The sequence below is a fragment of the Choristoneura fumiferana genome, chromosome 23 (genome assembly GCF_025370935.1).
Source record: "Choristoneura fumiferana chromosome 23, NRCan_CFum_1, whole genome shotgun sequence".
In the NCBI taxonomy this organism is placed as follows: domain Eukaryota; kingdom Metazoa; phylum Arthropoda; class Insecta; order Lepidoptera; family Tortricidae; genus Choristoneura; species Choristoneura fumiferana.
In genome coordinates, this window is record NC_133494.1 from 9,783,329 (window position 1) to 9,855,417 (window position 72,089).

General features: G+C 37.3%; 1 protein-coding gene across 1 annotated transcript; it reads left to right on the forward strand.

Moving 5' to 3' along the window:
- Nucleotides 1-3,606: 3,606 nt before the first annotated feature.
- On the forward strand, nucleotides 3,607-36,337 carry LOC141440865 (monocarboxylate transporter 4-like). Its single transcript, XM_074105443.1, has 11 exons — nucleotides 3,607-3,694; nucleotides 7,305-7,471; nucleotides 9,925-10,084; nucleotides 18,075-18,193; nucleotides 21,139-21,306; nucleotides 21,965-22,124; nucleotides 23,888-24,029; nucleotides 24,112-24,246; nucleotides 26,347-26,521; nucleotides 32,575-32,727; nucleotides 34,923-36,337. Exons 2-11 carry the CDS (start codon nucleotides 7,351-7,353, stop codon nucleotides 35,450-35,452), a joined length of 1,863 nt encoding a protein of 620 aa, XP_073961544.1. The 5' UTR covers nucleotides 3,607-3,694; nucleotides 7,305-7,350; the 3' UTR covers nucleotides 35,453-36,337.
- The last annotated feature ends 35,752 nt before the right edge of the window (nucleotides 36,338-72,089 follow it).

Below are 72,089 nucleotides of genomic sequence, written 5' to 3' on the forward strand. Positions count from 1 at the left end.
TGTTTCTATGGATTATAAGGTTTTTTTTTATAAAATGGGGCAAACGAGCATGCGGAATGTATTAGGTATTGCATTATTTGATAGAGACGCTAGTATCAAGTTTACTCTACACTCAAACAGTGTAGCCTTAGTAAGTAATAGGATCCCGTCCTTTATTGGCGGAACCCCAAAAAGTGTTGATGAAAAGCTAAATTCAATTATGTCGGGTTTTCAATTGTGATTTTAATAGTTATCCTTGGTTAATGAAGCATTTTTAATGCTTTTAATAATTTTATAACGTCAGAAATGCCTTATTTTAAAGAAGTAAATTGCTCACGGATGGCATTCATTGATCATGCAAAGCATGTCGACACTTTCTCAACGTACTTCAATTCCAATATACATAATAACAGTAACTTAACACTAACAACGCAGAATCATCAAAACTATTAATTGAATACACACTTGCACCAACTTCCAGCAAAGTCCGGAGAAAGTGCGAAATGAATTAATTTAACATCACCACCTCAACAGGCGTCCGCCATTGTGTGACTAACAACCGCGGCGTTGGAGCTCCAACTTGCAACCGCGTCATTGTTTGCGATTGTTAGTTTAATAACTTGTCTCATTCTCTCTAATCTTGTAAATAATAACGCGAAACAGTGAATAACTCAGGGGCGTCTCTCTTTGTGCTGATATGTTGTTTCAGTAAATAAGACATTAATCAAGAGGGAAGCAAACCTTGAATTTTTTTAAGGAAAATGTGTTTTTTAAAGTAAATTTGTGTTTGTCGTGAACCTACCTACCCTCGTTTAGCACAGCTCTAGTGGAAACAGCGTAGCAGAGCGAGGATAGGTACCTAAATTAAGTGTTTCTTTTGGTTCATGGCAAACCTTTGACAAACAAATTCCTCGCAACGCAACCTCGCACATCTCTGGTGGAAATGCAGCCTTAAGGTCATCAAACGTTAATTACAAAAAGAATCAACGGAACCCAATTCAAATGAATGAATTTGCATTCATCACGTCAGGAGTATCATTTTATTAATAAAATAAGTAATGTAACATTTTTGATGAAGTGCATCTTAGAGTCAACTATAGTTAATGAACGAGATCATTTATTCGCTCCAAGACTCTGTAACCGGTGTGTTTGGCACGCTATTGCGCTAAGTATTGCTATTATTATTAAACTCTTCAGTCCAGTCAGTGCCTTGATAAATTACCCTATTTATAACACAGGATGCGACAATTTGGGCTACTAAAACAGACATTGAAGTGCCCACTGATTTACATGTACAGGGGCTGGCGCTTGAATAATTGGCGGTCATTTTGAAACTACGGAAACGGTCCCGTCCACTAATATCGTTACAATTAGTATTTCGCACTCGTAATTAGTTTATTTTCATGAATAATGTAAATAATAGTTTAGTTTAACTGTGCGCAATACTCTGTATATGAATATACTTATTAAGTTAATAAATTTTAAACAATTGTAATTAAAATTTAACAACTCTACACAATAATAGAGTTCATCACATAAACGACTCCCAATTAATTGTATCGTTTCAGTAATTAAGTTTGAATGCCGTTTGATGATGCTAATATCAGTTGTAATTAACATTACTCTCTCACTGAATATGACTCTAATATAAAACATTCCATACGAGTCTAGCCGTCATGTTGAGTTCCCAGCGGAGCTATCAGCACTTCCTTTGTCTCGTACGTCGCGATCTACGTGCTCCCGTAAACATACGTTACGTTATCCTTATTAAATCTCGCGCGCACTCTACGTGTCGCATAAATTATGATGAACAGATAAATTCACTTTATACCAATCTAATGCAATCCAATGGCGGAAATGCTTTTCATTCTGAAGCTGCTCCTTCGCTACGTGGCCCCGTAACTAGGTTTTAGTGCTGTGGGGTGCGCCTTCAGAAATAAATTAAAAACTTTATTATATTTGAAACCTTTAACGTATTTTATCTTTTTACATTCAAAGTTCGAAATTTGTATTAAAGTTTTGCTCTACATTTTTTTTCTTTCTTATTTAAGAGTTACACTCTTGTCGGTGTAGCCGATGAATGGCTCTCCACCTCCTCCTTTACCTCCTTATACGACATGACGGCTACCTTCTCTTTTATTTGCTTTGTATAATCAATTCTCGGTCTCCCTCTTTTTCGCTTCCCTTCCACTTTTCCTTCTAAGATGACATTTATGAACTCATCATGCCGTATAAGATGACCAATCATTTTCCCTCTCAGATTCTCTATTGTTTCTATTAATGTTCTCTTCTCTTCCACTCTTTCCAAAACCTCTTCATTGGGGACTTTTTCTGTCCAACTAATTTTCTCCGTTCTTCGCCAGCACCACATTTCAAATGCTGCCAAACTTCGCTTATCCTTTTGTGTCATGGTCTAGGTCTCACACCCATATAAGGGCTATACTCCAGATAAATGTTTTGATGATATTTTTTCTTAGTGCTCCTAGAAATATTTGATGTGAGTAGGTGTTTTTTTGTGTTAAATGCCTGTTTTGCCATACCTATTCTTGCCCTTATATCTACAATTTTATGGAGTAAAAATATTTTTGGTTGGTATATATTAATGCATTAATGTAAGGAACACACTTGTAATGTAAAGCAAAAGAAAGCTCGAAAAAAAAATCAATTGAATCGAAGATAGCACATGTTTGGTGAATACGAATTTTGGCCTAATAGAGTCTAGTGACATAACACCGCGAACATTTCCGGCCCACTAACCCCCCGCGATCACTCTCAATTCGCGCCGACACATCACATTGAATGCAAATTATACTAACGGAGGGAGGGACTCAGCTGGAACACGTACAGAGAACGGCACTATGAACACAGAATTTCAATATTAATCACAATATATGCGCGACATGATAAACCTGCTGCATTGTGGCTGCGACTCCGTGCCACTGTACCGCAAAAGCTTTGTTTTCGTGACTTATTATATTGTTCATTTAAATTGGACTGCGGTTTGACTGGATAAAGTGATTTGAAATTGCAGTGATTATACACTAACCAACGTTGAATTTAACACGATAATTGTCAGAGCTACAATCACAGCAATGTGTGTGTAGGTAGTTTGATTAATAGTGTTAAAAAAATTGTATTAAATTCGTTTTGATCTGCTAGCTCACTAGCTGTGTACTGAATCAAATGTTATCTAATCGATGCGATATAATAAGAAGCTTATTATTTTATTAAGGGATTTATTGAATTCACTAACTGTTAACTTCAATTATGTCATGTGTCTAAAAGAGAAATCGTATAAAATACGTTCTTTTCAGGTACACACCACGACCCCCGCAGAATGACATGCTTGCCGTTGTCGAGTGTAACGTGAAGTGCAGTGCAGAAAAAGTAATAAAAGATGCGAGACGTGACTTTTGCTCTGATAAAATTGAACTCAAAGTGATGTGAAAAACGCAATGAAATTCGTGTCAGACCGGTGTTACAAAGTGTTATGAATAAAAACTCAAAAATGTGGATAAAATCGTTTTAAAAATGCGAAAACAGAAGTAACTTGGATGTTTTAGAAAAGTCTCTATAGAATGCGGTTTTGAGTGCGTAGTGGTTGATAGAAGATGTGGCGGCGGAGCGTGTGACAACGCGCGCCCAGCGAGCGTCGAATGCGGCGGGGCAGTGTCTACAGCGTCAGCGAGGGAGTGGAGCGGTGTGCCTGTGCCAGGTATGTTGTCACATTTAAGTTAACTTATAAAAAAACACAGGGAAGCTTAAAGTTCCATCTTACAGACTGGCTAAAACCAAAAAGTCTTTTCTGGGAAATTGCATACGTTTTTATAATAAAATTCCAAAAAATATTATAAATGAAACGGATACAAAATTCAGATCTATTGTCAAGAAGACATTAATATCAAAGGCGTATTATAAAGTTAATGATTATATCATGGACAGGGATATTTGGAAATAATTCCGATCCGCATTAGCGATCCCTTCAAATAGCGAACCTACTGTGTTAAAAATAAAGTTGTGTTAAATACTTGTGATGTATACATATCATTTAATAATATTGTAAATCTGTTTTAAAAAAATATATATACCTCGTTGAGTTTCTTGCCGGATTCTTCTCAGCAGAGGTTTTTCCGAACCGGTGGTAGTTTTTTTTTTGACATTCATAAGTGCTTGTTATAGCCTAAATTGAATAAAGATATTTTGACTTTGACTTTGAAAGCTGCGTATCGACTTCGCGCGGCTACCGCGTGAACATTGTTCAACAGCGATGCGAGATGCCGGGCGCGGCGTCTCGGTTTCCATTATATGAGCGAGCCAATGTTTGAAGGTTTGCCGCGCGAAGACCATACGCAGCGTAATACGTGTGCCTCCTCAACACATAAAGACACTTGCGGCAGCTACTGGCCGCCACTAATTGCAGGAGACATTATTAAAGCTAATTAATTGCTATTGACGCATGCGCGTTGGAACGCTACAGCTCAAACCAAAACTGCGTGAGTGATAAGACTCACCTTAGACCCCGTTCCCATTTTGTCAGAGCCGTTTCGTGTCAAATATCGCTCATTTGTACACAAAATGGAGTAGGGTAAATTTCAATAGCCTCATATAAAATATTTAGCCACTAGATTACCCGTCATTTTGTCAAGCCTGACCTGACACCGGAGAAGTGGTAATGAGCAGTAGCGTAGCATTGTAACATCTCGATTCCTACAGTTACCTATTTTTTTTTATGACGTCAGTGGCGACAAGTATGACATAGCTTATGTTGTACCATCTGCAAATAAGTGGTCTATCAATTTTTAAACAAGTTCCTATCAAATGAATATGTCGCTAAAGTTGAACTTTCAAGTTGACAGACACGTCTATTGGCATTATTGTTTTATGACATGCAAACCATTATCAACTTTATCGATAATCATGCATTTCTCACTCTGTGGGTTACCTATCGAAAATGTTCACTCCATGCCACTGGTAATGAGGTAAAAGCCAATAGCAGTCCAATGTCGAGCAGCTCTATAAATGCTACTCAACAATAGCATAGTGCAAAAACGTCATTAGACACGAGTGAGAACGAGTAACTTATATGAGGCTGCAGTATATTTTTATTAGCAGTGTTTTTGCTCTACGCCCGGATTTTTGTATATTTTCACGTATTTTAAATATTTTCATATTCTACGAAACAACACTAACCACATTTTATTTAAATTGCAAACCTTTCAAAGAATGACAGTATCTAAATATAGTTTGTTTACTATAGGTTAGGTTTTATGGAATTAGGTATGTGCAAAATGTATTGTGGAAATAATTACACATACAGCAAAAATACTAATATGAAATAAAACAGCTTGTTTTCCGCACAGCGATCTAATAATATAATATCAATGAGAGTCGTAGCGGTAAATTTCTTAAGACAAAGCGCCTACAATAAGTAATAATACGCTCCGTGCCCCCCGTTCTGGGTAATTGGACGCCCTCCACACGTCGCCATGATTTTCCTCTGCCACAAAGGACGGCATGTTGAAACAGTCGCCGTCACTGATATAACCTTATCTCTAGTTTTCTTTGCTCTTTTAGCTTTGTCGGAAATACCTCTAAGAATTTGTAACTATTTTACGCTGTTAGTTCAAATCTGCGAATACATATATGGTATAGGATTAGGGTTATACTTAAATGTTAGAATGGTTCTTCCATTCGTAGAGTTCATTGGTGCTGCTAAAGAGATAAATAAATAAATATCATGAGACACTTAACACAAATTGACTTAGTCCCAAACTTAGCAAAGCTTGTACTATATGGATACTAGGCGACTGATAAACATACTTATATAGATAAATACACACTTAATACATATTAAACATCCAAGACCCGAGAACAAACACTCATTTATACATACAAATATTTGCCCTGGCCGGGAATCGGGACCTCAAGCTTCGTAGTCAGGTCCTCTAACCACTTGGCCATCCGGTCGTGAACACACTTAGTGAACAAACTAAATAATAATGAGTAATAGTGAAACAAACTCACAGAAAAGCAGCCAGTATTATTGTTATCCAAATAAATGCAACCTTGCTAAGATATTTATTTTATCTGGCATGCTGCATTTTGAACTTTAAGACTGAGCCCAGCAAAAGAGAGAATCAAAAAAACGCATCCCTCTCTCGATTCTGAACAAACAACTAGCAGGATTTCAATTATTTAAATAACATCTTATGACACCTTTTGATTTATGTGGATGTGTTACAGGGCCAGACTGCATGAAAAGACATATGTGTCGCACAGACTTAACTATCTTACATGAGTGATCGCGGAGTAGCAAGGTAAAGGGTTGTAGCTTGTCTATGTATTGGAGAATATTTAACGGATTATTAGATAGGTAGCACTTATCTGCTTAACTAGTGATCATAATTGGAAAACTTCATTTAAATTTTAGTGATCATTAGTAGCATTTAATATTTAAACACTGTTAATAAGCCTATGAATAAATTACAAGTTTAACCGGAACAACTCTCTAATTTCCTGAATAAAATTATGACATGATTACAGAACAAGAGAGCAATACTTGTAGGTAGAGGCATAACAGTAAACGTTTATTAATTTCTCATGACGCCTGGCATCCAAGTTGATTGGTTCGTATGGTGCATCACGTTGCACTAACATCCCTATTCATTCGTGACAAGGTTTAAATTAAACTAGATTGACGTCATTGTGGATTAGGGTACGCGATATTGAATTATATGGTCCATCAGGCTAGTTATCGTGATTAGCGCATCGGTCCTCGCAATTGCTAATTTATCGGCTACTTTTAGCAGGCTTTCAATAGAGAAAAACTTTCTTGTCACATTTAGTCAGCTTAGGGCGGTTTCAGTTTAGCGTTTTTCTGCGCGTATACAGACGTTTTGAGCAAACGCGCTAGAGCTAGAATAAACCGTACGCACGTGAACGCGCTTATTTTTGCGTGTTCAACGCTCAAAGAAAACTAAACCGCACACACAAATCCCAAAACGAACTTATAGGTAGGCGCTAATAAAACGTTAGTTTTTAACTGCCCTTAAGATAGACCAATTTATAAGTATGAAAATTAAAGTAGGAGAACGCGATAAGTGAAATATTTTATTTTGCTAAGTATTCAGAAACTTTAAGAATTCATAATTCTAATTTTAAGGAACCGATGTCTTCGTCAATCAATTTGCGTTATAAAGACATACGTTATGAAGCATTATACTTATTTGTTAGTAAATATTTTCGTATTACCAATGAAACTCTATGGCCCCTATTTTCTTTTGGGTAGTATATAACCGACTCTATGACAGATGTGTTGTGAACAGGTAGCGAGTGCGCGGGCGCGGGTGCGGGTGCAGCCATGGCCGGCTGATGGAGGCGGGCTGGTGGTCGCCGTCGCCGTCGGCGTCGCCGCCGCCGCCGCCCCGCGCCCCGCCGCCGCGCTGCCGGTGCCGTCATCTCTCCAACAGCTACAACTGCCTGCCGCATTATGGTATTCGAACGCCATTCCTAAGTTAGATAAAAATTTATTTCAAGATTGGTTAAGAAGTATTACCTAGTACCTATAGAACTTTATTACTATATAATACTCCCAAAAGTACCGATAAGGTATTTCAGTCAATATTTCTTGAAGACTTGATAATCTATGCAGATTGTTAGTTTGCCATTCTAAATAAAGCGGAGGCCCCCTATTTTCTTTTGGGTAGTATATAACCGACTCTATGACAGATGTGTTGTGAACAGGTAGCGAGTGCGCGGGCGCGGGTGCGGGTGCAGCCATGGCCGGCTGATGGAGGCGGCTGGTGGTCGCCGTCGCCGTCGGCGTCGCCGCCGCCGCCGCCCCGCGCCCCGCCGCCGCGCTGCCGGTGCCGTCATCTCTCCAACAGCTACAACTGCCTGCCGCATTATGGTATTCTACTTAAGACATTACTTACAGATAATATCGTGCTGACATTTCACTCTTCTAAGTTGTTACACTTGACTTGACGACCAGATAGTAGAATGATTAGAGGGCCTGACAACAAAGCATGAGGGCCCGGATGGAATTCCCGATTTGTTCTCGGGTCTTGGGTGTTTAATATCTAGGAACTTAAGTATGTTTATCCGTATCCTAGGTCGATTGACTCTACATATAGAAGTCAGCGTCTTCTATCTGTGTACGGTTGCTATAAGTTGTTAATCATGACGATTGATTGGACTTGACTGCAATAAATATTTCCTAAACATTTTCTACACTTTAATACTAGTTCAAATATTTTGTGCACCTATACTTACAGCTCCAATGTTTATGACGAAGACAGATAATATAAACTGATATTTTTTACCCCTAACTCTAATATTGTAGTGCTTCAGTGTCAGAGTGAACTTGTCAAACTACGACACTTTAGGTGCACACGCGGGAGAGCTGCTCGGTTTAAGTACACTTTGGCGGGATAGAGTTTCCCAGAACGTTTTAACGTAACCATATAGTATGAAGGGGTATATAAATAACCAATAGGACCACATCACATTACATCTTTCAGTTGTAAATTATGTTATGGTTCACAACGCATGCAATGAGGGTTTTCACAGAGGCGAAATATCGCTAGATGGCGTTAGTGTCGTGAGGTCCGTTTGACGTTTACTTGCGATTGGCTCATTTAGTTATTTACCGGTTAAATTTTAACCAATCATCATTGGTTTGCTCATGATTGGTTAAGATGGCGTCATCTAGAGATATTTCGCCTCTGTGAAAACCCTCATTGCTCTCATACGCTATTGTTAGACTCAAGATATTTTAATCCTGTTGGTAATCTCAGTTGAGATGTATTACAAAATGCACAGAATAAGAAAGAGGATATTTCACTATATTTTATTTATTAGGCAACTGTTGACCAACTATACAGTCTCTCTGCCATATGCGAAGGCTATAGGTTTCTCAGAAATTTGTGCTAAGGGTATGATGTATGATATCCACTTATTAAGATCGTTTATTGCGCAAACAAGTTACTCATCGATTACCTACTTCTCTAGTCGAAAAGACGAAAAGCAACAGTGAAAAGTTGAAGTTGATATTGAGTAGACCGTCCTCGGAGTACCCTCATTCTTGCACATCGACTGCGTGTATTGTCACTTCAGTATTCCCTAGCCTGCCCGTGATCATAACGCTAGTAGGTGCATCGATAAATTGGACTCATTTACAATAATTATGGTCTACATTACATAGCAATGTCAAATGTGGCTATTTGACCATGAATCTAACGTTTCAAAGTTACCTCGATGTTTCGTCTACCCGTGGCCTCAATCGCTGTGTTGAAACTTCGAGTTAATCGCGAGTAAGTTCCGAGTGTGATATTAGTAATGACGTTCGATCATTGAAAACTGTTAGTATAACTTCCGCCCTGTATTTGGGCATATTCACTTTAATTACCCTTTTTTTCAGAATGGACGCTGTTTTGCAATACTGAGTCAACCCACTGTCATTTTGCAATACAATGTCAACTGTTAAAATTATTTTCTAAGGGTTGACATTGTGTTGCAGAATTAATCAGGGTTAACACACTATTGCATAACTGCGTCAATTAGATAATTTTGGGTTCTTCTTACTCAGAATCACGAGCATTACGTATACTTAGATTTTGTAGAACAAAAAAATGTTTATCCATAAAATTTTTACCCATATTATAATCTGTATAAAAGAAGTCACAAAACTGTCAAAAAAATGAAGGATAGGTACTTTTTTTCTTAGTCCAAATCAAGTGTACCAATGATTCTGACTAAAAAAAAACCAAAGTTACTGAGGACCTACTCCAAAATTCGAAAAACGAAGTTCGTATCGTACCATCCCTCTCACTCTCGTATTAAATAGTATAAGTGTCAGAGGGACCGAACGACACGAACTTCGATTTTCGAATTTCGTAGTAGCCCCGCTGAATTCTGAAAAAATACGTGTATTCTATCGACCAGATGGGTGGGCGACAGGCGCGGAGGGCGAGGAAGAGTCGACGGTGGGCGCGCTGCGCGAGCGCGAGCTGCGTTCCCTGCACCGCACCGTGCCCGCGCTGCGCCGGCGGGAACTCGACACGCGCGCCATCAAACACCACTTCTACCCCGAGGGGGGATGGGGGTAACTACTTAAATTATTATTTTCACTACTCATGCTCATAAAATGTTACTTTAATCTCTGCATATCGGGACTAAAGCTCCTTATTAATCTCTAGGGATTAAAGTTTTTTTTAAAATTTACTCTAGAAACCCCTAAACAGCCAATCACGGCGTTTTTTTATAGAGGATTATCGCCATTTTCATTCATTGTCATGTCAGTTCTTAATCACGAAAAACTTTTTCACAAAAAAACTTTATCACGAATAGACTTTATCACGAAAAGATCATATCACGAAAACTTTATCACGAAAACTTAATCAAGAATAGACTATATCACGAATAGACTTTATCACGAACAATCTTTATCACGAAAAATCTTAAAATCACGAAAACTTTATCAAGAATATGTCATTACTTTTTGGATTCAAGATGACGGGACATTTCAAGGCCGGGAATCGACATGGATGTCGTTTTCGGCTAATTTGGCAGCGTTAAATGCGAATTTGATATTATTTTTTGGATCCAAGATGGTGGATGACATTTCAAGGCCAGGAATCGACATGGATGTTGTTTCCGACTTATTTGGCAGCGTTAAATGTGAATCTGACATTATTTTTTGGATACAAGATGACGGATGACATATCGAGGCACGAAATGTCATAGGTGTCGTTTTTGACTTTGTTTTTGACTAATTTAGCAGCGTTCAGAGTAAATTCAACATTATTTTTAGTTCCAAGATGGCGGATGACATTTCAAGGCCGGTAATCGTCATGGATGTCGTTTTGGACTAATTTGGTAGCGCTAAATGCGAATCTGTCATTATTTTTTGGATCCAAGATGGCAGATGACATTTCGAGGCAGGAAAACGTCATGGGTGTCGTTTTCGACTAATTTGGCAGCGCTAAATGCGAATCTGTCATTATTTTTTGGATCCAAGATGGCGGATGACATTTCGTGGCAGAAAAACGATATGGGTATCGTTTTTGACTAATTAAGCAGCGTTCAGCGTAAATCTAAGATTATTTTTTGTTCCAAGATGGCGGATGACATTTCAAGGCCGGATATCGTCATGGATGTCGTTTTCCACCAATTTGGCAGCGCTTTCGCATTTATAATATATCCCTAAGTAGGGATGGTATTTACGTATAGCCTTGTTTATAGTAATTTATTACGGCAAGGCACTTACCAAAAAGAAACGAAAAAGATATTCAGTATTCACTATTAGTAGCTTAGGTATATAAGTATAAATCTGAAGCACAAATCAGTTGAACACCAGCTACACTTTGAAGTTCCTTTTTCCAGCTCGATCGGCTTCGGAAGCGAGAAAATAAAAACAAGCGCCGTATTCAGCCTACACGTGCACCGCTATTGCACTAAGCCTGTTCCTGTGCGCCATCGCCATCTCTTCCCATTTGCGACTATTTGCGTCCATTCATTCTTAGCCGTCTATTGAGATATCTGATTGGAGAACAGCCAGCATTGTGTACTCTACTTTTTATACCACAACGGAAGAAAACGAGCGTGTTGGTCGCCTGATGTTAATTAATGACTATAGATTGGGTTTTGGAATTTTTTGTATTTTTTATTTCAATTCCAAATTTTTTGTTACTTTTACGGTCATCCCGTAAAACCCATGTTGAAAATACCTACAAACTAAAATATAGATGCATAGAAAACCAAAAAAAAGTAGCAAAAAATTTGGAATTGAGATAAAAAATACAAAAAGATTCCAAAAAGCCAATCTTAATTTGATTGCCTAATAACGACATCTCTTGTACGGGTGAGCGGTTAGTTCCAAATAGTTCCAATGGGGTGCTGAAAGTTTCTCGATGAGGGCTACAGAATAGATGTCGCTAGTGTCGCTGCTTTAGTGGCTAAATAAGAAAACAAACAAGCTGAGATATGTGGTGCATAGGAGAAATTCGTATCTGTATCACTGTCCAGTGGTGGTGTAGCGGTATAGCACGTGGCGCGGAATGCCGAGGACCTGGGTTCGATACCCAGCGCGGCGCTGGTCTTATTTTTCTGGTTTTTCTATGCATCTATATTTAGTTTGTATTTTCGGTAATGACTAGGTATAGTTCAAGCACGCTTGCAATGGTACAGTTGGTCTGCAAGATGAACTTCAATGGCTTGATTAATGGTACAGTTGTCGTGATGAACTAACTCCGAATTCGTTACTTTTACGGAGTCTTTTGTGATGTAGATATCCCTCTTGTCCCGGTGGTGTAACCCACGCAGCGCTGCTTCCTGTCGCTTCTGCAAGATGAACTATTGGCCCAACTCCGAATTCGTTACTTTTACGGGTATCCCGTGAAACCATATCGATATCGTGTCTAGACTCTTGTCCGGCGGTGGTGTAGGGGTTATAGCACGCAGCACGGATTGCTGAGGACCTGGGTTCGATTCCCAGCGCTGGTCTCTTTTTCTGGTTTTTCTGTGCATCCATGTCTCAGTTTGTATTTTCTTTATTGGCATGTATTGCAGATTTTTTTTTAAACTCGCCTTCAGACACTGGTATAGAGGTACTTAATAACAACAAACATGATTAATAAATGAATAATCTCCTCTATTCATAATTTATTGTAATTGAGAGCTTTAACCGCTCGACGCGCCAAAGTTCCACTCGGTTCAATCGGATTCATCCTTCTATTTGTTTATTTAAATGAAATCGAGTTTTCGGTTTCCATTCGAACCGAACTCGTGAGCGGAATGAATCCCACATTTAACTATTTTAAGCTCTCCAACTTAAATGATTTGGATAATGTTATAAGTTTTACTCGATATGGATTTCCAATTTTATACGCAGCTTTCGACTTAACCTTATTGCTGAATTAGTGAACGTACCTAAAGTTTACTAATTCAACTACATTAATAACTAAATTCACTGACGCATCACGATGGTTCTGTGTCACAACAACAAGATAGCAGCTGAAGTAACAAATTACCTACTTGATACTAAAATGAAAATACACATCATGGTGTTTGATGTCATCATCATCATCATCATCAGCCTACAGCAGTCCACTGCTGGACATGGGCCTCTTCCATGGCGCGCCACAACATTGTCTTCAGCCCCTCGCATCCATCCGCCGCCAGCGACCCTCTTTAGGTCGTCCGTCCACCGTGCCTCAGGACGCCCTACACTATCGTTTTACAGTTAACGTCGGTGGTGCCACACTCGAAGTTGAGCCTCAGTATGTATATCTTGGTCAGACTATACAACTCGGTAGAAACAACTTTGAGAAAGAGTTTTGATGTCAATTTTATGCTAATTATCATCTCCAGGGCACACAAATCCAATCGCTCTCAGCTTTGTATCACAAAGGAGAGGGCTTGAGCTGAGAACTGTTGTTACCATGCGGGCCCAGTGCGGATTGGGAACTTCATATACACCATACAGTTGCTTCTCAGGTGAATGTTAGTTTCTTCAGGATATTTTCCTTGACTGAAAAGCTCATAATAAAATTTTGTTAATGATTCAGTATAAATACTAAGAGGTATTATTATCTGTTTAAGAGGCCATACATAAGTATCTATGTAGGTCAGTACACTATGCTCCCATGGTTTTTTTCGTAGACTTCATAAAAGGTTATCAATCCGATTGGTTTGTGCGTAATTATCTCAAAATTGTACAGTTTTTGTAAATATTAGAAAAAATATTTTATTTTTTTATGTTACGTTGTATTATAGTAAGTTAAAGATTTTACCAGATTTTACGTAGTTAACGATACTATGAGTTGCGCTGTTAGGTAGGTACGCTACACCGCAACACAAACAAATACAACGTCTTCGGGATCCCACTTTTCCTGCAGTCACAGAAGTATTTATTTTAGGACGATTGGATTCGTGTCCATCACAGTCACAGTATTCCCTGTTGCCAAATCGCGATTGATAAAACAAGTTTGGAGAAAAGCTATTGTCGGGAGACGAGGATGAAAAGGTCGAGTCAGGTTCACACTATCCGTCTCAAATGGGAATATTTGATGTTATTCAATTCATTCTTATTAAATTGGAATAGATTTGTTATAAAATTGGCTTGAGCCCAATTAAATCAATAGATTTTTGTTCGCGTGAGTTTTTTATCTACTATAAAGATTTTTTAAAGCGAATACCATTATACTCGTACTGATTCAAACTATAACTTTTTCATTTACCCGCGGTTTCGTTCTTGTGGAAAAAAAGTGCTTGTATGCTGTGGGAATTGTGAAAAATTCCTTCGTAGTGCACCCCTATCATTCTCAAGAAATAAATATGTGTCAAAACTTAAGCTTCTAGCTCCAATTGTTTTGTCTGTATATGCGTTATCTATCTGTCAGCCAGTCATTCTAACCCATTTTACTCCTTATATAGATACAGTCGAATGCAAAAATATATATACAGCCTTAGCGTCAAAATATGTATAGGTACATCGACCTGATGTTTAGTGGCATAAAGGTGTATAGATATTTTTGAGGTCTTGGTAATAATGTATATATATTTATGCCCTTGACCGTACTAGCTGGTGTCTCCGAATTCATCAGCGACGATTATGCTATTTTGCGAGATGAAATCTATCCTATGTATTTCCCATGGTCTCAAACTATCACTATACCAAATTTCATCTAAATCGTTTCAGCGGTTTAAGCGTGAAGAGGTTACAGACAGGCAGACAGAGCAGAGAGTCAGAGGGTTTAAAAGGCCGATAACGCACTTGTGACTCTTCTGGGGTTGCAGGTGTCCATGGGCGACGGTAATCGCTTACCCCCCCTATTTCATAAAAAAAGACAGTTACTTTTGCATTTATCATTATTCGTATATGGATAAGACCATGCTATCGACTTAGCCTAAAACAGATCTAGTGAAAATATTTCTGCTTTCGTTATTTATGCTATTTGCAGAACAACCAATATCCGGTACTGCCAGTACAAGTTTAAGATAAGACAAGCAAGTTTAGGTAAAATGTACAAGAAATGTGAAACAATATCAGGACTTAGGGACACTCCAGCCACACGCCATGTCACTACATGTCCGGCTCAGATAAATGGCAAGACAAGCCACCTGACGCGAACACGAATCTTAAATTTCCCCTGCGATTCGTAGATAAAGACAAACGTACTCATCGGTAGAACGTGCCAGGCCCTATACTACGAAATGCAAAATTCAAACTTCGTATCTTGCCGTCCCGCTGACGCTAATATGATTTAATACGAGAGTGAGAGGGACAGTACGATACGAGCTTCGATTTTTGAATTTCGTAGTAGCCCCCCCGCGACTAACTAAACGATGACAAAACCGAACTCGAATAAGTATGGGTATTTTTGGATGTGAAGCTGCGGCTCTTTAGTTCAAAATTTAGTTATGCAAGTAGGTAATTAAGTATTTATTATTGGCAAGATAAAAAATGTGGATTTTTAAAAACTTTGAAATTTTGTAAATTGTAATTTTTGACTCTTCCGACTTAAAAGGTTGCCGCGACCCCTGACTTACGGTCATTTTTTAGCCACCATCCAAATAACGACATTCAGATATACAACAAATTGATTAAAATCACTTTTTTTTTCGATTTCAAACATGGAAATGCCGCAAGCACACTTTTGCATCGGGAATGACAAAGGGGCGGGTTATTTGACTAAGTTATTTTTGTAATAATTGCTTATTGATTAATTGAATAAAATAACTACTAAATAAAGAAATACCGAATAAAAATTTGAACGAGGCATTGTTAAATTGCAGACTAATTCTAAAACATTCAAATTAACGTTTATGTAACCGCTTTTTCTGGCTTTTTCTACCCGATCTGAATTACTTTATTCGACTTAAGCGTAAAGCTCATCTGCTCAAGCCTCAAATAAATATTTGAGGGTAAAGTATAAAACTTTTGAGGCTTCTGGCTGACTTAGCAACCAATTTTCTACTTCCACGAACCTAATGTTTTATTGATAAATAAGGAGCATGGTATCTTTCAACAGAGAAATCCTATGGGGAGCGTAAGACGAATCGAAATTTTTGTGAAGGTGATCTGTAGGTGAAGCCTGACTCCCGTCGAAATTCCTTTGTTCTAAAACAAAGCTTGTAAATCTAATTTAAACGATATTAATATTACTGTGGATGTCTGAGCCTAATATGAAAATACCAATGAAAAGGACTTAAACTTCGAGATAAAATCAGATTGATTTAAAAAAGGAGATTTTTCGTCAACCTTTTTAATATACTCAGCGGCAAAAAATTAGGCCCACTCTACATACAAAATTACCTATTATTGCATACATTTGAGGGCCAGACTTTTTGCCGCTCAGTATATTTTAGGAGATGATTATTATAGAAAGTACGTTTGCTAATGTACCTATATATAGACTTTCAGTACAATACACGATATTCGAAAAAAAAAACTTGTTGAGATTCAGACATATTAAATAGAAGTCCCTGGGCGGCCGAGCTTAGCTCAGGGTATAACTTAAAATCACGCGTTTTCTCAGAGACCAAATTAGATCGATTATTCACTCCCAAAAACCCCTACATAGCAAATTTCATCAAAATCGTTAAATTCGTTTCCAAGACAAATAAATTAGTACCTAAATATAAAACACCAATATTATATTTACTCAATCATGAACATTCTTACACTAAATATGTATATATATAGGTAGGTAATACAAAAAAAAAACATAACAAAAAATTTAACTGACTACAAAAAACCATGAATATAATTTTCTACCAGTCTAAATTCGGTCGGTGCCTCAGCACGAGCCAGCAGAAGTGGACCTATAGTCACCTACCTCACCTACGCACTATAATATTGGGCTTCCATTTTTCCTGCTGGCTCGTGCTGAGGCACCGACCGACTTCAAATTAGTAGAAAATCATTTTCATGGTTTTTTGAAGTCGGTTAAATTTTTTGTTATAATTTTTTTTTCACGCTTTTTAGTGTAAATAATTTAAGATACAATAGTTTAATATCAACTGCTCGTCACCTTTTACGAAAGATTACTTTTTCCGAAGCAGAGACGTTCATTATTGAGGAGTCCTGGTGCTTCAATACCCGTTTTACCATATGCATTACGAGGAGCATAAATTGCGTAGGTTGCTACACTGTGTTAAAGTAATTAAAATTCAACCCGTTAAATACTTGTTATTGAGTAGTAACTGCGACGGTCAACTGTGGTCTTCATCATCAGTTTCACTTCACCAAATAATGATTTTCAAGAGCAAATGCACGAGTTACTACTAGGTAAATATATCCAATTTACTATAAATATCCCTACAATGTTTGAAGAGTTCCCTCGATTTCCTTGAGATCCAATCATCAGATCCTGATTTGGTGCTTATGGGACCTAATTGAAGACATTCCTAGACAAACGCAAAAATAAAATTTCAAATCGGTTCATAATAGACGGAGTTCTGAGGTAACAAAACCGAATTGATAACCTCCTCCTTTCTTGAAGTCGGTTGAAAAGGAATGTAGAAAGTAACTTAAACAAATGAACTTCCAAACAATTCTGCAATTAAGAGTAAAACTAAACCTCCAATAGAATGGATTCAGTGTAAACAATTTTGACTTGGAGTTGTAAATCTAGAATTTGAACAGGGACCCCGAGTCATTTCTGCCACGGACAGACCAATAAAGTTCGACAGCCAGTTTTAGTTTACTGCTTTCCGGCACGATCTGTTAACTTAATTGAAATTACTTTAAGAGACGTGACTGCCGCGCTGTCGCAGCGCTGGAGTGTCGCCATAAATACTGGTACAGGTAATCGATTTTTGAGCCTGCGCCATTTAACACTACACTTGAAAACAATGGTTACGTGATAGAACTTAAGCACTTGTTTTTTCTTCTCAATGGACTCTACCACATACGCGCTACATATTACTTAGAGTGATGACGTCCACTTGCTAATTCGCTATTTTCGCTGAAAATGTACGCATCTAGAGGTCATTATAGCCTAACGCGCTGACGTTCGATCGTATTGTATTGACCATCTCTTTTTACCCTCGTCTTATGCCGTGTATGGTAAAGTTCACATTTGTTTTAGGTGGATTGTGTGCGGCGCTGCGTTCCTCGCTCACCTGTTGTCTACGGGGCTGCAGCTGGCATACGGAGCACTTCACGTGTACGCCATCAAACACCTCGGACCGGCGGCCGACCATGCCGGTAAACTTAATTTATTAATGGTTCAAAAAGGACTTATAATCAATGTAGTGCTTTGCACCGAAGATTTAGAAGTTTAGAGGTAGATACGACCTTATCATAATTTGAATGCACTGAAATGTGTCAACCTTCGAAATCAGTGAGCTCATTCACTTGGAATCATGACAGGGAAAATATTATCGTAAAACAGAAAGAAATGGCACTACTTTCTCAGTACCGCGCCGTACCCTCTAATGCTACTAGTGTTTCGCTGCGGAGGCATATCACTAAACTTCTAAATCTTAGCTGGGGATTGCAAAATTAGCTAAATTCTAAAAGTTGGGCAGGCATCTTCGGACTGTAGTGATATTAATTTGAGTAGACGGACATTTTATTACAAATCCTGATGAAGATTTATAAACATGAACAGCAATCAGCCTCTAGTAATCAACGAATAACAGCTACAATCTTAATCAAAGCGAAAAATTTACAAACCAAATAGGCCGCAGCACGAATTCGAATGGTTGGATAATCGCGCCATAATAATCAGCATTCTGGCGCGAACGTCTATTGAAGTGTTTTGTCGTGTCATCACGTGTGAATCTATTTAAGCCCCACGCTGCCGAATACAAATGACACGCAATCAATAGAGATAGCTACAATTTGAGATGAACTGTGAGATTGAGGAAAAAAAAACATTTTGAAAGCGTGAAACAGACCGATGAAAGAACTGCGACAGTCGGAACGGAAAGTAATTTATCAACGGCACCCTCCGGAAATACTTAAATAAACAAACAACGAAGATAAGTATTTTCTTCAGTATCAACAGTAAGCGAATCTAAAATGCCTATTGTCTCAAAATGTGCCTATTTATTTATATCTTCTCTATTGTGTCACTACATAACTAGTTTAATAATTTGTTTTAGCATGTGTGTATTACTCATTTGGTTATTATTATAGTAAGAAATATCATAGATCTATTGATATATGCATGTACACCGGAAACTTTTTTTTTATCCATAAGTTTTATGGGAGAAGATTATTAATTTCTTAACCTATATGTCCCACTTCTGGGCAAAGGCTTTTTCTCTTGACCTCTACATCTGCTTATCCAGAGCTACATTCGTCCACTTGCTCAGTTCCGTGTCCAGGTCATCTTGCGATTTCCTCATGATTGGCGCTGTTATGAACACTCCCATGATCGTTGCAGCGCATTTCCGGATATGTTAGTATTACTCAAGTAGATATATCAGCGGAGAAAATTATAAAAAAAAATACAGATTTATTTAAATTTACTTTTCAGAATAGCGTCGAGTAAATTACAATAAAATTACAAATGATCGTAACAATTGTTATTGATTTATCCAGTCTCATAAATAAATCATTTTCCAATCATAAATAAACTGTATTTCTACTTTACAAACTAATTTATGTTAACAACCCACAGCGTCGCGATTTGACAAGCAAAATTTAAGATCGGGAAGTAAATGAACTTTCCCAGTCACCGGTATTTGTGGACCGGTCTGATTTATTGAATTAATTTTCCAAGATTCACGACCTGGGTTGAATATTAAGAGGCAGAAGTAATTTCGGTTATGAGCGCGGTCTTTGTTGTCAGTCGCGTGGGCGGGGCATCCGATCATAACTCTGTCAGGTTTGCGCCAGGGTTGAAATTAGAATTTCGTAGCGAAGCTAACGAGTTAAGCTTCGTTCGGTAATCGGTTGGCGAGTCGTAGCAGCGTACGGCGCGGGCGCCCCTCGCTCCGCTGCAAGAACCGCCACCTCCTTCAATATCGGTTAGCACTTACCGCCGCTCCATTCAGACCAACTTTGTTAGCATTCCATCAGCTCCACGTTTTCTTTCATCTTTGAAGCGACTGTTACTTCATTTGAACAAAGTTCAAATACGTACTTACTTACTTAAACGTTGCTCCAAATCGTTTTCAGGTAAGGGTGTAGTTAATGTACCTACGACTTGTTAATTTACGCTCAAATAATGCATGGTCTGATAATCCGTGCTTATAATATTGCCAGACGTATTTTAGAGAACATACCTACCCTTTTTTTCGTTTACGTACACCGAATATTAATAAATAGTATAGTATAAACAGTCCTTTTGAGACAGTGATATCTAATTGTCACTTCATTTGATGTCATCTCAAGCTAGCTATCCCGAGCCGGTAATCGATATACTTTTGTTCTTTTACTAAATCGTTGAATTAAGCCAACAACTCGCAGTTATATATCAGCAAAATCAAGTACAAATAATGGAGTAAAGTGCTGAAGTGATATCGAACGGCGCGCATTATGCGGGAAGCACAATGACTCTATTGTGTGTCTCATAACGGATAATGACACGGTAATAACGACAGCCCATTAGATAAATTAGCAAAAGAAATTATCTCTGTTGGTGCACAACGGCTGCTTAATTACTTTTTTACATTCCCGAGTAAATAACAAACACACACAACCATTTGAAGTGTTTTTCGCGACGAATGGTAAACCGGATCGATTTCATTATAATTGGTAGTAATGTGATCCTTCATTTTAATTTGTCCGTCCTGCCCACAGGCCCTATCAATATCCAATTATCTAAGATTATGGCGGCTGTGAAATAAGCGGATTAGGTTTTTATCTCGATTGAACTTTTTGCTGAACATCCAGTTGTTAAACGAACTCTTTTTGTTCCACTGCCTGCATAAGAATAAAAGTTTTTCATTTACCTATCCTACGTTTAGTAAAAAAAAAATCATAAAAATATTACGAGAAACTGTAGGTAACTTCATGAGACATGCAAGGGTAGTTTTAGCCTTTTGTCAAAAATGATGACCTAAAATTTTTAATGAACTGAAACAATTACTTTACTCAACCGCGACCAACGCGGTCTTCGTGTTGATATGGACCTCCTTAAATTAATACCTGATTCAATAAATTACAATTTTTAACATTGAATTGATTGCCTGATACAGTGTGGGCGGGTGCAATCTGCGTAGGAGTGTCTCGCGCGGCAGGCGCGCTGGTGGCGGGGCGACGACGCTCACCGCGCCTGGCCGCGCTGCTCGGCGGCCTGCTGCTGCCGCTGGCTTGCCTTTTCACCTCCTTTGCTACGCAGCTGCACCAGACGATGCTTAGTTACGGTACAGTACACTAGCTATGTAAATAAGAGCTAGCCTTTATAGGTTTACGCAGTTGCACTACACCATTCTTACCTACGGTCCAGTATACTGCAGTATAGAGCTATTAGCTCTAGTTATGTAGGCAACAGCTGGTGGTGAGACAACAACGCTCGAAGCATGGCCGCGCTACTTGGCGGGTTGCGGGTGCCGTTGGCTTGCTTTCACCTCTTTCGCCACGCCACACCAGACCATGCTTAGTTACGGTACGTACACTAGCTATGTAAATAACAGTTAGGCTCAGCCACATAAATAATGATATGGATATTTTATTATTGAAAGTGTACTTTCTTAATATGTAAATTCGTAATCAATGTTGAGTTGTCATAAATAAGTGTTTGTTAATACAGTTAATTTTTAACAGTATTTTGTTTTGAATGGTACTTGTAGGTATTGTCATCTCATCATATAAATATTTCTCTGTACCAAATATCAAGTCAATTCGATCATTTCCTACAAATAGGTGAAAAAACGACAACTATGTAAGTACATAATACCTAATATAACCTTTTAAAAACAGAACATTTTTTTATTAATCCATCTCGTTAAGTAAACTAAGCGTAACAAAGATGCTGACTTGAAAGTTCATTTTTATTTCTGACATTCATGCCCTATATTGTAGGAGTGGTTCTCGGAATCGGCTGTGGACTAGTCCGGGAGGCGGCGGGCCTAGTCCTGGGCGCGTACTTCCGGCGGCGGCGGCAGTTCGTGGAGCTGGTGGCCCACGCTGGAGGCGGAGTCGGCATCGCGCTCTTCAGCGTCGCTTATAAGGAAGCCGTGGGGTAAGTAAGGAAGTCCTATATATTTACTATACAATATTCAGTGTCACTTAGTTCTTTTTTTGAATATTGATCTTTTGACTGTCTCGTCTCAGCTCTTGACAGGCACAGCTTGAAAAGTGTTTTGTTGTAAGAAAGAAAGAAAGAAAGAAAGAACACATTTATTCACATTCACAAATACAACAAAATAATAAAAAAACAGCAAACAAATAAATCAAAAAAGAAATACAAAAATGAAAATACACGATTTAGTGTGTCCCCGCAAAAGTAAACGGCCGCTGACTCAGCATAATGCTGAGGCGTTAGACGTCTGCAGCGCTGATATTCTGTCAGAACTTCCTAGTATGAAAACAACATTATGACGAACTCAGCATGATACATGGATCTACTTTAAATAAATAAATAAATAAATACGATTTACCCTTGAAATGTCGACAAACTTTTAATCGAATATCAGTTAAAAGTTAACCTTTCCTATTTTTTCATTTCATCGAATATTCATTAACTCGAATGATTAAAATAAGTATTTTTAAATCTCTGATTTTTCATTTCTGGAAATATTATTTAATAGATAGTTTAAGCCCTCTTGTTCTGAGAAGAGGCCTGTGCCCAGCAGTGGGACGTATATAGGCTGGGATGATGATGATGATAGAGATAGTTTAGTAGCGAATTATTTTTGTTGGTGTCGCAGTTCTAACCTAACCTTACCTACTTTTCTGGCAGCGATTTATTTTTGTTGGGGTCGCGGTTCTAACCCAACCTAACCTATTTTCCTGGCACAGGTTTATTTTTTTAGGGTCACTGTTCTAACCTAACCTAACCTATTTTCTGGTAGCGATGTTTTTGAGGTCGTAGTTCTAACCTATATTCTGGTGTTTTATAACAAAACGTCGAAGAAATAAACAGCGATATTTAGTTGTTCTGCGTCTCATGAATAGTTAACGAAATGTATTTTTAACCCGTCCCGCGTCCTAGAGACTACATTACATTACATTAGTCTCTAGGACGCGTGACGGGTTAAGAAAATAATAATTCTTGTACTGTTGTTCAAACAATTGTTTAATATGTGTAATGTAGTCGATGAAGTGAAATTACTCCAGAGATGAAAGTATTAGTATTCAAAGCTATGTTTTTTTTCGATGAAATGAAAATTCGGTAAATAGTTTGTCGACATTTCAAGGGGCACCCCATAAATACATATATGAACATACCACAGCATAATAATTTTTCAAAATAAAAAAAAATACGAAATTTGGATCAAGTATCGGAGCAAAGTAACCTCATTTTACGGTACTTACACAGTATTTTATACACACTCCGCGCACTCAAATAACGTTGGTACCAGAATTATATTTTATGACAATTTTCCATTAAAAAATGAAAACCTGAAATCCTCTTATGCTATTGTAGTATAAATTCACGAACAACTTTCCTTGAGCTTTGACATGCATTGGCAACCTATTTCAAGATTGGATGACGCTGGAACCGAAACTTTCTGCATTAGGAGTATGATTGAACTTACCCCAACGGAAAAGTCGCCAAGTGGCCCAATGTTCTATCCACAAAACACTAAAATGAAATCACTATACTTCAAGTCTGTATAATCCCTAATAGCTTGGTCAGGCGCCAAATTATCAAGAGTGGATTATACTTAAAGTGGATTAACCTTTTTGTCGGACCACACGTGCAAACAATGGTCCGGAAAAAACGGCACTGAAATTTCATCGCTTTGAGTGGTGTTTGATATTGTTTTCCTTTGTACTCAGAAAACTTGGATGGCGGCTGGGACTACAAGCCATCACCGGTATTCTGGTTATGGCATTTTTTCTTAGCGCAGTTTATCGGAGCGCATCGTTGTACCATCCACAAAGGCGTGCTATCTTACACCTGAAAAACCAGCGCCGAAAGGTAACTAGCATTACATCCCATCACTTGCTGCGACGTTTTTGCTATTTGTGTTGAATTAATAATTATATTGTATTGTTTGTAGGTTAAAGAAAAGAAAGGGCTAAGAAGGTCAGCCCCGATAATCGATTTAAGCCCTCTTAACTCACGGCCTGCTAAAGTTTTGTTATTGGCTGCAGGAGTGGCCGCTTTCGGACTTTACACTCCCGTCTTTTTTTTGGTAAGATAATCGATGTATTTGTATTTTCTTACCAAGTTTATACATAAAAAACGAACTTTATTGCTGACAGTGCTACATTAGCACAAAGTAGAAACAAACAAGAGAAACCGGCCCCGCCATTATAAGATTCCGTACTACCTACAACTACTACCTTTTTGTACAATAAAGAGTATAAACAAACAAACAAACTACTGCACATATTCAAATTTTAAGTTTTGATTGACTATTTCTCGTTAACTTCTTAGCATACTAAGCTGAGTCAGCTTTCCTTTTAAATTCATTATTATATAGGTACCACCGTCAAGTTTTTTTTTCTGATATGATATTACAAGCTAACGTATTAGTTTATGGAGGGGCGGGGGGACGTTTGCATCTAATCAAAACTAGCACTTTTAAAAGCCTATATTTTGCAAACGGGTTCCTAAATCGAAAAATGGTCCTAGTAAACTTATTTGAAAGACCTATCCAACCAAACCCCATACATGGGCTCAGTTGAGAAAAAAACCTCCTCGCTTTATGTCTAGGGGAGGTACTTATTTACCTACCCTAAAAAATGTTTCATCCAATTATATTTTTTGGCGCTGTTAAAATACTTTTTGTGCAAAATAGCAGCTTTCAGCACTAACAGTCTCTAACCTAAGCCGCGGACAGACGTACTGACATGGCAAAACTATAAGGGTTCCTTGTTTGGCTGCGGAGCCATAAAAAAAGTTCGAACAATGGATAAGCATCTGATAGAGATATATACTTGTGAAAGAGCTTCGTCTATGTCTATACTGACGAGCAAAAATAATGGTCACTTTGTATTCAGAGTATGATTATTTTTGCTCGTCAGAGTACATAATATAATCTATCGTCTTGGTTGTATTTAGCAATAACAAATTGAGTTGACAACTATTATTCTCAGTAATATTAGTTGAAGATAAGTATACTCGTAAATGAGTGTGGAAGAATATGTAAGAAATTACATGATATATTAAAGCACTCTTAAAAAATCGAAGTAGAATAATAATATCTAGCCTATGTGAGAGCATAAAAAAACAACCGGCTAACTTTGAGTTCTCACGGAGGGTTCTGTGCAGAAAAAAAAAATTTACCCGTCATAGTAATTTAAAAAGACGGGTGCCCCTTGAAATTTTGACAAACTAATTATCGAATATTCAATACTAATATTTTCTCTTGGAGTAATTTCAATTCATCGAATAGTCATTACATATTAAAACAATTATTAGAACAACAGTACAAGGATTATTATTTGCTTAAAATACATTTCATCAACAATTCATGCATGAGACAGAACAACTAAATATCGCTGTTTATTTGATCGACGTATTATTACAAAACACTTTTATTTCATAGTTGATTACATATTATAACAATATTCTACTAGTTTTAGTGATTCAAGATTGAATTTTGCATCTTTTTCATATTTTTAAGCAAATTTGAAGGCTTGTATTCTTCTGAAAAATAAAATGAATATAGTTACTATTATTATAAAAATAGTTTTGGTTAGGTTAAAACTGCGACCCCAACAAAAATAAATCGCTACCAGGAAAGTAGGTTAGGTTAGGTTAGAACTGCTACCCCAACAAAAATAAATCGCTACTACAAAAGTACATTACAACTGCGACTTCAAAAAATCATTGAAGTTGTGAAATGATAAATATTAAAACAATATTCTAATATGTACATTCACAACACTGAAAAAAGTATGAAATCTACCAAATAAACAATCTCTTAAATAGTATTTCCAGAAATTAAAAATCGGTGATTTAAAAATACTCATTCTAATCATTCCGGGTAATGAATATTCGACGAAATGAAAATATGAAATGTTGACTTAAATGAAGTTCTATTAAAAGTATGTCGACATTTCAAGGGTAATCCCAAAAATACATTTTCTTTCACTTTTGTTGTGAGACTTTTACTTGCCATATTCCACGTACCTTCCAGGTACCTATGTACCTACATTTTTCAGTATAAAAATACTTTTGAAAAGTATTTTTTGATTTCTGTTGGGTACAAGGTTGTTATACCTACCTAAATAGGTAGGTACTCATATAAAACCGATCAATCAATATATGTAAAAAATCTTCACAGGCTTTACAAGGCTTCCAAGAGGGTTTAGAAGAGAGTGCGCTGGTGCTACTCCAGACTTTTCTGGGGTTCGCTGCGGTCCTCGGCTGCGCCGGCTTCGGGCTCGTGCTGGTGCGGCCGTCAGCCCAGTGCCTTGTCTCCAAACAGTACTTGTGTCAGACAGCGATGCTGGGAATAGGTAACCCTTTTAAAATGAAACTACCGTAAAACTCACTCATATTTAATGAAAAAGAACCGGATAACTCACGTCTTAAATCGATTTTAGCTTCACTCCACATCTTTCGGGGCGAGCCGCGTTGCTCCGGGAAGAAGGGCTACGAACTAGCTTGAAACATGTCGAGCTAAACTCGATTTCAGACGTGAGTTATACCGGATAACTTATCCGATTCTATTTCATTAAATATAGGCAAACCTATTTTTTTCTTTAACACGTTGAAGCGAGCCAGCAGCGACTTCAAACTAAAATAAAAACTCCACCGAGTAACGGTGGAAGCCTACAGTAACTGTTGTGATATGACGAACTGACGTAACTAGTACTTGGTTGTACGGAGTATATATTGTTTCGTCATATATGTATTAATCCCGTCAATTGGCATATCATCGCGGTGCTCGCCTCAACGTGTTATGCCTCCGCTTGCCGAGAGAGTGGGCGAAAGGAGCGATTTCTTCCTCGTGGGAACTATGAGCAATCGTTTCACCGATTGAATATTTATTCACTCTTGGATATTTAGGAGTCACATTTTTCGCCTTCATAAATGAAATAATTTATTTTTCACACCTTCTCTTCAGAAAAGTAACTTTTCCTCCCTGACGAGAGGGAGCAAAGTGCAACTTTTCTGTTCAAGGCTTTTCTAAGGTTTTATTGCAAATGCCATTTTTTTGAAGTTGATAATTGTTAAGCCACACCATTTTCTATGCTGGTTGTTCTTTATAATAATATTTTGTTTTTTTTTCAAGTTTCTTAATGCTCGTTGTGAAAAGTTGTATGAGCCACTCGGGAGCAAAAATATTTTCATCTTGGGCGTTAACACTTGAATCCCTCATTACGCTCAGGATTCTACTTTAGAATCCCTCGCTACGCTCAGGATTCTATTGTAGAATCCTTCGCTACATTCTGGATTCAATGTACGCCCTCGCCGTAAATACACCATTTTGCTCCCTTGTGACACAGATAACTATTCCTTTAGACATGGTAACAAGTGGTTTTATAAATGTGCTAATGTTCAGTGACACTTCTAACCAAAACCATTGGCATGCAAATATTATCTAAATAAATTCAATAAAAAGACAATTAATTTTAAAATATAAATTACTAATTTTAATTGAATAATAGTTATTAAGTTATAGGTCAATGTAACCGTGTGACAATAACAATTATTATTTTAAATATTCTCTTTATCTTTAATCCACTGATATAATTTAAATCTAAATTTACTCTAAATTAAGACGACGAATTGGGTATTTGGTGAAAAACATCTAGTTTTTTCTCAGCAATTACAAAACATATCAAAGTGATATTTGAAAACCTGATTCTTCATTTCAATGACTTTGTTTTCCAAGTTGCCGAAACACGATTCGTAAAATTTTATAGCACAGAAAAAAATATCAAAGATACCTCTTGTAAGACAGGGATTTGCTTCTTACAGGCAACCCAGATCAAATTAAGATTCCAAATTTTCATGTTAAATTAGTTTTAACCCATACTTCAACATTCAAGTTGGATTTTATTTTATTAAATTGTAATTTGTAGTTGAAACGACAAAAACCGTTTTGTCGCTTACGACATTTTAATATAAGCTAGCGCGCGCTCGTATTTTGTATGAAACCCTATGAAACCAGTCCCCTCTCAGCGCATGCCTCAGACCGCCGCCGGCGTTGTCAGCGACGGACCTATGCTAGTCGAACTGCCACGCGCCATCGATCGCATATAAAATAATACCGAGCAATAAATGGGAAAAAAATGTCGGATCTTCAAAAAGGAAAAATAAAGGTTGTTTAATTCATGAATGTATGGTTATGATTAAGAAAAGGTGAGTAATCATTATATTTCTACAGTTCACTGGCACAAAACGTAAACAAATCGCCATGACAACGTCAGTTCTTAGTTTGTCGCCATGACGGTTCATGACATATGACATACTAACAAAATAATATGATATTTACATCGAAAGTAACAATAGAGCTATATTTCCAAAAAACTTTTTGATATAATGTGATATTTTGGTATCTTACGGACATTTAAAAGGCATTCGATTACGGTTTGTGCTAGTGCTGCATTCTGACGGCAGAACATTGCAGTAATATTCCCTATCTGCTTCTAGTTTTATACGAGTATAATAGGTAATACCTAAGTACTTACCTACTTTTTAGATAGGTAAGTAGGTAGGTAGGTAAGGTAGTTAATAGTTAAAAATATTCTAAAGTATGTGTGTGAACCAATAGTGAACTGCAAGTACCTAAGTACGCGAAAACATTAACTTCTAAACTTTAGAAATCTAAAGGTACTGTAGAAAATCGATTTTATTCCTTTCATTATTGCAATTCAGTGTTTGTACAAAAAGCCATTGACTATACTTACAAAACTATTCACATTTCAATAAGCAGTAACACAAATAATAAAAATACATTATTATCTTTCAGGAAGCAATCATTAGAACAAAGTTCTGAGAATAAAGTCTTGGAGCCGTCTTCGAATTTAGGTGGAAATAAAACAATGTCAATCGATTTTATGCAAGGATATGTAGTGGTATGTATCCATATTAATTTTAAAGATCTACTTACTTTGAATATCAACTCTTGATTGAAGTTAATATCGCTTCATTTTAATTTAGTTTCTTTGGAAAACGAGAATATTCGCCAATGTATGCAGTTACAAAATGTATTAATCTCGTAAGATTTTAGTGCCTACCTGGGCGTTTTCACAAAAAAGCGTATTCATTCAATTTTGGAAAAAATATAGTTTTTCCTTCTCAGAATCAAAAGTACAATCGATTCCGATGGTTTAAAAAAAAGTCCCTATCAAAAATGACAGTTTTGTAACTTTTTTTTTTCAAACACTCGGTATGGGCGTCACAAAACTGACTCATAAAGTTTATATGAAAAAATTAAATACATTTTGAAAGAAAAGGTACACTTTTTTTGAAAACGCCTACCTACCTACATAGTAATTATAGTATAATTAATAACAAATTCAAGTTTATAAATAAGAAAATTTATTTAAGAACTGCAGATAAGAATAATAAGGACCTTCTTGAAGAAACTATGTAGGTCTACAGCTACAGTATTTCTTTTATTGCCAATTTTTACGTGAGCAGAATAAAGATCATATTTTTTGGTTTGAAACTTGTAAAAATGTTTTTTTTTTTCTATTATAGATAGAAATATAATGTGAGAAAAATAACTCATCTCTCAATATAGTATTAGAATGCGCATCTGAAGTATCAGTAGGTTTTGTATTAACTTAAAGCCAGTAAACGAATGTACTTATACTTTGGTGTACAATAAAGAGTCGGAGTATTGTGTTGTTTTGTACATAGGTTCTAAAAAGGTTAATTTTAAAGATATAAGACAGCTTTTTTCTACTTTGCCTTTTTTTACTGTGATTTCACTGTATAGTCAGCACCCAAAGTAGCGGATCATTTTTTTACTTTGTCGTTTTTTTTTACTTTGTTGTATGGTGTAAGTACGTTGTTGTATAACGACAAAGTTTAAAAATACGCAGCTACTTTTGATGCTGACCGTACTGATCTGTGGTGTTACGAATATTTGTATTGTACTAAAAATAACACAGTTGAACCTTAAATAAAAAGTTGACCCTTACAATATCTAGAGTAAAATAAACGTTTGTTTCAGATTGAGACCGAAAATCAAGATTTGGGGCACCGAATAATTGATTTTAATCATTTTATAATGGAACTTGTAAAACTTTCTCAGCATAAGTGTTCGTTTGATTACAGATTAGCTATAATGAAATTAGTTTCTGAAAATCAAGTACGAGTAGGCTTGCAATCTGAGTTTTCGGTGTGTAGCTAACGTTGACAACTCAAATTATGTTATGTCAGTTTCCGAATAATAACGGTGTTAAATTTGGGTAATTCTGGGAAAATACAAACAAACATAGATGCACGGAAAAACCAGAAAAAGAGACCAGCGCTTTCCTGATTTTTCTGATCTATGTTTCAGTTTGTATTTTCGATGTGGATTTTACGGGATGATCGTAAAAGTAACCAAATTTGGAGTTGAAATAAAAAAATACAAAAAGAATCCAAAAACCAATCTCAATTCTGGGAAGAATAAAATACAGATTAATTCTTTTGTGCCGACCGTTGCCGGCGGTGATGGCGGAAAAAAGGCCTTTATTTCTAAGAGTTATCTCCTTATATACTAGTTTAACAACGCCCTCTTCGGGCTGTTTATAGAACTTATTGGTTAAATACAGCCATTGGCAGATCTTGTAGATCTAAATGAATAAATTTAACAAACGGCTATAAATGATTGCGTTGTCTTTTAATAATGTTTGTGTAAATATTTTTTTTTTAATATAAATAAGTAAAATGTAAAATATAAATACCTATGTAAATTAGTAAATAACTGTGTTAAGTGTAAATAAGTAAAATATTAATATTAAAAAAGATAAATATAAAAAATTACCTGTAAAACCGTACGTTTGTATTATTTACTTTTTGCTCTGCAATACTTGCCTACATTTACGGCCCGAGATTTCTTATGTGTAATGGGTCTCAACCTACTTACTATCAAATGGACAATATATGGTGGCAGGCCAAATCTATAAATTTAATTTTTAATACAAGCTCTTGTCGACTGTGTTTTTTGTGGATTGTACTTGCACTGTCATCCACCCCACATAAGTACATATGCCAAATTTCACGTCAATCAGACCACTAGAAGTGAGTCAAAATTCACTTGCAAGATTTTACAAACAACAACAGAACAACAACAACACACAATACAAATATTGCAAGTTAATAAAATTTTGTAAAATAGTTCCATAAGAATAAAAAATTGAACCGACTACAAAAAACCATGAAAATAATTTTCTACCATTCAGAAATCGGTGCCTCAGCACGAGCCAGCAGGAGTGGACCTATATAGTCGTCTACTATACGCGTATATTGGGCTTCAATTACTCCTGCTGGCTCGTGCTGAGGCACCGATTTCTGAATGGTAGAAAATTATTTTCATGGTTTTTTGTAGTCAGTTCAATTTTTCGTTATATTTTTTTTTCACGCCTTTCAGTGTAAAAGATCTAAGATACAATAGTTTAATGTCAACTGCTCGTCACCTTTTACAAAAAATTGCTTTTTCCGATGCAGAGACTTTCATTATTGAGGAGTCCTGGTGCATCGTCACCCGTTCCATTTCACCATATGCATTACGATTAACTTAAATTGCTTAGCAACTGTGTTAAAGTCATTGAAATTCAACCCGTGAGGTACTTGTTATCGAGTAGTAGCTCGGTTGGTCAAATGTGGTCTTCATCATCAGTTCCACTTCACGAAATGAAGATTTTCAAGAGCAAATGCACAAGTTACTACTAAAGATATCGAAATTACCATAGGTGTCCCTACAATATTTGAAGACTTCCCTCGATTTCCTTAGGATCCGATCTTCAGATCCTGATTTGGTGCATATGGGACCTAATTGAAAGCAAAAAGAAAATACAACCGAATTGATAACCTCCTCCTTTTCTTGAAGTCAGTTAAAAATACTCGTGATTTCATTACCTACTGCTATTTGCAAAAAAACTAAAAAAAGTTGTAAGGGCAACTCTAAGACGTCTCTGTCTGTTTTAGCGCGCTGTCTAGGCGCTGTCAGTGTAACATACGGTCGACTGTGACACGCAAGCCGCGTAAAAAGTAGAGGGGTGTGAGCGGGTTGCGGGGTACAAACGCTCTGTTTTCGATTCATTGTTTAGCGATGCGTCACCTTCACAAAGTTCTATATTTCAAAAATATATAAACAGGGACTGTCAATAGATTCAACCGTTTAAAAAGTGGTTTACAAGAAGTTAAAGTAGTAGTTATTTTACAAGAAGTAGAGTATTTAAATGTATTTATGTTTCACTATTGTGATATATTAGTGGGCATAAACTGATGGTAAATACATTTAAATAATTCTCTCGGTAGGTGTGTGTGTAAACTTAGCGGCAGTACATGAAATCAGTTCTAAATGTCTACGACTTCGGACGTAAATGTAACCTTTTCTTTTCAGGTATTTCAATGCTAGCTCTGAGCAGCGTCGAAGGCTACCACGGATACGTGTTGTTTGCCTGGATGTACGGATTATGTTTGGGAGGATTTCTCTACTCTATAAAAATGCTAACGATGGAGCGCATTCGAGGACGTCATTTTGCCAAAGTTTGGGGTAAGTAACTTTGCACTTAGTCTGGAACTGCACTCCGTCTTGTCTGATTTTCATGTTGCCTTGTTATAATTTTGTTCTTGTCTCCGCATTTTGATAACGAAAGTATATTACATTTACTTACTTTTTTTATAAAGAATGTGATATTGGGCGCCTGTTTTCAAGTTAGCCACTTGATAAAATTGTATAGAGAATTAAAAGTACACATTTTTGTTATTTTATTAAACTTTAAAAAGAAAATAAACGTGAGACTCGGGCATAGGTAATTAATTAATGAAAATCACCCGATTGTCTATTTACATACAGGGATCCTAAAATAGTGAAGCACGATAGTTCTTTATTTTTAAAAGTCTGTGGAAGATCGTTTATGATAAATCTTAAACGGCAAAACATAGTCGTGTTCTGACGTATGTCCCTCTGTATGTATTTAGGTAAGTACGAGTATATACGCTTAGATCTTTTGAACGGAAGGTATGAATTTATTTAATGCGGTTTTATTTATAAAGCGATTTATGAGGAAAGTTTGTAGATGACGTTCCACGGGCCGCGCAGGTCTAATTTTGTAGTAAAAAAGAGGTAAAAAATGTGAAGAAACCGGCATTGATTATAGACAGCCTTTGTTTTTTCTTAATTCGCCTCTTTCTTTCAAAGTTGCAACAGTGTAAACTGGGGCGGGTCGCTAGTCCTACTAATATTATAAATGTGAAAGTTTGTGAGTGAGTGAGTGAGTGAGTGAGTGAGTGAGTGAGTGAGTGAGTGAGTATGTTTGTTACTTTTTCACGCTTAAACGGCTGGACGGATTTGGATGAAATTTGGCGGAAAGTTAGTTTATAACCTGGATTAAAACATAGGATACTTTTTATCCGATAATCCCACGGGATAGGGATAAAATCTCGAAATAACAACCGCTAGGCTTAGTCATGAAATTTGGTATGTAGGTAGTTGGACGTCTGGAATAAAACATAGGTGACTTTTTGATCCGATATTCCACGGGATACCTAGGGATAAAATCTTGAAATAACAACCGCTGGTCTTTGAGCCATGAAATTTACTATGTAGGTAGCTGGACCTCTGGAATAACACATAGGCTACTTTTTATTCGATATTCCCACGGGATAGGGATAAAATCTCGAAATAACAACCGCTGGGTTTAGAGTCATGAAATTTGGTGTGTAGGTAGTTGGATGTCTGAAATAACACATAGGTAACTTTTTGACTCGATATTCCCACGGGATACCTAGGGATAAAATCTTGAAATAACAACCGCTGGCTTAGAGCCATGAAATTTAGTGTGTAGGTAGCTGAACCTCTGAAATAACACATAGGCTACTATTTATTCCGATATTCCCACGGGATAGGGATAAAATCTCGAAATAACCGCTGGCTTAGAGTCATGAAATTTGGTATGTAGGTAACTGAACATCTGGAATAACACTTAAGGGACTTTTTTGACCCGATATTCCTACGGGATAACTAGGGATAAAATCTCGAAATAACAAAAACTGGGCTTAGAGCCATGAAATTTGGTATGTAGGTAGCTGGACCTCTGGAATAACACATAGGCTACTTTTTATTCCGATATTCCCACGGGATAGGGATAAAATCTCGAAATAACAACTGCTGGGCTTAGAGGCATGAAATTTGGTATGTAGGTAGCCGGACGTCTGGAATAACACATACGCTACTTTTTATCCCGATATTTCCACGGATAGTTTTGTAACTAAGGGACCCCATACATCCGTGTATTATTGTTATTATTATTTTGTAATTTTTCTTTATTGTATACTACTGTAGTTTTAAGTTATTATATTTGTACTTATTTTATTTTGAAAATATGACTTTCTGGCAAGCTTCTTGCGGCGCATTCTTCTGGCAATGATGGTCTTTCCGAAAGTGCTGGTATTTTAAAAATTACGTGTAAAAGTGCCCATTGCGGCCTATTTACTGAATAAATGTATGAATTTAATTTGGATAGGGAAAATTTTTGAAATTTTAGCACTGGGTTTAGAGGAATTTTGTACATGACGTTCACACACGCGCAGGTCTAGTGTAGAAAACGATAAAAAATGTGAAGATACCGGCATTGATTATAGACAGCCTTTGTTTTTCTTAATTCGCCTCTTTCTTTCGAAAGTTGCAACGTGTAAAGCTGGGGCGGGTCGCTAGTTGATTATAATAATAATCAATTCTTTGTGCAGGTTTCGTCCAAGGTGCGGAAGCTCTACCTGTGATAGTGGGCGTGCCGGTGACCGGCTACATTAACCAGCAGGCGCCCCGGGCGGGCTTCTACTTCTCAACGGCGGCGACGCTCACGGGTGCCTTATTGCTGTTCTTCGTGGGCTTCTCCAAGCGGGAGCCGGAGCCGCCTCCGCCGGCGCCCGCGCCCACGATAGCGGAGGCGTGCCCGTGCGTGACGCCGCCGCGCTGCGAGCCGGCCTGGTGCGCATGCGGCGCGGGCGGCGCCACGGCCTACTGCGCCTGGCCGGGGCCCACCTGCAGCGCCAGGCTGCCCAAGTCACTGTCGTACGCGACCCCCCTGGACCGAGTGTGTTGCTCTGCCGCAGCATACCCCGAGTGCTGCCGTCGCGCGCCGATCCTGCGTCCGTCCCGCAGCGTCCCGGAAGGCCTAGCGCGTCGAGGCAGCACTTGGAGCCGTGGGGGCTCCTGCCGTGCCTCTTGCCGCCGCCGCGAACATCACCTCATAGAACAAATCACCACCTCCGTATGATATCCGCAGAACGTTTGCACTTGTAGACGATTAGATTAGAGTGAAAAAAATTGGACACTCGTTACTGTGCGCTAAGTGAAAATGTGTAAATATTTCAACTTTTGTAGCTCGAGATCAAGCTGATAGTGATTAGGGTAAAAGCAATAACGGGATTGATAATAGTGCTGGAAACAAAATAATAACGTGTTCATTTACTTTCGTATTTCACTGACGAACCAAGAAAATCAGAAATACTGTTAACATTTTCTCATTTTTTTAGTGTTCCGTAGTCGACTATAACCCTTATTTTCAATTTAAGTAATTCATTCAGCTTTAAACTGAAAGAATGTATTGTTATTCAATTTCAATTTTCAAACATTTGTATTAACCGAGCTAACCCTATCAGAAGTTATTAAATAATTAGGATTTTTGACTACTTACACATTTCTTGAAGTACTCGAGGGACCTTTATTGTTATAGCTAATACTGAAATGTAATAAATGCTCACTTTTCATCAAATTTAATATTTAAACTATGATAAAGTAACATTATGAGTAATTTGGAAACCCTGTTACTTTTCCTGCCCGTAACTAGTAACTATTGCGAAGATAGCGTTTTAGGAATAAGTAAAGGGATATCAATAGAAATTATTACGGGAAACGGAGAAAACAAAGTCAATTTTAGCAATTTGTTGATTACAGTTATTGTCTAACCGCAGCTTAGGATGTTTAGATAGTTAATTTTCGTTGTTGTTAATTCGATATTTTATTGTTTGTTAACTGTAGAGTGTATCGATTATTCAGTTTATTTATGTTGTTGCGAGGATTGTTATGTTTTTTGTACCAAAGCGTGTTTACAATTTTGGTGGTGAATAGAGAAGATATTAAAGAATTTAGCAAAACAGTTCTTGTGTTATTTTATTTAAACTACGCCTTTCAGATACCTACAATAGGGTTTATCGTAATTACGTAAAGACAAGCTTAAAAGCTGATTTTAGTGCTTTGTCACTTTCAGTAATTTGAGACAAGTTAAACTGTCTTGGTATTGCTCTTTGTTACACAACGTATAATGTAGTAAACAATTTTAATTATGTCACATATTTATTTTATATAGATATAATCAAAAAAGAATAAATATTGTTCTGAAAGTTGGACTTTACTATTTTTGATGTTCTACTATTGATACTAATAGGATATCATCTTATTATATATGTACACCCTACCCCTAGGTCTAGGCCTGTGCCCTACAGTGGTAGAATGAGAGGGCTTTTGGCTGTAGATCCAACGTGGGTTAAATTTCTGTAGCCATCGCTTATTACTCGACTTCATATTACTTTAGAAATAGAAATAAGCTTTATTGTATAACTGTGTTTTTACAGCAGTGTTGGTAGCTTGAAATAAGTCTCAACAGTTTGTCCTTCTCGGACGTACAATGTAAAATATAAAATAGTAAATACCAACAACAAGGAGTGATACCAAGAACCTCAAACCACCCCCTATACCTTACTTACATATAAGTGAATGCAGGTGGTAGGACCTTGTGCAAGGTCCGTCCGGATTGCTACCACCATCTTGCTCGCTAATCCTGCCGTGAAGCAGCAGTGCTTGCACTGTTGTGTTTCGGCGTGGAGAGTAAGACAGCCGGTGAAATTACTGGCACTTGAGGTATCCCATCTTAGGACTCTAGGTTGGCAACGCATTTGCAATCCCCCTGGTGTTGCAGGTGTCTATGGGCGGTGGTGATCTCTTACCATCAGGAGATCCACTTGCTCGTTTGCCATCCAGTCGAATAAAAAAAAACCAACTTGCGTATTGCGTATGAAATAACATACTATGCTCATATTGAATTTGGTAAATAATGTCAAATTTGTAAATAAATACGCGTGCCTGGCATCTTTACACGAGCCGAATAAGTGTACCTACAGCAGCATAATAATAACGCCAACATAACATTGTATTCATCACAGACACGTCCTTGTGAGGAAAATGCTGGGCTGAGATATAGAGATGTTTCCGAGGATGAAAAAACTCAAGAAAGTAGCGTACATATTATGCTGAATAATATGATTACGTCCCACTTGATGCACAGAATACGAGGACGTTGAAATAGCTGTAAAAGTGAAGAGACGGGACGAGTGGAAGTGATATCGATCCCACGACTATTCTCAGACGGAAGGTGGGAGGACCGAGCTTTATAGCCAAGGGGGGTTACATGGTCAAATTCTAGTCCTAGAATACGAAAAAATGAGAAAAATATCTACGCTGTCTTAGACCTAGCCTAGGGGCCAGGGGCTTTATTATTTTAAAAATATGCCATCGTGTATTAGTGTAGTGGTGTAGAACGGCCATTCTCATTTTATCGTGCACCTGTCTAATTACCGTACCGTTTTTTTTTTCATGCAAAAGCGACACGACACTGCAACTGAGTGAATACCTAGAAAAAGGACGGCTGCCATTTACATTTGTCTGTGCACTCAAGTCTTATTACTGTGTAAAAAAGCATTACGGTAATTAGACAGGTGCACAATAAAATGAGAATGGCCGAGAAACGAAACGTACCTGTATGAAAATATTGGTATTATCTTTCATAAAGTCAAAGTCAAAGTCAAAATCTTTATTCCATTTAGGCTATAACAAACACTTATGAATGTCAAAATAATCTACCACCGGTTCGAAAAAACCTCTGTTGAGAAGAGTCCGGCAAGAAACTCAACGAGGTATATTTTTTTAAACAGATTTACAATATTATTAAATGTTATCTATCACAAGTATTTAATACAACTTTATTACTACTATACTTATCTAAATAACAAAATATTATGAAAACCCATACTTGACTACTCAGGTAAGTATATATTATGCAACAAGTAAGGCAAACTTTTCTAATCAGGTTCATCCTCATGTGGTGTCCTCAGATAAATCACGTTTGTTTTTAATGCAAAGAATGATATTACGCACGCACACACATTAGTAGGTAGGAATAGTAGTAGTAGGCTAATTTTTACCCTAGTAACGTAGGGGATTAAGTATATGTTTTTATTGCAAAATTTAAGTCAGTCAGTAAAAAATTAACAAGTAAACGAAATTCATTTTGGCGAAATACAGAGTAATGCCGTCCACACGTTGCGTCCGCTACGACTGTGGACATCGCTTGTGACCACGTGACCGTAGCACATAATCGCTTTACTATCAGAAAGTGAAAGTGGCGCATTGCTGTGAGTTTGCGAACTATTGACGACCGGATGGCCAAGTGGTTAGAGAACCTGACTACGAAGCTTGAGGTCCCGGGTTCGATTCCCGGCCCGGGCAAATATTTGTATGAAGTAAATATTTGTGCGAGTATTTGTATTTATCTATATAAGTATGTTTATCCGTTGCCTAGTATCCATAGTACAAGCTTTGCTTAGTTTGGGATTAGGTCAAATGGTGTAAAGTGTCCCATGATATTTGATACTATTTATTTATTTATATTCAAAGCGGTAATTGTAGGAGGGTTAGTTATTCTCGCAGAAAATTATTATTCGTAGTCTCAGATGGACTTAAACAGTAGTACCATCGCAGGGATCCGATTCCGAACATCGACCACTCGGAATATAGATGAAAACCCGAAAATAAATGCCCCGATCAGCCGTAGATACGCGCCCAATGACTCCGCGTTCCTGTCATTTCAATGAAGCAATTTGATTAAAATCGTCAGACACGGGGTCGAGACACCCACTGATAATTTCTCTTAATTAATGTTTTCAAGCCAAACTTTTATGCGGGTTGCGAACGACGCCTGGTGACTATTAAGCAGTATCATCCCCATTTCACAACGATAATGGTCATTAAGATCCATCTAAAAAATTAACTCTACATTAATGCCGCATTTTATTAGCTATTCGAAATATTTGTCGGTACGCAAAGTAAAACTAGAATAACATTTTAACGAGATTAAATTCGCCCATCCCATCATTACGGCCGGCATAAACGTTTAGGCCCTTCAATAGAATAAAGGATTCCTCATAATAATAAGATGCTCGAGACGTCAATCGCAGCCCTCACTCATCGCGTCCTGATCCCTCTGAAGCCCATAGGCAAATGGAAAGTGCGGGCGAGAGGAAATGAGGTGATTTCAATAGAGCTCACGCTCTCGACAATTCCGTCACTCGGTTTACGAGCAGTGACGTCGCTCGTCTCCTAATAAACCTTTATGTCCCACAGCCGTTCTAGAATACCAAGTAATACGACGTAATTATTTAGGGCAAACATCCTCGATACAAGCCAGATAACATCGGTGATTTTCTACATACAACTAGACTAATAAGGTGCGCTTGTAAAAGGAATTACATAAATATGGCTCGTACTAGTTAGCAGGGAATGCAATTTTTCATATACGGAAGATACGTCGGTCCCGATGTGGACGTGCTCACTTGATATTCACCGGAGAACGCCGTCCGTCATAAGAGTGGTCGTAATTAAGACGCGGTGGGTAGACGCGTGCACCGCATATATTTGTGAAGGATTATGGAAATACTCGACCGTACAGCCACTATCCTCGGGAACTCTCCCAATTTGGCTACAGGTGCGATGGGTCACGACTTCTGCAATAGCTATATTTCGTTTGGCTGAACTTCGTTGCCGCCCTTGTTTTTTTTATTGGACAGGACGGCACCGGTGCTAGAGTTTATACATAGTTACTGTAGATAAAAAAGGTAGGCATTTGGTCTCTCATTTATTCTTTTTCCATATGTTAATTCAATTTTATTTTCATGTGCGTTTTTGACAGTACCCTAAAAAAAACTTTAAAATTAAATTAACCATACCTACTTATTCTATTCGTAATTGTTTATCTTGATCCCTGGAATACAACTTAAAAAAATTGTAAATTAAGTGTCTCATGTTTTTGAGTTGAGCTAAATTCACCGCGTCGCTCGGCTCCTCTTATTATTTATGCATGAAGTTAGGAATATGCGACGTTTAAGACAACAGGGAACCACTGCACACATTTCATTCTTAATTAAATGTGCGTTGCCAATTATCCATACGCGCGAGGTTCGTGCTGGTGGAAAATTAAAGGGTGACAAACTGGGGGGAGAAACAAAAAAATATTGTCTAAACACAACATAATTAGGGCATCTCCTTTCACTAAATATTTTTCGTGATATTTTAAAACAATACATTTTAACAAACCTGTCGGATCTTAAACTCTACATCTATTTTATCTAAGGTAAACGTCCAACACGCTCATGCCCAATAAACGACGACACCCTGCTGTCATCTCCATTGCTAATGACATTAGATTAAAGATGCCGAGTATTGGGACAGTGACGAACACGCGTACGTTTACCTTACTCATACATAGCAAACCATTATAATCTGAAAGTAAACACGTTTATTTCTGATTTTAACTATAAAAAATATATTTTAAATTCAATGGCTTAAAACAAATTTGAATTTTATAGGTAAGATCAATTATAAAGTGTAAGCAAATCAAATGGATCATCAAAATGGAATGATGGCAGCGAATTTCTTATTACAGTCCGCATTTTGCTTATAGTTGATACCTACGTTTGATTTACACTATAATTTTGTATCTAATGTGACGAAACGCTTCACTGGCAGAACCGATTCTGAATTACATTATGCATATATGTAATCCATAAAGCAACTTATCGTGTACATCATATTACATTACCATACCCAGGCGAGGAAGACCCCCGCTGATTTGTGTATTCAATTACGTGGTAATCACTTCAAACGCGTCTCCAAGATATTCGACAAGGACGTATAAATACCGTAGGTAGGTAATCTATTAAGTAATAATCTATTAAGGAGCGTCAAGTATGATAATAATAATTGATTGATTCAGTCGTTCATTTGCGTAGATCCAATCAATGAACTAATAATTTACGCACACATACACATACACACATACTTACAGAAAGCAGTTGGAAATAATTAAGTTAGATTTTTCCAAAGTGTTTGACTTATTTAAAAAATTATGATACAGATTTTTAAAAACTTAACTCTTTCCTTGCCAAAGTCATTTAAAAAATTTACAAATTAAAATAAGAGGTCAGCTGAGAGAATAATGTTGAAAAAAATTATGTCGCTAGTTTTGGGTTTCGGTGAATGTTTACTGAATAGTAAGACATTCGTTTTCTTAAGCAGTGGACGTGTGCTCGGGTGTGTGCGGGTTAAGTGTTTGAAACGATGAATTTTGTGTGATAGTTGAGCTTGTGTGACATGTATTGTATGAAGAGAGCAAAGTTATACCCTTACAATTTTAGATAAGTATACTTAATAAACAGCTAGGTTTGCAACGTAGCACCTGTTCTTGAACGACGAGTAAGTGACAGGCAATCGATTTCACGCCGAACCAGCAATTCCCGAAGAATTTCCGTTAATTGAAAGACGAGACACTTCGAACGATGCTGGTATTTTACTATTAATTAATCTACTGTTGGCTGCTTTTCTACTAAATATGTGCGAGGATTTGTGTTCGGAGGAATGTTTTTTTCATGAACCAAAAGAAACGCTCCATTTATCTATCCTCGCAGAGCGCATCTCTTGTGGAAACAGCTGAGCGGAGCGAGGCTGGGTAAATGAAGCGTTTCTATTGGTTATAGGTAGGAGGTTACAGGAATGTTTATCCCGGAAAATAGCATAGGTCCGGCGGGATAGCGATAAACGAACTGATGATGATGATGAACTGATTTTCACTACTACCATTGGCGTAGCAAGCAAGCAGAGTTATCTGCTTGCTTGCATTATTGCTTGCATGCTTGCTTGCTTGCATGCTTTCTTGCATGCTTGCTTGCAATCTTGCTTGCAATCTTGCTTGCATGCTTTCTTGCATGCTTGCTTGCTTGCATGCTTGAATGCTTGCTTGTATGCTTGCTTGCATGCTTGATTGCATGCTTGCTTGCACTATTTCTTGCAAATTTGGCAAGCAAGCATGCAAACAAGCACGCAAGCATGCAAGCATGAGTATGCTTGCTTGATCTGCTGATGTTTGCATGCTTGCTTGCATGTTTGATTGCATGCTTGCTTGCACTATTTCTTGCACATTTGGGGGTATGCTTGCTTGATTTGTTGTTTGCATACATGCTTGCCTTCTGGCTTGCACGCTTGCTTGCATGCTTGCCTGTATGTTTGCTTGCGTGCTTGAATGCATGCATGCTGGCACTATTTCTTGCAAAATTACATGCTCATTTGCAAGCTTGCTTGCTTGCATGCCTGCTTGCATGCCTGCATGCATGCTTGCTTGCATGCTTGCTTATGCTCACTTTTGCTTGATTGCTTGTTTCTTTGAAATGTTTATGGTTCACGCGAGCGAAGCCGCGGGTAAAAGCTAGTTTTATAATAATTTGCAAATTATTGGTCGCCCGTAGATGTGCGACATTTTGATTAATGTAGAAGTGGTCGTACCTGCTTACATGTATGATTGCGGAAAAGCAAGGTAAAAGAATGTAATTCATTCCAGAACGTCACGCCTGAATGAATGAATTATAGATTATCTCGCCTATGTTTTCCTTCGCCTTGTATTTTCCATTAAGCGTTTATTGTGCTGATATGATTATGTAATTAACTTATCTGCATTTTCTGCTTAACTTATTGTTCTATTGTAAACAAAACAGTGATAGAATTTTAGCAACCGGCGACATTATGACAAAGAATTCACGACTGCGGTTTCCTTATACGTTATTAACCGCAAGCTACTTCTTTTAACGACCTTGTCCACTTAACATAAATACTTTACTTACTTTGTGTCCAAATTATTGTTTTTGTTACCTTTTTTCACAAGCCAAATTAACATCAACAAACAAACAAGTACCGGGGGCTGACACCCACCAGCCACATCGTATGTTAATTAGATTACAGTAGGGCACTCTTTGATATTAAGGAATCATACAAATAAGGTACCTAGTCCAAACACTCAGTCTTAAATTTTCTGTTTTTATTCTATTTAGTTTGATGTTCTAGTTACCTTTTGCTTTTTACCCGACAATGACAAAGCCAAAAGCAAGGGCCGTTATAGACGGATTTTATCCCAATCGCAACAATTGCCAACTGCGGCGGAATGCCCATACATTTTCGATTGCAGTTTCATTCCAGTTGGCAAAACTACACGCAAAGCACATACCCACTCTGAATGCTGCGATGGAAATACTTATATGAGCAGTTGCATTATAATATCTAATCTAAAAGATAGTAAAAACGCCGTAGCGCAGCTTTATTCTGTAATTCCCAACGAATGTTTCTTATTTTCATTAAAGGATGTAACGATCCAAATTGAGCCTACATACGATAATGCGAGAAGCGTCGGGGGGCTAAAAGCGTCGACCGGTTACGTTTATCTTACAATTATGTTAATGTTAGCGACGCAACGTGACGCTCCCGTACTTTTTGCACGCTCATGTGTACTGGGACATACGTCACGCAAATAGAATTGTGATACAAACAAAATAAATTACAACAATGATGTAGCGTAGACTTCGGATTTGAGAAGACTGACGTAGATAAATACAACACGGGAGACACTCATTATTTAAATTTGTTTGGAGCATACTTGTTCGCCATTTATTTGTGGCCAGTAAAATTATTTACGTACTTACAGAAGGTTAAAGGATTACATTACTATGTACAAAATAACAAATGATACTATAGTACATAGTGTCTTAAGGGCGGTAAATAAGGAATTATGAACGACAGTCTAATAGAAGCCAGAAGTCGAAGATGAGGGCTTTAATGAGTCGATATTCGTAATTCTAGTACCGCCCGTGCGACATACAATGTTTTTCACCACACTTGCGAGTAAAATTGAAGTAAAGTAAAGTTGAATTGTATATTTGTAAAAGAAAAACTAGTATTTTTTCAAAAATTGCCGATACTGCTAACTGCGCTCTTGGCCAACCAACTCTAGACACATCGTGTGTATTGCGGGTAACCGGTGGATACAAGTGGCAAGTTATCGTTCATTGTGGCGTTCTAAGGGGTAGGCCTCTGTTTAGCAGTGGACGTCTTCTGGCTGATGATGATGATGACCAACTCTAGTAAGAGTTCAATCAAATTTTCACTACTTTCAAACAGTATACCCGAGGGATAAATACCTAAAGCAGTAAATTTCAAAAAAGTCAAGAACTATTTTGTTATGTATTCTGTCTATTAAATATTCTTTTGAAACTTTACCTGTGTATAATTTGTCACGGAGCCCAATGTCCTATTGATAACCACAACGAAACACCTTTCTACAACCAAATAAGAAGAAAATAACGCGACTCGCGTGTATATTAAGTGAACAACCCAATAAACGGTTTATCACATTTTGGCTTAAAGTTCATTGTTAGAAATTCACAAACCGAAATATCCAAATTTTCTTGTAACGTAAACGTTCTAACTTTACCTGATTCCTGAAATAATATCCAGCACGTAGATATAATATTCCCGAACGCTGGTTCATTCATAACAATCCGCCATCGCCTACGCCCACGCAATTAACATTTATCACGTAATAATTCAAAAACCTTTGAATCAGATTTAAACAAGCGAAGTTTTAATTAGCGTTAAGTTTGTAAAAATAATGAATAAACGGTACCGCTCAAGACTGCAAAAATTAAAACATTTGATCGGATAATGCTAAATAGAAACTTAATAAATTGATTACTTTTGAAAAACACTATACATTTTTCGTAAAATCTGAATCATATGTTTCCCCTTTATGCTCATATGAAAAGAGGAAAATAGTACCTATTGCACATACATACATATGACGTGTCAATGCATATCTAGAACGCATTCAAGAGCAAGAATAATTTTAGCTTCTACTGTATGAGTTATCAATTCGAATTTGCTAACGCAAGTATTAATCAGGAGTATTAATAATAGACAGTGCTGGCCTGGTTTGGCCTAAATTTACGACAGCAATCATATTTCATCCATTGATCAATGTTAAATCCGGTACGCCAATGAAAACAAATGAAAGGTAACGTCCTCCGTCAACCTCGAACCATTATGTATCCTTTCCAATTAGTACTCGGAAAATCCATGGATAAAAACATAATTTTCGGCTGTTATCGTGTTTCTAACCCTTTGAGGTGATTTTGAGGCCGAATGAGGACGTAACTGTTTTCACGACGATAACGTTTATCAATTACAAAGGATACCTAATGGCTAGAAACACAGTGACAGTCAAAACAGGAACATCGATGGTAAGTAGTTAAGGAAGCAACAGAAAAATGTTTTTAAGTAAGTATTTCGTTTAGTTACCTATATCATAAATGTATTCTTACGTCATAATTCAGAGTAATGGCACTATATAGTATTCTGTACTGTCGTACTGTCAAGCTTATCTAAAAAGATTTTTTTAGCAAAAAATTAAAATAGACTCCAAAAAATAAAAAAATAACAAAAAATGGAACCGACTACAAAACCGTACATTTCGTGTGCTCTGCCTACCCCATTTGGGAATACAGGCGTGATGTGTGTGTGTGTGTGTGTGTGTGTGTGTGTGTGACTACAGAACCCTTGAAAATATTTTTCTAGGTACCTACTAGCTCGAAGTCGGTGACTCAGCACGAGCCAGCAGGAGCGGAAAAATAGTCGTCTACCTCACGTAGATACTATGGGTTTCAATCCCTCCTGCTTTGTCCTACTGTTACTGTTTGTACTACTGTAGTTCAAGTGTTAAACTAGTTTTAATTTATATACGTGTATAAGTGTACATGATCGTGTTAAACTCGTTTTTACCTACCACAGCTTTACTAAGGCAAAAACATTTGATAAGAATGCAGCAGAAACTTTTATGATATTTTTCTACTAAAATCTGCTCCTACTTTAAAAGTCAGCTCAGGGTTACCAACCATAATAATACTTAATACTTAATATTTTGTTGTTAGACTGACCTTAACGTTCAAAGTATGCCACCTTTTGACAAGTGAACGGTCAGCTGAGGCCTAGCAACAATGAATAGGGTTCTATTGGCACCCTTGGGGCATAGAACTCTAAAAATGGAAATCACTTTTCACTCACATACGAGTATAACAGGTAGCGTACCTCATAAACCGGTTTTTTGCGGAGCCGTTGCTTTAAAATCGTTTTATTACTGCTGCCAGTATTTGCGTAAAATTTATGATAAGCTTCCTCGTAAAACATCTACATGAAAATAGTTTAGAACTGTCGTATAAAACTGCCAAACGTGCGTATAAAGTTCAACCTATCTTTATTGGTTTAAAATGGCACCTCTACATAGACGACTGACTGCATAAACCCAATTTTACCGCAGACTTTGAAATAGTCTCTTAATACCTGAAAAAGACTACAAATAATAGGTACAAAATATTAGTAACATCAACCTTAATAAAAAAAAATGTGGTGAGGAAAATAGAGCAAGCACTTGAGCAAACATCTATTCTATCTCGTTTATCGGGAATGGAATAAAATTACCTTTCTAAGCTCTTGTTATAATACGAGTATCTATAGAAAAGCAGTTAGATAGAGGTATCTTAAGTTTAGGGAAACATTAACTAAGGGGCAGCAAAAAAACGGTTTTAAGTCGTTAAACATGGCCTAAGTTCGACAGTTCCGTATAATAATATTTTGAGACGATTATTTTAACTGAGCGAGTTTGTTTGTAATATATTTATAATTAAAAATTTTTTTTTTCGTGACTTGCGTCCAACATCTTTTACTTCAAGTCTCCAAAAACAATTTCAGTTATTTAAAGGGCAAAGCGCGGTGAGAAAACATGAAATAGATCGTTCAATAATCGCGGCGAGCGAATTTAATCCCACGGGCGAGCGGGTAATCGACGACTCTCGACCGGCGTTATCACGGACCTGTCCGCTACAAACACGATTATTCGCATTACAACAAGCATTGTTATATACAGGTCAAGTCAATTTGATTAAGCTGCGTTTCCACTAATAATTGGCGGGGATGTATTGCGAGGAATGTGTTTTTCATTAACCAATAGAAACGCTTCATTTACCTCACCTCACACAGCACATCTCTGGTGGAAACAGCTGAGCCGAGCGAGGTGAGGTAAATGAAGCGTTTCTATTGGTTAGTGAAAAACACTTTCCTCACACATTATTGGTGGAAACACAGCTTTATTATGACATACAAAGAGGCAGCCAAATTCTACAAAAGACGTCAAACGCTTCCACGATTTTGAAGTCATTCACTTCAATCCGACCCCAACGTTTCTTTTTCCGAATTTTAATTATGACAGCCTTTTATTCTCTGCTACATTGACTGGCTCGATTCCCCCGTCGCGATCTCCCAAATTGATTCCGCCGACGAAAGCTGTGCGACAGCGAAAGGAAATCAGGAAAAACCCACCATCAAAGTATTGTTGTCAAACAAATACTCGAGTAACGAAAAACTGCCTTATGTAGCCCTCCTTATAAAAGGCTTTACAGTGACAAGTGTCAATATTCTCGTCACGTTTGTGCCGAGTCTGTCCGCATACTTGGGCTCCGGATCGGATATGACATGGATAAACCCAATTGTTGAAGTTCGATATCTAAATTGGCGTAACCGTAGTCAGTTCACAAATATAACTATATAAATAAATTAAAAGTTGGATTGATTCACAACCTTATTCGCAACAATGTTTTTTATTAGAAAGAAGGTTGGATCAATTTTATCCGAGAGTTTGAGGAATCAGCACACGCGGCGGCTGACTGCATCGCCAAGATTTGTACGTTCGAGAGCGATTGCATTCGATAAATAATGGCACCACCACCTCCACGGTCAAACGTACAGACAACGTCATAAATAAGTGATCATTTCTGTACCTTGTCGCTTTCAGTCGTTAGACAATTTCGTATGGCTTTTCAAACATGACGTTGAAAGTGACAAGGTACAAAAGTGATCACTTATTTATGACGTTGCCTGTACTTGAAAATACGTACGTTGGATTCGAATTCTCAAAGTGTTCACCACTGCAGAGTTTGCTTTAGAGATTAAATAAAATTAATTCAGTATTCCGTAATCCTACAAGAAAACCTTACAGTTTCGCCATGTATTAATACCTAGATATGTACAAGGATTATTTGGTGGTATAAATAGTAGGTATTCCTTTCGCGTCTCATAATTTTTAAATATCATAAGCAGGTTAGTTAATCATTTAATGTTCGGCTATGTTTGTCAGTAGCATGGATGTGCTATTTACTCGAAGCATGTGAATATTAAAATATATCAAAAGAGTGCGTAAAATAAATTTCAGTTTCTTCTTCACAAATACCAATGAAGAGCCTATTGTGGCTTTTAATAAAGGCCAGCCGACCATTCGTACCCGATCCTACATTTCCATTTGTTTTCAGTAATGCGTGTAATGGAAAGAATGACTAGACGGATTGAAAATATTTCCATCCGGTAAGTGAAATTGCAAACTTTCCTCAAGCATTATACTTTTCCCAGACGAAGGCTTTTTTCATAAAAGGAAAATGTAAGGGAGAATGTAAATGTATGTTTGTCACAGCTACTTAACTCGTATTAAAATCACCGCCCCCGGTGTTCTCCCATCTTCAGCGTCACCTCACCACGCTCAGTAGGCCTGCCTATTATATTCCATTAAAATCGCCAAATAACCGTAAAACGGGGTGAGTAGGAATTGCGGGGGGAGTAGGGATGCGAATCCAGAATTTCTTTTTTCAGTAGCTACGTTAATTTTTCGGCTCAGGTTGCTCTAAAAGTAATTTGATTATATTTTTAGACATATTTTTTCTACTTTTGGCAACACTACGTTGCCAAATCATACAATTTTAAAACATAAATTCACTGTCAAAGTTAATGCTCGAAAGCGGCGAATTTTTGTTTGAATTTAACTTCGTTTTTATGTGAAATTTGCAAAGTAAGTCATCAACCACCACTCATCAACCATTCGGATGTCGTTTACGTTACGAGGCTTATATTTTCCTTATTTATAATGGTTTTAACGTAGAAAACGATTCAACCGCATTTGAGGATTTTCATGGGGTGAGTAGGCATGTCTTGAGGATTGAGTTGGGACGACAACGGGGACAGTTTGGGTGTACCGGGATGATAGAGGGGCGAGTTGGTGTTTGTAGTTCAGGGTTGTCAATTTACATGAGTGCCTAGTCAAAAGCAACATATGATAAAATTAGTAAATATTATTTAAAAAAAGGCCAAGAGTGTGTCGGACACGCCCAAGATAGGGTTCCGTAGCCATTACGAAAGAATTAAGTAATATTTTTCTAAGGAGTTTGTATTTTATACGGAATCTTCCAAGTTTAGGTATATTTTATACCTTGGGCTGCTATTTACTCTTACACTACTAATAATTCTCAAGAAAACTTAACCGTTATAGTTTTCTTTGTCAGTTTGATATACTTACTACCATCCTAATTTTTTTCTTTTTTTTCCACCCACCGGTTTAGATTTTAGAGGGAGGTGGGGGACGCTCGATTTTAATGAAAATTTGCAATTTATAGTTGAATATTTTGCAAACAAATCACTGAATCGAAAAATCGTTGTAGCAACCCCCTGATAGTTTTAAAATAACCCACGACAATGCTGGATGATAAAAAAAATCACCCCCACTTAACGTCTATGGGAGGTACTCCAAAAAAAATTTTTTTTTTTTTAATTTTTTATTGTACCATTTTGTCGGCATAGTATACATATTATTCGTGCAAAATTACAGCTTTCTAGCATTGATAGTCCCTGAGCAAAGCTGCGGACGGACAGACAGACAGACAGACATGGCGAAACTATAAGGGTTCCGTTTTTGCCATTTTGGCTACGCAACCCTAAAATATGATCTAAAAAACTATACGTCATAAAAATAAAGGTCAAAACTTACAGAAAACATTAAATTGTTTTATGTAGGAGCATAAATAAAACATAAGTCAAGCTATTGTTATAATCCGAAAGTGTCAACCCTAGGAATTTTCCCATCACACCCCATTGCTATCCCTTTTAACCCCAACTATGGGGTGAGATGGGATTGCCTACTTTTATGTGTTTATCGTTGAAAGTATGAAATGAAACAACAAATTATCAATGACAAAGTAAAATTCATACATCCGGAACACTTTTTTTGTATATAAATCAATTTGCCACATATAAAAATAAACTTTTATTCAGGTTTGAACTTCGATTTCGTCCCTACTCAGCTTACTCAGCTTTTACGGAACTCGGTCATATTACAAGGTATTATATATACAAGATTGCGGCTCCGAAGGACCTGTGCCAGACTTGAAATTTGGTAAATGATGAAATGGCACTTAATAGGGATTTTTTGGAATTCGCAAGGGATTTTAGACAAAAACATAATTTATATTTTCGTTTCAAAGTGGTTCTATCTCAGTAACTGTAATTATTACAGACTTCAAATCTGGTAGGTATGAAAGTATAGACAGCTAAAAACTATTTTCAGTTTTTTTTATACCAATTGACTCTCACAACAAGCGCACAGTCTAACTAAATATGTATACTCTCCCAATTTTTTTAAACCTAAAATGAGTATTACTCGTATCCCCTATTTCGGAGTGAAAAGTATTTTAATAAATCCTAAAATTAACTTTTTTGGAAAATATTAAATTTTTGGAAGGCTGTATCATGGTCACCATTATACCTGCAAAGTTGTTTTTAGTCTCTAATTATAGCGAATAATCATCTACTATAAGACAATTTTATGACAAACTTGTACATTGGGAAATATAGTGTAAAAAAAGGTGTGAAAAGTACACACTTTTTCCGATGCTACGAGGCTAGCAAGTTTTTTAAAGCAGCCACCTTGAATATACACACATGCACTACTGGTAGTGGTTCTATTAACGAAAAAAATAAACCAAATTGATAACTTTCTCCTTTTTTCAAAAAATTCTGTTGAAAATTATATATAGTTCTATTTTAGCGATTTCTAGTGGCGTGCAGAGTAGGTACAAAGAGTGAAACTTAGTGTACTATTGTCTATTTATAAGAGAGGCATCTAAAATTTAATTGGAAAATTGGAAATTTGGCTGGAAAGGGAAGGTTCCACTTCAAAGGAATGTTGATTTTATCGGTCCTTTTGGCTTAAACATAAAGGAATAACTTGTTGGATATGTTAGAATAATGGGAGAGGAATAGTTAGTCGTAGCACTTTATAGGTCATGAACATAGTGACGTCGTGCTGGCAGCGGCAATAGTGACGTCATTGCGGCGCCACAGACAGGAATGAGGCCTGGTGGCTCGGCGACCGCAACAATCCGTCACGACCGACACACGGAATGGCCAGCTTGACATATCGTTACACGTTATCATTTGTGCACCCTATGCTCCGGAGGGCAAATTGAGATTAATAATAACAATAAAATGGAAGACAAATTAGTCAATTTGTCAGCTTGTGAGATCTCATATTGCTTTGCGTAGTATGACACATATGTGTTGGTATTCTACCTATACGAAGAGATATATTTTCTTTTTTAAAGCTTTTACAGAATTGATGGATGGACTACAACATTTCACCTTGCTACTTCGCAACCACAAGGTTATATCCACCTGTGTGATTCTTTTACAGATGTTTAAAGAAAAAAAACCTGTCGATGATAATATCCTCCACGACTTATCCGTCGAAGCGAACCCATTCTAGAACTATGTGGTATGTTTCGCTCATATGAGCGAATTTGACTCGCGCATCCGAAATTTATGCTAAAAGTGCGGTCACGAGGCGCACAGAACAGCTGTCCTGAAAAGTAATGTGTATTCACAGATTTTGGGTAAGCGGCTAAAATAAACTAATGAGGTGGTTAACTCAAGGACAATAACTTCACATTTGTGTTAAGTATAGGTAGATAAATTAAATCGCATGTAGATAATGTTCTATAGTTGGTGCTATGCTAACGTGTAAGACAAACACCCTAAAAATCGTGGCACGTGTGCTACAGTTACTTTCGTGGGACAGCGCCCAATACAAAGGCAGGATTACCGCAATCTACCGTGGCTTACGGATCTTTGTTAACTTTCCACGGCGGAATACATTTTTAATTTAATTTTGGCTCCTAGAAACCGAATGAACCGGGATTACAACATTATGCATCTAAAACAAAACACGTACCGTTATTGGTATCCGCGTTCGAAGAACGTGATAGGAATTCCCCTAACTATACAAACACTCTTGTTTGTCCCTACAAACCTGTGCCACAAGATATACGTGACAATACTTTCTAACAATAAGGTGCTCTGGCATGTACCGAATCCATGACCACATTTTTCCACGTGTGCCGCGTGTACCGACACGTAATTACCGGAATTAACTCGACACAAGAAAGATTTAGCACACAGGGATAGACTTTACATAAGGGAAAGAATAAGCTAAGCTTAACGTGACATTTCGTTACATGCACGGCAGGGACAAGAGGGTCTGGGGAGCCTTATGCTTGTGCTTATATATTTCACTGTTTATCCCGTACGAATACGGGATTATTTTGTATTTGGCATAAACATCTAAACACCCGCATGGAACTTGATAAGGGTGTGCGCGCACCATACGTAAATTACTGAGGATCATCCACAATTTACGAAAGCGGAACATCGTAAAGTAGGTAGCGCATTCTGAAAATTGTTTTTGTAACGTAATATTCATTCTTACGCTTTCACACTTCGCGTGGCACGAACCTAGACTCTTTATGTACGTACAGTACCGTACAGAGATAGCTGAATTCGGTTTCATTGTGATTTTATGTCTTCCAGATTACATTTTTATGTGACTTATAAGTCACAAATGTGCGCCGTTTATTGTGTTTATTAGTACCTACAACAGGATAGAAAAATATTAAGTGGAATTCAAAAGCTATTGATGAAGTATAAAACCATAATATTGTACCTACATACAATACGTAATGATGAATTTAATTGAAATTCTTTTTCTTAGGTGTCACGTTAGAAATAACACTTGGTATGAGGCGACATTGTTACCTTGAAGGCTAAGACTGTTCAGATATTGTTCTCTTTTCTAGATAATTGTTCGTGTGATTTCTTTGAGCGGCGTCCTTGTGAACCGCTCTCGATGATTGCGGGATAGGATTCACTCGGCTGTAAACGAAAAGCTTTTTAGATTGATGTGATAAAAACGCTCATTATTCGAATGCACAGTTCTTTTGATTCAAAGTTAGAACTATGGAGCTATTGTCTTCAGTTGAGATCAAATATAAATATGCGAATGGCTGCTCGACTAGGTATAAAAATAAAAGCTTTGCTTGGTAAAAGACAAACTCACAAAATGTATTGTATTGTATTGTTACTGCTTTTCAGTTGACAGCTTCACACTTCTTTGTTCAGAAAAAAGCGAGAAGCATCGAATACTTCAGATGGTCTCATGTACAACCTACTAGAAAAGTAGCTACCACTCATTCTTTCTCTTAGAAATTGTAATCTTAGGTACTTTACAGCAAAAATCGGAAACCACTTAGCGATTTCTGACTTTTCACTCCGAAAGCCCGCAAATTGCGGTCCGCTGTTCAGGCTTCGCATTTAAGATTATGAACGTAACATTTTGCCTTACCAACCATTTTTCCTAATAAGTACACCGTATACTTCCGTACGATGTAAAAAAAAAATAGTTTTCAGTATCGGATGTAAAATTACTTTTAATCTTATTATTTTTAACTTAAGTAAGTACTATCTTGAGATGAAGTTTGTCTTGAAACTTGCCAATCTTACCATTTTTGATTCAAGATTGAGAAAATTCCAGTTTGAGATAAAACGTATTAAAAAATTAAAAAATAAAGTCTTCGCTCTCTTACTTATTGCACAAGTCAGTATCGAGTGTGAATCGTTAAGAGATTACAGCGTCGTGAGTGGAACACACTCGAGGGCGCGCTCGCGCTGACGCCGCGCCCGTCCACTCGGCGCGGCCCTCGACCCAGCTAACCCTACCACCCGCCCTAGTGAAACAATATTATCCCATCTCACTTACAATACACCACACCGTAAAGGACAGCTGAATATTCGCGACTCGACTCTTGTTGAGCTTGAGACCACGGACGGTAGCGGAAGTATCCTTCTCACACTTTGAGAACTACTTCACATTGAAATCTTAATAGTGACCTTCAAAACATTGTAAAATACACTGATTATCACAATGGCTTAACAAAGTCTGATGAGAAGCAATCTTAATAAAACTGTTCGCTTTATTAATATAAAAATATACACAGAAACATCAAGTAATAAATCTGCCAAAAATTAATTAAATTATAGCACAAGAAAGCTGTTCTAAAACGGGACATCAACAAGTCACCTATCAACATCAAGAGACAAGTTAATCATTTTGCAAAAAACGAATTTGGAAAGAAGGAGAACAAAGAGCTGCGCTAGCTGGAGCCTCGTCACATTCTGGGCGACCGGCACTTGTTCACGGCTCGGCTCAGACACTCGCCTCCGAATTATTTCTCGCTTTGATCTGCGATTCAGATTGTTTAAATAGCGAAAAGCAGGCACGATACATTCATTAAAGGGAGATTAATAATAGAGCATTATGACATTCCGAACACTATAATTATGAGACAGAAACGGATGTCGTAAAGTTGGATTGAATGAACGGCTTTTACTTGCACAACTTTTCGGTCAGTTTTGTTGCTTCCAAATGAATTAATATTAGTCAGAAGAGACTGAAAATAATTTTGAATAGGTATTAAAATCAGGAGCCGATGTTGCTACTTATGTATTTTAGTTTGAAATACCAATGGATACGAAATAATTTAATGAATACATATAGTTCATTGTTATGCTACACGTTGACACAATTACAAAAGGATATAAGTAGTAAATATGTCGCAATAAGGTGATTGAAACCGTTATGACACGAGGACGATCTATTAATACAACTATATTATCAATGTAATCTAATTAAGTAGTTATATAAGTACATTGGGTGAAATCGATGAAGCAGAGCGGATCCGACGCTGTTAGGTTAAAAGCTACCTAATGGTGATAGTGAAGTCAGCTAGGTGCAATATAAGTGTTTTATAATAATGTAGGTATTTATAAGTAGAGGTAGGTAGATTACTCGAATCATAGTTATATTCATAATACATAGGTTAGTTATGAACAACTTTCAAATCTATGTATCTAGATTACGGTCAAGGATTCATGAGCCACCATGGAACCTTTTCAAAGGAAAAGTCATTACGATTTTCATTGTTAATTAATGCGATGTCACTATGATATTTACAGTGAAAAGGTTCCATGGTTACTCGTGAATTAGAGTCCTTGACCGTCATCATCATCATCATCAGCCGGAAGACGTCCACTGCTGGACAAAGACCTCCCCCTTAGAACGCCACAATGAACGACAACTCGCCACTTGCATCCACCGGTTTCCCGCTACTCTCACGATGTCGTCAGTCCACCTGGTTCCTTGACCGTACCACGGCTGAAACCATATTACCTACTTGAACCTCCTTGAACATATAATTTGATTTGGGCAATTTAATAAGAATAATCCTAAGAAATATTTTTCTTTTAAGGGTTCCGTCCGTCAACGACTTAGCTTAGAGTGTAATTTTGTATCATCATCATCTTCAGCCTATAATAGTCCACAGGTGGACATATGCCTCCCCCAATGAGCGCCGTTGCATCCTGTCCTCGGCTAGACGCATCCAGATTCTCCCAGCATCCTTTCGCAGATTCTCATTCCACCTGGCCGGCTGGCGTTCCACTCTACGTTTGCCGAGACGCGGTCTCCAAATTTTGCATGCATATTATATACCACATAACTCCCCTGCAAATAAAATGGGGATATTTTTATCCATATATTTAAATATTGTGTTACATTGTTACCTATTTCACATTCCTACAAATCTTGAAAGCCAATTGAATTAAACTGTAATGCGCGGAGTGAACTGTGGGACCGTCGTTACGATGCAGACGGAAAAACCAAATACAATGTAGAACAGCATTTGTATTTATATTCACCAACAATTGTACATTTCTATTCTATCGGAGATAATGAAGTCGATTCGTGCATCCGAGCACGAATGCCGTTACGCAAAGGTTTTATATTAAATCAATTATACAGGGCGTCGCCTTTTGGTGCGAGTCATGATTAATGAACTTTTTATGCGCGGGCTCTGGCCACACGCCAAATCTACATTGACATTAGGTAACGATTTGAATAACTCAATAACCTCGTATAAAATTTAACCATTTGATCACTGGTCTGAAAGCTGTTAGACTGTCTATTAGGTACGCTAATTTGATTGGAGAATGAAAACAAGCGAAGGCGCGGTCTCGTTGTCCCGGCTTTGCTGTAATCGTGTAATTAAATTGTAGAGATAGTTAATGCAAACAAGGACGGTAAAATAATCTTTGTGCGATCTCGTTTCTGGAAGAGCACTGACGAACACAAAACCTTTCTTATTGCAAAAATCTGAATAGCGAAAACACTTAGCACTACGATAAGTAAGTAGGTACCATAATATTTTCTTTTTAGTAAGTAATAATTTTTTCCACAGATAATAATAATAAAATAGTGTCTGATCTTTGGAAGCTAACAAGTTGCACATTAACACGCACGCCATGCTCGCTGCCGGTACTCTGCAAGCTGGCTCCAACTGGATGCTAACTTGGTGATATCTCAATTTTTAGTCTTAATTGTATTTTTTAATTCTTTCTTTAGGTCTATGATGATTAAGTCCCCTGGAATTCCTAAGCAAGCTCCGATATAATAATTTGCTAGTAGAACTCCTAGTAAATTTACTACTGAATATACGTCCCACTCACTGCATGCTGGACACAGTCTTCCTCTCAAAATGAGAGTACTCCGGCCGTAATTTCCACGCGGGCACAGTGCGGATTGGGAAGTTCAAACACGCCATTGAATTGCTTCGCAGATTTATGCCAGTTTCCTCATGAAGGTTTCCTTCACCGTATAGATCATGGTAAATTCCAAATGCAACACAAAAACACACGCACAACTACGAGTACGTAGCTATTAATTTTCTCCATCCAGGTACCTTCGCTTACTGAAAAAAAAGTTTAAGTAGAAACTTAGTTTAGTGCTTAAGTATATGACTATAGTTCGTAATTCAACTGCCTCTAATAATAGAATTCACAAAAGAAACAATTCTGTCGTCAAAATTGGCTAGATTTTTTTCAATTAGCAGTGAAAAATCTCCAGCACCTAATTATACCGTAGGAAGAAGGAACTTTTGTATTTTTACGCAGTTCCCTTCGGACGTTAGAATAATTGTGCAGATTAATATTCAGGAGACGTTTCTCGGAGTAACGGGGTATTCGCACTCCGACTTCCCGCTCGCGCCGAGGACTTCCGTTGATCCTTAACTTTCTCTTACTGAAGCGTTGCGGCAATAATATTATACTGACGAGCAAAAATAAAGATTCATATAGAACGGAACTCCCCATCAAAGCGATCCTTCATTTTTGCTCGTCAGTATAGTTCGAAAATTTACGCATTTCGTTAAGTATATCATATTTAGGTCAGGTATCCCTAATATTATGAGTTTGATAACAAAATACTAACATACCTACTTGCGTTACCTCACACCTGTTTCCTTTTGTTGTAAGCAGCGTACATTGGTATTTACTACCATTTGCTCTACCAAATATTATTCGAATTTAGCCTGTTTTTTTATTATTTCACAAGCAAGTTCTTATAGTTAATGCAAGTCTCACGCTATTAGTCTTAATTAGTATGTACAGTAGTCAATAAAGTTATACGTTGCCAAACGACGCGTTTCAGCTTGAGCGCGGTGGAATTAAACTGATTACCACTCTCAAGTGACTCCTCCTCAAGTCACATTATTCAAATTTGAATCAGAATATTATGAAGTCAACCCTGAAGACATCGCCAGTAATCTCGGGTATTCAACGCGACGTGAATCTTTGCCGTTTTTATTTAAATTTATGCAACGCAAGATGATTAATAATTCACGGGAAAAAGGGAATTAAAAAATATGCTTTGCCGTCGGCACTAATATCAGTTAAATGTTCGTGGAATAAAAATGAATTCGCTGTGGTTGAGCTTTGAAAAATTGTTAATTTGAAAAGTTATTCCCCGTTTTCCCAGCGTGGGGCTGGCATAAAGCACCCGTGGACAAGCCGACAGGTTAGCGGAGTCCACGTATAAATTATGGCATAAAATGTGCTGTCAACGGCGATCTCGCTTGTTGCATGTACTCTTTATTATCGACGGCCTCTCACAGCCAGTATATTAATCATAAACGGAGCACGCCTTATCAGAAGAAAATACGTAAACAAACAATTTCGTTCTGTTAATCTGGCCTCGCGGTCGCGGCCTTTCATTCAGCGCTCATTCCAAATTAGCATAAATACCAAATGAAAATTTTCGCGGTATCAACTCGGTTGACTTTGCTTTGTGCTGATTTCTTGGCCGCGCCGCCCACAAGGCCGTAATTAAACTATATGAATGCTTTCTTCTCCTCCCGGGGGCTATTCTGGACTTAATTACGCTGTTATGACTACGTAAATTAAAATTGCCAAAAGTTTTGGGTTTGCTTGGATTTAACGTAACGGTATGGTTTAGACTAAATTACTTTGTTAGGTTAGATTATAGCTTCAATTGTGTATCAACTAAACAACTACAGGAGCTCTCCTGCTTTTATTGTGAACTAATTCGAACTAATTTTATGATTTAAATTCGGGTTTTGTTCCGCGTATCTTGATTTTAGAGCAGCTCGATATTTCGGCACAGTTGCATGCGCCATGATCACGAGACGACGATGACGACGAATTCGAACTGCTCCTCATTAAGGTTTTGTAATATAATACAGTATGTTCAATACAGGAATGGACAGAAGGAAAATATATAGGCTTTTTATAATGCACGCTTTAGGAAGTCATTTAATAAATTGCATTTCTTTGTATACATTCTAAACTAAATTCTAATTAAAATATCGAAGACGTCAATATTAGTTTCAATCATTCATATCTATATCTACTTACAAAATTATAACTTCATCTTATTACTTCCTTTATTCATCATCATCATCATCATTATTACGACTTCACAAAAATGTTTAGAACCCCTTCTTCTGTGACCTTCTAGACTCCAATGTTATCCTGAATGGACTATAGGGACTACAAACAAGTACTTGTATAATTCAACCTTCGTATTTCAAACTGATAGGCTTCGATTTTTAACCCCCGACGCAAAAAGAGGGGTGTTATTAATCTTATCTCACATAAAGTTTAACCGGCATAACAACTTGTTAACAAGGCTACATTGCCGTCCTTTATTTCTAAAATACATAAATATATAAACCGTAATGGAGATGTATGACCCCAACCGCAATCGGGTGCGACCGCGGGCCGCGGCACCCAACCTCTGGATCCTAATGGAACATTTACTTTGATCTTGTAGACTTCGACCACCACACTGATTCAGAATTCTAGGCCATTCAACTTACTTTGAGATGTTGATGGTACTTTTGAAACTGTCTATTTTGGTTTTTAGGAATATTTTAATGGTGTGATACTTTTCATTTGTAGTTTTAAGTTAAGTAGGTATAGAGTATTTGGCAAACTTAAATACGATGGCAAACGTCGTGATTTAAGGTCGTGATCAAAAATATTGATCGCTGTCTGAAGATGTTAATCAATGATGAATGATTAATTCAGTAATAACCACTCAGCTGCTCGCGTGAACAAGAAAACGGCCATGAATTGCTCTTGTCTTGCGCTGCAATAGCGACGCAGTGTATGTCACAGCCTTTTTTATATGATGGGGAAACAAGCAGGTGGGTCACCTGATAAAAAGCAATCACCACCGCCCATAGACATCCATAACTTAAGCTGAGTTACGGATGCGTTGCCGGCCCTATAACTGCAAACTAAATGCAACTGCCGACTGGTCATTCCTTTCAATGCGACGGCCAACTGCGAGGGAACTGAAGTGGAAAATATATGGGCAGTCGGCAATTGCCAGAAAGTTGTCTCGACATGAAATTGACAAGAAATCCGTTTTGTCAAGAAATTATTAACAATGGACGAGATCATAAAACACAAACTGCATAAAATATCCAAAATTTCTTGACATCAGGATTAACGCCACGAAATCTTGTGAAGAAAAAATCTTAATTTTGTAACTACATCGAAACTTTCTATTGGATCCAACAAGAAAAAATATCTGATTTTTTATCACCTTTACCACAAAGTTTTGTTTATATTTAAACACAATATTACTTATTTTTTTGTATTGAAATAGCGTCAGGAAATATATTTTTTTTTAATAAGTGGACAACTGAAAATGGACAACTTTTTGAGAAATAGTCCTATACCTACCACGATGTGCAAAATTTTGCCGTCCCGCTAATAGTGAGAGAAGGACGGTACGATACGAACTTCGAATTTCCCCCAGTTGCGTTGTGTTTGGAACACAGTCAAAATCCCGATTTAGGGTTCCTTAGTCAACTAGGAGCCCTTATAGTTTCGCCATGTTCGTCTGTCTGTCTGTCCGTGGCCAAGCTCAGAGACCGTTAGTAGGTACTAGAAAGCTGTAATTTGGCATGAATATGCTCAGTCATGCCGACAAAGTGGTAAAATAAAAAAATAAAACGTTTTTTTTTAGGGTAAGTAAGTACCTAATAGACGTAAAGTGGGGGTGATTTTTTTTCTCGATTTACGCTATAGTATGCGGGGTATCGTTACCTAGGTCTTTTAAAACCATTGGGACACCACTTTTCTGCCACGACAATTTTTTGATTCAGTGATCTGTTTGCGAAATATTCAACTTTAAAGTGCAAATTTTCAAAAAAATCGAGCGTCCTTGTGCGTGTCTGACACGCTCTTGGCCGGTTTTATTTTCTTTAAAATCATTTTAAATTAATATGTTACATGCTCTTAACACGGTAACATTACTCTTCGAGACAATTAAATCCAAAGAAAACTTTTATTTGTTTGTAATTCGAGATTAACTAAGATTTTGTTATTTGGAGGGATCTTTGCAGAATAAAGTTTATTCTCGAACACAGCTAGTGCGACGTAATTCGTTTTCCAATTAGACCAGCTACGAAGACTAATTTGTGATACGTATAAAATGCTAATTTACCTAGTTTGCTTCCCAACAGTTGTTCAAAAGTTACACAGCACAATCCGGAATTAACTTTTTCAGTTGGGTTAAATAAAATCAAATAAATATTATCATGCATGGGGCACTAGACTAGGCAACGGATAAACATACTTATATAGATAAATACATATTTAAATATGTATTAAACATCCAAGACCCGAGAGCAAACATTCGTATTATTCATACAAATATCTGCCCCGGCCGGGGATCGAATCCGGGACCTCAGGTTTCGTAGTCAGGTTCTCTAACCACTTGGCCATCCGGACGTCAAATACAAATCATACATAAAAATATAAATCTCTTTACAATATTAGAGTAGATTGAGGAAGCTACGTTTTCCCTACTGTCCTCAGACTCCGTCCGTCCCGTTAGCACGCAGGTTGGAGTCCATTCATCGCTTTGAGTATTTATAAATACTCAAAGATTCATCGTAACTGCCGTTGGCACCCGCATTACCGCGTGATTATACTCCCCATTAGTAGGTAGGTAGTACTGCCCTACCATATCCTTTTTATTTAGTACCAGTATCTTTATACTTAATCATGTTTGTATTCCGTGTGATAAACTCTTCTTATAATAAACCAGGACAAGCGTCTGAAGTAAAATACTCATAAAATGAACTTTTGCTTTAATCTCATATTAATATCAGTGTGAAATTCCAGCGTACCAGAGATTAGAACCTTTTTACAATAAATGTCATGATGATTTTATCGGTGGATCATCAGTGGGTGTACGGAATGTCAATATGATATTCGCAGGGAAAAGTTACTATCCTGGTATTTGGTTTATATGATTGTAGTTACAAAAAAGATCGCGTACTACACCTACGTGTATTTAAGCGAGTTTATTCACGCGTGTGTTTTTCGATCAAATTCACGAATTCAGCACACACACAAGCAAAAACTACTGGATCACACGAACTATACTACTGGATGCGAATTCCCTCAAGCATATAATATCCGGCCTTTACATAAAACGTTAGTACCTATACGAGTACACGATAAATCAATACTGATTCTAAAATGTTCAAGACAACGCGTACAATAGCGCCTCAATTCGTTATTACAACTGTCGCTTTCTCAGGAAGTCAAACGTTTAATTAATGTTCGAATTGGAATCGAGATACACGTTGTCGTTTCATTAAAATGTTGTTAATGCAGTACTAATTAATTTGCCGGGCCTTTATCGTCGTTGTCGTGAGGCACTGCATTGAAATTGGTAAAGCTGCGGCAACTCTACAGCTGATTAAAATTTAATTAGCGTCACTTGTTCGCGTAAGTCGGCAGCACATTTCAAGATTTACAGTTTGTTCTCACAGATAATGGGGGAAACGAGCCTTGAAAGCGGCATTACCTCGTTCACTGCGAGATATGTGAGCTGTTCAGTGCCCTTAGTGTAAGTTTTCGGTTACAAAATACGTCTCGATCGCGTTCGCGTTAAAATCTCAATTTGTATGCAAACACGAACAGCGCCTCTAGCGGAACGTTTGCGATGTTCGTGTTTCCATACAAATTGAGATTTTAACGCGAACGCGATCGAGACGTATTTTGTAACCGAAAACTTACACTCAGGTTACAGTACCCCTAGTGTAAGTTTTCGGTTACAAAATACGTCTCGATCGCGTTCGCGTTAAAATCTCAATTTATATGAAAACACGAACAGCGCCTCTAGCGGAACGTTTTCGATGTTCGTGTTTCCATACAATTCGCTTTCGCGTTAAAATCTTAACGCGAAAGCGATCGAGACGTATTTTGTAACCAAAAACATACACTAAGGGCACAGGTCCGCGTTTTGACTTCCCGCTCTTATCCCCACTCGTAAAGAAGCTCAAGGACTGTTCCTCTTTTAGATCCTCCGAAAATGCTTCTTAGGATCTTAAAGTACCTACGTAGATCCCGCGTTCAACCTTTTACGTCGTTTCTAGGTAAGTATTTAGAGTCTAAAACATTTGCTAAGCCTTGAATGCTTATTAAATACGAGTGGGTATCATTTGTGTACAATTTAGGTTCTTTAAATTAGGAGCAAAAATAGTCAGGTCCGGTAAATGAAAGAAAAGAAAATGATGATAAATCATTGATTTTCAAACCTGACCGCATTAAACGAAACAATTTGTGTTTTGTTTGCTCAAATTTCAACCTATTTTAGCATTTTAAAACTGTTATAATGTTGAATAAATGTATTTTCTTTCTTTCTTTCTTTAAACACAAAAATAATATAATAATTTATGTTAACCTACCTACTAAGATTTAATCCAGAACGGGAACAATAGATATTCAACCCAACTACGTACCCCACCAGCCCACCACATACATCACCAACATCACGTATCAAAATACTTACCTACCCACCTACCTACCTACATATCTATCTGCTTAACTGTCTACTTACCTACCTACCTTACCTTCTACTGAATCAGATACAGTAAACAGTGTGACTGAACCAAAGGTTGGAATAATTAGAGCATCACGGCGCTTCGCAGGGCCTACTAATGAAGTTCCCTTTAGTTGTAGTTAATGTAAGTGTAACTTCATAATTGACGCCGCGATTTCCTCCGCAGACGAGAATCTAACCAATTAAAGCTGCCGTGCATTATTAATTTAATTACAGATTACAGTGTCAGGTTTGTAATGGCATAACATTACATGACTTAATATCGCAATATATTAATACATCATTTAGTTGCTTTTAACGTTCAGTGGAAACTTCAAACTTCAAACGAGTACCTAGATTTAGGGTAAAAAGGAGAGAAAAGGAGAAAATAATGAAAATAATGATGATGGTTAAATGTATATAAATAAATAAATATATTTTTCAACTCCTGATCACCGATTAAAAATCGTGGTCGGAATAAGAGTTACATAAACCAGTCATATTCAGGATACAACTGAAATGAAAATTTTATACTAGGAAACATACTGTTTACTGTATATAAATCTACTTAGATTGATTATTTAATATATTATAGGATAATAATATAGGACACGTATTTTTCTTTGTCAATTAAACAAAACTTTATTAATTAAAAAATAGATCATTTAGTGCTTTACTGTATATAAATCTACTCAGATTGGTTATTTTATATATTTATAATTCCAGAGAATATAGGACACGTATTTTTTCTTTGTCAATTAAACAAAACATTATGAATTAAAAACCGGATAAATTAAAAACGAATTTTTTCACAAACTTACTACCTATTATTTATCATTAATTTATATTTATCTCGTTTCTTCAAATCGTCTAGTAACTGAATTTTGATCCAGTTTATTTTGTTGGATATCTACTTGAGTTTTGTTACACACATCACGCATCTCGTTACGTGATCACACTGATCTGACAATTTAATAATGAAATAACGTTAGCGAAAAAAAATTACATTTACTTTCACTTTTTAATGTTTCTTTTTATCACAAACAAAAAGTGCTGTGGAGATCTCCTGTGACAACTAATATAAGTAAGTACCTGGACTAACGCAAGGACATTTTTAGTTTTTCTGGTTTAAGTTTTAGCAAAAACCAATGGCTGTGTAATTTTACCATAACGTTGCCGAGGTATTTTTTTTTTTTTTTTTATGTAGCCTGTATTACGTCCCACTGCTGGGCAAAGGCCTCCCCTTTTCTCCGCCACTCTTCCCTGTCCTGGGCATGCACCTGCCAATCGAGCTGAAAAGCGCTCATGTCGTCCCGCCATCTCCTCTTGGGTCTGCCTCTGCTCCTATGCCCATCCCTCGGATCCCATTCGGTTACGATCCGTGCCCATCGGTCCGGGTGCATGCGGCAGACATGTCCGGCCCAGTCCCACTTCAGCTTGGCGGTCTTGACACCCACATCTGTGATACGAGTTTTAGAGCGCAGTATCGTGTTTCTGATTCGATCAGTTCTTCGAACACCCAGAATACTGCGCTCCATTGCTCGTTGGCAAACCTTGAGCCTGGACTTTTGAGCTTCAGTCAATGACCAAGTCTGTGCGCCGAGGTATTTACTTACCTTAATATTCGTGAAAAATTACCTTTATCGACATCTGGCTTTGATACCGCAACCACTCTTTTATTCATCAAACAGGTAACAAATGGACCTCTTTTCACGGCGGATTGGCCTGATTGATGGCGCTTGGTGCGCCTCGGAAATGACACCAGAAGAAAAACAATAGTCCTTTACATCCACATTATGCCAATTTACTACATTTCGAACAGCAGCTAATCAATAACAAGTTTGTACTCAGCTGCGCGGGAACTTTGTTTGAGTTCTATTTAACTTTAATACAACAATCTTACTCGGCAGAGGTGATTTAAACTTTTTGCAAGCTGTTTGAGTTGTTTAACAGCGATTAAACGGGGGAACTGAAAGGCTCTATCGCGGGCTGCTCGCGTTAATCTGCTGGGAACTAGCGAACTAACTAGGGATATTTATTACGTGTTGTTGCCTCTTTAAGAAACTATAAGTATAGCTACCTATACGGCAGTGGGTAATTTTTGTGATGAAGTCGTAATCACAATGATGTTGTTATTAACAAACGCAACAGAAAAAATAAAACTGCTAAACATTTTTGTCACGTTCTGAAGAGGCCTGGGACAAAAATGATTCTTACCTTAAACCCGATAACGAGAAGTCATAATCCGATTCGTTCCAATTTATTAGATACAATTAAAACATCGTGACAGGAATGAAACAACTGTAAGAATAAAAATAAGTCATTAATTTAATACTGGTAGCGGTGCGTCATCTGAAGTAAGTTAACGCATTATAAATTAACAACAAAATAAATACTGCACTTTTTCTGACTTTATTTTGGCCTTATTTAAATACAGACTTTTTTTTTCTAATCCCATTATTTAATGATTATCGCATGAGTGAACATTTGCCTATAAATGTGTAATTTTATACCCTTTCAATTTCACTTGTCTTTACTACTAATCCCAAGACCCTTCCTCGCCTCTATTCTTATTTTCAAAACAAATGAATCACTGTCCTAACTGACAGCAACATAGTGAACTCTTTAGCGTTAAATCACAAACCCAAACAACGTAAGTGGGAATCGTTCGCGCCAAATTTCTGTAATAACGTTAGGTTTTTGTCAGCATCTGCTCATCGGTCAGGGGGAGTCGCGATTCGTCTTCGTTACGACGACTCTGCCCGCAACCTGCCAACATTCATCAAGAGAACCTCTGCCCATTATACTGTGGCCACATTGAAGAATGGAATTCACGAAATATTGCCTCAGTCTAACAAAAGACTACCTTTTGCGTAAAACATTTAATACCTAGTTACAGAATGAAATTTCGGAAATTTGCTTTATTTCGCTGGAATTCAGGTAATTACACTTGAGTTTAGTAACGATCTTCTTTTGATTTTATATTTCTCAGAATTTTCTACGATGGTTGGGTTTGTGTTTATTTATAAATACAGTAACGCGAGTATTAAATAATAATAAAAAGGTCATGGTGACATTTGACACCAATTGACCTATTCCCAAACTAATCAAAGATTGTACTATGGGTGTTAGGCAACGGATAAACATATTTATTAGATAAATACATGCTGAGGGATAGTTTGAAATACATGCTTCGTATTATTCATAAAATATCTGCCCCGGCCGGGGATCGAACCCGGGACCTCAAGCTTCATAGTCAGGTTCTCTAACCACTTGGTCACTTGGTCATTCGGTAAATTAATCCTTACATATTAGTTTATTAATGCGCAGTTAACTCTGTCTATCTGTCTGTTACCTCTTCATCCTTGATGAAATTTGGTATGGAGATAGTATGAGACCCTGGAAAGGATGTAGGATACCTTTATCCCAAAAGTTTGATGGTTCCCGTGGAATAGCAATAAAACGAAATCTTCATAGACATCATCACGTGTTGCTTGTAGGTATAAAAGCGACTGTTACGTCAAGTAGGACTTGGTTATTTAAATTTTTAAATGAACTCAATCACCGCGTCTACTCGTGACATCTTCTTATATCGCTAGTAATAAATTAAATATCGTTTTCAGATCAAAATGAGTATCATTTTGAAGATCGGTTTGGTGAGTATCCGTGTGAGTATCACACAATATAAAATTTCAACCACAAACCGTTTCATAAGGAAAATTATTGCTGGCATGTCCGAGATGTAGAGGAATTAAGAACAAAACAGGAACAGTGTTCAATAATTCAAGCTCGCATTATAACACAGACATCTTTTACTAATATTAGGTAGTTAAAGCCTATACAAATTGCTTTGTTAATGACAGATTCATATGAGTATGACAGATGACAGAGCCAGAACTATTTCTACTTTTGGCCACCATGAGCGCTGCGATAGATTTCATCACCCCCACCTAGTACTTCGCACCCTCCAATAGCGTTACAAATGACACTCTGACGTGACGTTTAATTTCCTAAAGAAAACTTTCTCCCATTTGCTCATCGTCGTTGCGAAACAAAAGACGCGAGACATTAATATCACGCACAAAGCGATACCGGGGTCTTACCTGCCTTAAGGCGTTGTTCAAAACAATGTTTAATTATTTACATTTCGTAAAGCGTTTTACTTTATTTGTGGCAGACACATTAAATCAAATATCTGAGGAAAATGGGGCAAAATTTGTTATTACAAATAATATTGGCGCGGAAATAACGCGACAAGTTAATTTCCTGCATGAACGGCTTTTATGCTGTTTTAATGCCAATACATCGCTTCTTCAGGAGGTTCATTGATAAATTATCAATTTATTCTTACCCACCTTGGAAACTCATAAATTACAGTGACTGGTGCCGTGTGTCCTGTCCACGTAAGGATTACCGATGGTTAATTAGGAATCATTCATAAGTGCTTGTTTTAGCCTAAATTGAATAAAGATATTTTTACTTTGACTTTGACTTTGACTTTGACTTTGAATCCACAGCATAAACGATCCGTGATAAATGACCCATGTCTTGTGCATAGTTATGGTTTTTTTTCGTATTCATATTGTTTTTTTTTTTTTTTTAATTAAATTGAACGTGTGCGTGTACAAGTGCCAGACTACTGGGTTAAGCCTAGCACACGTTCGTTAGAAAATATTTCCTCAGTTAGGCAAGACATAGCTGTATTCATTTATTTTTCAATTTTATTTATTTTATTATATTACCCTAATAAATACAAAGTTACTCACATTCGTTCGTTCCTTACTTTACTACTTTACTTTAGGTACAGAAGATACATCTGAGCTCAGAAAAGGAAATCTAATACAAAGTTTTAAATATTTTGGTAGCTATACGTAGATTGGAGAATCTTGTTTGGCCTAATTTAGGGCAGACGGTTCACTGAAAAGTTTCGACAGTGGTATGCCATCACCCCATATCCGTATGTTACGCTGGTTTTCCCAAAAGGCTTTCAAAAGGGTTTATATAATTGGCTTAGGCAAAGCCGACAATGGCGCCCTTTCAGCTAGTTATGTACATTTAAATTTAAGGTGAAATCTTTATTTCGTTCCATATAAACAGAGTCAGCAAATTAAAGTATCAAAACTTGAAAGTTATTGTTAGTTAGTTAGAGATCGCTCTGAAGCGATAAGGCCGCCTATTGCTTACCTTAGAAAATCTCTATGTATATACTTGTGTTTTCTGTACTGCTTACTGTGTTGGTGTGCAATAAAGAGTTATTGTATTGTATTGTTATTTTATAAATTAAAGTAGAAATATTTTTGTCGGTTCTCAACTTATAATCTACTTCATGGTTCTGTGCCTTTTCGAATAATATTTTTTCCCAAATATTTCATTTGCCAACTGTTTTAGTTCCCAAGTCATGATTTCCTCTGAAACCATATTATTTTCGGAACTTTCATAAAACAAACCTAACCTACTGTGCTCTATAAAACCATAAGAAAATACATAGAGATTTTTTTTTCTTTCGGAGAAAATTGAGAGTTGGGAAATGAAACAGAACTGCAAACAAACTGCAGAACCCGCTGATGATTCATCATCTCATCATTGATTGATTGAATATACTCGTAATATGAGTCATCATCATCATTAGGTATCACCATATCAACCGTAGGACGTCCACTGTTGGACATAGGCCTCCCCCATTTCTAAACTTACTTACTAGCCCTAAAACTATTAAGCTGCCCACTTCATAGCTATTTAAACTTATTAGGTACTAAAAGGCAGTTACGAATACGAAACAAGATAATACTGCAATGTACTCGTACAAACACGAAATGAATGCTGAATATTCTTCCGAAAATCATTATAAACAACGACAGTCGTTTTCCCACTGCTGTTGAATTTTTGTCGTAAAATCTGCATACCTAAGATAATGACGAAAGTACCTACGTACCAAATTACCAACATAACCAGCCATAAAATGTTAAATTATACGTTAACTTTCTACAGACTCGAGAGCAAAACTGGCGAAACTAAGCCTTAAATGTCGTGCCTTGTCTCTCGAGCTCAACGGTTTTTGCTCAGCAGCTCTACAACGAGAATACCCACTTTGACGAATCTTTTGCTGTCACAGGATTAAGAAAATGCTTATGACAACTAACCCTCCCCGGCACTCTAGGGCAACAAAAACAATTACTTTTTCCGCTTCCCCCAGCTTCCTTCTTTTACAATAGAACGCTACGCAAGTTAATTAAAGAGATTAATTCGAATTTGTGTTACAATACCTGTGTTGAAATAAATAAATGCGAGTCCATCGATCAATCGGCGAGTGTCGGCCGCCAACCGCTTCCAATATTCACAGGGATTGCCTCCGGATGATTTATTGTCTCCAGGATTATGTATGGAGTGGGCTTATATTGGGATATGAATAAAATCTTTGCCAGCCATCTGAAACAAATGACATTGGCAAATCTGTTTGCACGCCAGATTCAAGACGCGGTGATAATATTCTCGCCAGAACAATGACATGATCGAACGCAGTTGGCGAGTTCCAATATCGGAAAAATATTTATACACGTAGAAACTTGTAGCTTGTAGTTAATATAAAAATGTTAATTGAAAAATACTGAATCGGTACTGAAATTATTTTTGTTTTGTCTTGTCCAAGGCTGGACACTCTTGTACTAGGTCTCGGACGCCTGAAAACTACTTAACAGAACTAATACATTCAAGCGGTAACTATTGATCAGTTAATTGGCTTCGTGCTTACAAAACTTAGTAACTAGCTCTTCCCATCGGTATTATTAACTTGAAAACTTCTACTGCGTTCTGACTTGGTACGCAAGTAACTTTTATACTAAAATATTCGGTTTATTACAACTAACAGTTACTACAAAAATCAAAACAATTCGGCCACCAAAAGTATATCAGAAACCAATATCAGGCTTCCAAACGAATAGCTTATTAATTGACATACAAAAATCGCAAGTTAAAAAAAAATTGAAAAAAACGAAACAGTGCCAATTGTCACTAGGAAAATTTCGTTAAACGGTTGAATTTGAACGTTCTTGCTGTCTTTTTGACTTGATCATATTATATAAAATTATTCGACCAAAAAAATAATTCGTTAGCAAGTGGAATCAAAAACAACATGATGAATAAAGTAGAAGTGAAGTTAAACCAAAATTAAGAGCTCGTATATGTCGGCGGCCGATCGTAAAATCCGCCAGATCACGAAATTCCTAGGCATATCGTGAAATGGCGCCATTTCATGAATTGGCTAAGGGACATTCACCGCATATCGTTCAAAATTCACCGTTTAACGATTTTCCTAGTGACATTTAGGCAGATCATGAAATTCATAGGCATATCATGAAACGCCGCCATATCGGTTCTGGCACTTCGCCAGACGCTACCGCGGCACGCTCGCTTCGCTCGCTCGGCTCGTGCGTTGTAGTCACAATTCATACTAACCACTCCTCGCTTCGATCGTCGTACCTAAATTTTTATTTTTTTCGGCATATAATAAATAATAACAATTCATTCATTTATTTCAGGCAACTTGGCCCATACAATAAATACCTTACAGACTAACATACATATTTATAATATATAAGATATCATATATTTAAAAATATTTTTATATATATAATATATTTATATTTATGCCCCGATTTTGATGTGCCCGATATAGAGCTAGGAATATCGACGAATGCGTTGCTCTAATCGATCTGCCGTATTGTTTCTCAGCCACATCGTGATATGCCTGGCCAACATGAAATGGCGCCTTCACCATATGCCTAGGGATTTCGTGATCTGGCGGATTTTACGATCGGTAGCGACATATACGACAAAATCAGTTGTCAAATCTACAACTAACAACAGTCTATGTCAGTGTAACAAAAGAATTGTGGTTAAACTTCCCTTGCGATTACGACACATATATAGTAAAGCTGCCATGGAGTGAGTTCTATGTTCTTCAACTTAATTTGTTACTTCTACGTGTGTCGGAGTAATCCCGGAGGAACCGTAGTTTATGGCTGCCTTATTCCAAGTCCCGTTCGATGTCTCTCGCAAACGTTGAACAAAAAGTGAAGCTGACGAATGAGAGAATGAACTACGATTGATTAATCGTTTTTCTACAGTATACTCGTATGATTTATAGAGTAAATTATCAAAGATCATACATATGAGTTTCAAAAGTAAAGCTTACGATGCAAGGAATTAAATAATTGCGCTAAAAGCTCAGCGTGCTCTTGAAGATTTAATT

Excerpts from the sequence above, each read along its gene's own strand:
- LOC141440865 (XM_074105443.1), top strand. The coding sequence starts at position 7,351 with ATGGAGGCGGGCTGGTGGTCGCCGTCGCCGTCGGCGTCGCCGCCGCCG. Across the intron at positions 7,472-9,924 it reads CAACTGCCTGCCGCATTATG|ATGGGTGGGCGACAGGCGCG; the intron begins GTATTCGAACGC and ends TCTATCGACCAG. Across the intron at positions 21,307-21,964 it reads CCAGACGATGCTTAGTTACG|GAGTGGTTCTCGGAATCGGC; the intron begins GTACAGTACACT and ends CCTATATTGTAG.